The following is a 71711-nucleotide window of genomic DNA, read 5'->3' as shown; positions in this document are numbered from 1 at the left end:
CCCCATATTCCTGTTTGAAAAACAGTCACAGGGCTGGTAAATGACTTAAGCTTAAGAACAAAGACCTGAAGGCATCAGTTATTCATGTGGTCAGCTGAATGAGGACCTAATGCATTGGTCTAGGCATACCGGGCCCGTGCAAGTGGGCACGCCTGCACTTTGCAAAGCAGGATATGTCCTCTACAGAATAAGAGGAAGATGAGCCTCATGGCCCCAAGGGGTTTATGAGGGGTCATTAGTAGGACATGCATTGGCAAGGAGAACCAAAGTACAAACCTAGACTCGCCAGGGTGATGCAGACCAGCACATGGTCTGCAGAAGCACAAGGGTGATTCTCTAGAATGCTATGCACAGGTAGCTGGAGCCAAGCTTCCTCAATGCAAATGATTGTTCAATGCCAAAAGGTCAGAATAAAAGCTTAATCACCTACCAGCCATGGGACTTTTAAAATAATTTTTAAAGAAAACCTATATCCTGCCCCTACAACCCCTTCCTCACGTGACATAATCCTCAAGACCACAGTAAAAGCAGTGTGGTATCTTGAGGCAACGCTCTTGGTCCCTGAGACCTTGAGTTTCCCGTTCCCACTTTTCATTAGGAGGAATATCTCCGTGTCTGGTTTTACGGTAACTTTTACCTTAATTTTAGAGCACCCGTTCGGCAACCCTCACATTCTCAGCTGGTCTCAGCAAGAAGGAGAAAGTTTTATGACCTCTGCTCTAGAAACTCGAAACAAATCTCATGTAACTAAACACTGCTTCTCTTCCCACACACCACCCCTCACTGCCCGCTGCCCACTCGATCCTTCTGTGTTATTGACATGCACACAGAGGGGACCTCAAGGAAAACCTGAAGCACCAGGTGGATGAACTCCAGGAAGGACAGGACATCATTTGCAGAAGAAAACTGATGAACGGGCCATGGGACAGGATGGTCAAGAGACACAAAACGAGCAAACACTGAGTCATTCTGAAGAGCTGAAAGGGGCGACTGAGGGACAAAGAGAGGAGAGACTGAGAGATGCAGAGAGGAGGGTAGAGGACAGGAGAGGAAGGAGGAAGAGGGGAGGGGAGGGAGGGAGAAGGTGAAAGAGAAGTTAAAGGCCACTGCCCTGCAGAGATGAATACACATTTGAGGATATGAAAGCATGTTAAAGTCTCTTGCTGCAGTGTAATTCCAGTTTGCTCTTTTTAACAAATGTCAACTATTGACGTTGCAATGGTGTTTATTTTTTTAACAACTTCAGATTAGTATTTCTTTGAATGCAACCTGTGCTGAAGCCAGAACCAGAAAGTTCAGCTTCCTTCCAAGTATATGTTATGAAGATGTGTTCAGCTCTTTAGAACCTAAGGTGCAAGTTGCATCCACCTCTTGAATTAAGTAACTACCCCAGGACTCAGCCAGGCACCTTAGCCTGCCAGTAGCTGGGCTGCTAAACTTGCAGAGCAAAGAGTGGCACTCACTCTAAACACTGTTGAATCTACACCACTTGTGAATGGGCTTAGCAATCAGGTGGACAGATGTTGTAAAGGCTCCTCAGAATTCAGAAATCCTGTGTCCTCAGGGGATAGGCAGGCTTTGCATAGCTTCACATCCAAGGCAGCATGGGGAGTCTCCTTGTGGCTAAGGATTAAGGCGTCCTCACAGCGGCAGCCTGGGACACTGCTTTGGTTCTGATGGAGAGTTAATGTCTGGACAGGGAACTATGGCTGCAGCGAAAAAGAAAAAGAAAAAAGAAAAAAGAAAAAACAGAAAGAAAGGAAAAGGGAACACTGGTCCCAGTGTGAAGTGACATTTCTAAAGCAACAGCGCCTAAAAACTCCCTCGTGAAATTCGAGGCTAGGAAACTGCATCTGACCCAGTGTCCACAGATCTCCACAATCCCAAGGAAAGAATGTCCTCTGTTGAATGGAGGGAGGACCTGCCTAGAGAAATCCAAACGCTGCCCTCCTGCTGCCACTGAACCAGGCACTCTGGAGCCTCCGTGGCTGGTACAGGGCCCCCATGAACCAGTGGGATCCTGTGCCAGAGTCAAGGCAGGAGCCGGAGGCCTGGGTAGGTCAGCCCAAGGAATAGTGCAGTCCCAGGACCCTGGACTCAGGGTTGCGGTGTTCACATGGCTGGCGAGCAGCCATAGGTACCAATACCAAAGCAAAGGGAAAATGCGGAGGAGGGTTCCAGCCTCCTTTTGAACCCTCCAGTGAAGCCCTCAAATCCCCTGAACTTGGCACTCGGGCCTCAGCCCAGCCTGTTCTCCTCCCCTCGTCCCGCTGTCTGGTCTCCTCCTTCTAGGCACCTTCCATGTACTGAACTGGGGTCTCTGTCCTGCTGAGGGCCCAGAGCTCCAAATCCCATTTCCACATTCAGTTCACATCTCCACTTCGGAGTTTCCGTTGTGCTGCCCAGGAAACAAATGCGACTAGGAACCATGAGGTTGTGGGTTTGATCCCTGGCCTCGTTCAGTGGGTTAAGGTTTGGGTGTTGCTCTGGCTGTGGTGTAGGCAGGCCGCTGTAGCTCCAATTTGCCACCTAGCCTGAGATCCTCCATGTGACACGGGTGTGGACCTAAACAAACAAAACTCTCAAGAACAAATAAACAATAACTTTCTTGTGATGAAAAAAAAAAAAAAAAGATGCTATGTGAAAGACCCTGGAAATGTGCTTTGAGAGGGAAATCGATCCTCTAGCTGATGGACAATAGAAAGCCTTCAGTCCTGTTGATGCGTCTCCGTGACTGCATGTAAAACCTTGTTTGGAGATTCAAAACAACATTCTCATGTTTAAGACCTTTTTGAGTGTCAGGCAGAGGTTTCATGGCTCCACAGCTCCACCAGTAACAATCTCACCCTTGGGTGCATCTCACTCAGAAAAATCTCTCTCTCATTTTTTTTTTTTTTTTTGGTTGAGTTAAGGTTTACATATTTTCATCCTCTTGAAAATTATTACTATTGTTTCTTTACAATATTTGGTCAATTTCTACTGGATGGCAGAGGGACCCAGTTATACATATATATACATTCCTTCTCTCATGTTTTGCTCCATCGTGTCCCATCACAAGTGGTTAGATTTAGGTCCCTGTGCTATACCGCGGGATCTCTGCTCATCCACACCAAATGCAACAGCTTGCATCTACTATCCCCCCAAATCCCAGTCCCTCTCCATCTCTCCTCCTCCCAGAAATGGCTTCCTTGGTCTACCTTGAACTCTAGCAGAACCTCTGACCCTAGAGCTGCACAGAGTCACAGCTCTGCTCTCCGCTGAGGCTCAGCGGTCTGGACGCTGCAGCAAATACTCTTACCCCCCACGGCTCCCCTTTCCCAGGCCAGCATCTCCAGGACCTCACGTGACAACCTTTCTAGCTCCTTCCCTGTCTGACCTCGATCATTGCACCTGCTCACTCGGTAGGTTGATGAGACAGGGCCAGAGAACTAGTCCTAACCTGTGTCCAGGCAGAGCCTTTCCACCAACAGCCTCGGGGAGAACTGGCTCTGGGTTCCACCTCGTGCGTGGAGCTGCCTGCGGGGTGGTTTCACTTCTGGTTCTGATGTAGGAAAATGGAAAACTCCTGAGTCAGTGATGGTGAGGAAGGTATTGGGCGTTTATCTGCCGCCACCCCAGCCTCTCCGGTATTTCACCTCGGCACCTGGGCTTTAGCTGTTTACCTGAGAAGAAGCCATCCATGCCAATCTTCTTTCTCCAGTCGTGTTGGTGGTCGTTGATGGCCATGGTGATGATGCTAGTCCTGGGGAAGGGTCCCTGATGGCAGCAGCAACAAGGGAGGACCGACCCTCCTCTTCTTGGATACCTAAGCCCTGACTCTGCATCTTTCCAGGGCATAAAACTGCTCCCCTGGGCAGCAAGAACTGCCCAACAGTGACATCACCCGTTTGCCATCTTCCTCCTCACAGGCTCCTGCTCACGGGGCTGAAGACCCCCAAGCACAGACATGTCACTTCATCCTTCACCCCCATATCAGCCCACAGCACCATGATCTGAAAGCACAAAGGTGGACTTTGAATCCGGTACTAGGACCGTCCTACTCACAACTCCCCTGGGACACGGACGCCACCCACACAAACGCAAGGCTTCCCCGGATGCTCTCAGCACCGGAAGTCCAGGCCTGCTGGCCTCCACCCTGAGATCAGGGAGGGAACGACCACAAACATGCACTTGAGGAGTTCCCGTTGTGGGTCAGAGGCTTAAGAACTGGACCTTGTCTCTGTGAGGACACGGGGTCATCAATCGATCCCTGGCCTCGCTCATTGGCTTATGGATCCTGTGTGTCCATGGCTGTGGCCTAAGCCTCAGCTGCAGCTCCAAGTCCACCTCAAGCCCAGGAACTTCCATGTTTCACAGGTGCTCAACCCCCCACCCTACACCCCATCTCTGTTCTCTCTGCTCTAACTCTGCTCTGGCCTTGCCCTTGCCATCTGCTCTCTCTGGAAGCACGAACCCCAGCATACTCATAGCGCAGTCATCTCTTCATTCACGTCTTTGCCCACAAAGCCACTTTGGAAGAGCTTTTCAAAACATTTGTCTCTAACATACACCCAAGCATAACTATTATTTGTCTTACACGTGTGTGTGTGTGTGTGTGTGTGTGTGTGTGTGTGTGTGCAATCCCCTCCAGCATGTAGGCTCTCTAAGGACAAGGACCTTGGTCCCCATCATCATTCTTCTAACACCTAACCACCTGCCTGGCACCTGATACATAATTAGGAAACACTTGGGAATAAATTAATTTCTATGAGCCTGCTGAGTTGAATACATTCTTTCCACCTGTGGGAGCGCCAGTGGTTCAATCGGTTATGCATGGTACTTATACATTCTTTCCTTATTTTACAGATAAGGCAACTGAAGCTGAGAGAAGTTCATTCTTCTCGGGGAAATACAAGGTAGAAAGAGGCAGAAACCCGTTGGAAACCAATGACAAAAAAGAAGGATTGGATGTAAAAATCCAAAAGAACATATTTCAGACCCAAGTGAAGACAGTTTGGAGAAGGCTCATGCTGATGATTTACTAGGAATGAAAAGGACCCCTCAAAAGAGTTTGTTGTCCTTGGCAGAAGACTGGAGAGCAATACATGCAAACAAACAAAACAAACAAAGGAACAAAAGGAAGAATTGAGAGCTTGACCATGAAACATGTCCTTTATTGGAGAACTGAAAAAGAGACACACTGAAGCGCTCAGAGGCTGGAGGTCACAACCCAGATCACAGGCAGGCAGATGGCAGAGCCCCATCCGGCGATGACGCTGCTGCTCTTCCAACAACATCCTATGAGCCTGGGGAACCAAGCCTTTTCTCTGTCAGCTGTGAATCCAGGAGGGAGGTTGAGAAGGATGCAGTCTATCACCATGGCCAAAGGGAGGACGAGGGAGCCCTGGGACCAAGAGGAGCCTGGATCCCGTTGTTGCATGGTCCTGAGGAAGTCTGCTGATGTTAATGGCAATTGCGTGGAAAATTCGGCTGCCAGGATGGGCAGGGTGGGCAGGGTGGGCATGGTGGGCAGGGTGGGCAGGGTGGCCAGCCTGGGTACTGTGGGCAGGGTGGCCAGCATGGGTATGGTGGGCACACCACAGGTGGGCAAGGAGGTGGACATTGCCCTGGAGGTGGACATGGCTGAGGGCACACAGGAGGTGGCTGGCAGCGCTGCTTGCACTGATCCTGCTGGTGAGACATCTTTCCTGGGACTCACGGAACCTGAAGTACAGTGAGACAACATTGGTCACCACAAAGACAGTCCTGTCCATAGAGCAGTCAGCTCGACCATCAACACTTGGCTTTTTGGGTTTTTTTTTATGACTCAATGGATTCATTCATTTCTCGGTGTACAGTGATCACCACAATCTAATGGGCCACCAACACGTTGGTCTCCAAGGACTCTCTTGGATTCCTACTACAGCCTTTAGGATTTTGTGGCCCATCTTCACCTGTTCTTTTGAGCACCTCTCACCCTCAGGCCTCAGGCCTTTCTGCTTCATCTCACATTCGACCACTTTCTAAAGATAAAATCACCCTCAGGGGAGTTGTGTGAATACAAATATTATCTGGAGAGGAAAAACCCGCTTATTAAAAGGGTCACCAGTCTCAAAACACATCTCTGCTCAGAGGTCCCAGGAGGCCCTGCTTGCTGGGCTAACCGACCCGACTGTGGGGCTGAGCTTTTGAGGAGAAATGCAAAGGCCCAATCCCACCGCTCACTGGGATGGAGCCGTGAGAGGGAGGCTGTGGGAACGAATGGGGGAGGGGGTGCTCCAGCACAGCACCTCATCTCTGTTTCTCTCCTTCAGGGTAAGGTGGTGCCTTGGACTCCATCGCTCTCCTCCCATTCCACATCACCTCCCAAACACCATCAGTAACGTACCCCCCTCCCAACCTCATTGTCTTCCTTCCCCCAGAAAGAGTATTGAGGGGTGAAAATAAAGTCACTTCTACACTCAGGTGAAATCCCACCACCCAAGGACCAAGAAAGACCTCTAAGACCTGTACTCACCAGAGGCTCCAAAGAAGATCTAGGACTGGTGTCTGGAAGAGAGTGGGGCTGGGACGACGGTCACTCCTTTTATAAGGCCAGGCAGCCCTGCACGGCGCAGGGGGAGCTGGCTGGGCATGATGCTATCATTTCCAAAGAAAAACGCCCTCCACACACAATCTCATAAATGACTTGCCACACTCATGCCAGTATCACACTTCCTGGTCCATGATCTCCCTCACCCCTCCCCAGGAACTGCACAGTGTTTGACCCGAGACCGTGGCGCATGCTCCCCATGCCAGTGTCATGTGCCAGTTAGGAAAGAGGAGAAATTCCTTGACAGTGGGGATGCGCTCCCATGCTCAGAGATGGTGCCTCTCCTCCCGCCCAGCTTCCAGCTTTGTGTCTCTCAATAGCAGAGACCAGGTTTTGCTAACCCCCCATCTCTTAACGTTCACCCAGTTTTCCTTTACTGGTAGAACAGCAAGGAAGGAGGAGGCACAGGCTGGAGCAATGAGCTTGCAAGCAGTTTATTGACAAACTGAATGGTCAGGGGCTGTGAGCAAGCAAGACTCAGACTCACTCCCGCAGCCCCCACCCCCCACCCAGGGGAGTGCTTGGTTTTTCATACACAAGGGTTTTTTTGGTTGAGCCCTGTCGTCTGTGGCCTTGGAGCTCTTTGTCTTTGGGAACTCCTTCGTTGCATGCACCTGTTCGATTAGGACACTGCGAGTCTGGATTCAGCTGGGTTATGCTGAGTTTTTGTCCTTTTAGGCCTTGTTTCATTTTCCACCAAAGATTTAAAACTAACTTCCCCTTTGCCCAGGTCCTACAGGTCTCTAGGCATTTCTTGAGAATTCAATGACTCACACAGAGCCACAAAATCTTATCTTGCTTTCCTAGTTGCTGACAGTCCCCTGCTGGGTGGGTCCTCACATGGCTCCCTACATAGGTCGGCAAAGGACAGCACTATCCCTCTGTTTTCTGGGCCATAAGATCACAGGCTGGGGCAGCCCCACCCCCACCCCACAGCTTCACATTTGCAGATATGATAGACAAATATGCGAACCACACCGTATCATACATTTGCAGTATTCAGAGACTACTCCTCGTGTTACACATTCTGACCCTAAAAACTTTTGAAAGGAAAAGACATGTGAATGCTAAAGGGCACAAACCCTAAGGAGTTCCTGCTGTGGTGCAGTGGGTTAAGAATTCTACCGCAGGGCTACGGAGGTGCAGGTTCCACCCCCCAGGCCAGCACAGTTGGTTAAACCATCACGAGTTGCCACAGCCATGGCACAGGTCAAAGCCGTGGCCCACATCCAACCCCTGGCCCAGGAAGTTCCTTATGCCTCAGGTGCGGCCATTAAAAAATAACAACGAAGGAGAAAAACCAATAGGAAGGACAAATAACTCACTGTAATAACTCATCGATAATGTCACCGATGCCCAAAACTGTGATGAAGAGGACACTGTGTAGAGCAGGGCTCCCTAGCTAAGACCCTGGCCCTCTCCCCCTCTTTCTCCTGGCTGACATCACTGCTAATTCGAAGGAGTCAGTCTGAAAGCACCTTCAGGGTCCACACCTTCTTACTGGTGAGCAGGGCCCTCCCGCTGCCTGAGGGAAGAGTCCCCTCCTGATGCTCTTTCCTGGAGGAATGCTGGGCAGCCTCTGCAGTGGTTCTCTCTTGCCTGGGTTGCTGTGGCACAGAAAAGAACAATCAGTGGCCTCACCTCGGGGCTTGAAGAGGGAGGAATTTCTTTAGCTTGAGCCTGTTCCCCATCTCTTTCTCGGCCTCTCAGACGGCCAATCTGAGGCCAGCCATTCCGGCCCAGCACTCTGGGATGCAACAGAAATGACCCAGATCACCATTAGGAGAGTGTCATCCTTCAGGGATGCCAGAAGGCACAGCGATGCTCTTGGGATGACGGGTCAGGTGCTTTCCCGACCTCTTCTTTTCCTGTTAAAGCCCTGGGAGCTAAAGGTGGTGCCTGCCGGGGTGAGGGAGCCATCCAAGGGTCACGTGATTTGGATCAGTCCTACTGTCATAATGGTAGACTTGTTTTTCTTCGCCTCATGAATTACTAGAGAGCCCAAGTTATTTTTACCAAGAAATTATACGGGCCATGCCATAGATTTGATAAACTGAAGGAGGATCAGGCTTCAAGGGGAAAAAATGCTTCGTGAGGTTGCCTGCCAGCTTTAGAAAGAGGGACAAGTATTTCGTGATACACAAAGACAGTGACGAAAGCTCAGTGATCTTCACTTTGCCCAAAGAGTGGATCCTCGAAGCATTGGGAACAAAGCGAATCCGAAAACCATGTCACAACTACATGAAGGTTTGGTCGATCTTACTTGGAAACTAGCAGTACTGGTTATCTAAAAGAGAAGCTGAGTAGCTGGAGAATAAGAAGAGAGACCACCTAAGCCATGAGTCAAAGCAGAAAGCCTCATCAAGTCTGTACACTACAGGACGAGGGAGCAATGACTTCAGAAACTGAAGGCAAGGTATGTTTTGAACCTGCCTTGTGGCAGGCAGCTAAACGAGTCATCCAACGAGATCAACCAGTCTAATTGCCAGAAATACACAAATCTAGATTGAACTTTTCTGATTGATGTAGCTTCCTGAGGCTTTGCTCCAAAAAGATCAAAACGCCAAATGAGGATGATCTGAAATGCCAGCAACTGGGGACCTAAAGGAGAATCATTAGAGAATGAAAGCCCCAGGGTGACAACGATTTGGGAGACCAGATGCTATGGAAACCCTCGTTTGAAGGACTCCAGGCATGACGTTTCCCATTGGAAACTCTACCTAGAACAAGAGAGAAAGAGTGAGAGGCTGGTTAAAGACGGACAGCAGTCGGTCCTACAATCGTAAATAACTCCCAAGCAGCGCCTGGAGGGGACAAAACTATGTGTCTAGGCATAGCTCTTCACAGCATAACGCTACTGCACGACCACGTGACATTTGTTCAGGTATTTTTTTTATTTTCTGTAGCAACGCTACTGAGAGGCCAATTATCTCAGGTAGAAAAACAACAAAAAAAAAAAACAAGGAGTAGCAGCAACAATTCATCTCATGGGCTAGAAAGAGCACACCACTTGATGCGGTGTCAGCAGACGTTCATTTCACGAAAGAAGGAAGAGGAGAAGAAGAGGAAGAAAAGAAATGCGATGCCAAAACCAAAATGTAACACAAGACACAGGTTAAATGGGAAGCAAACGATGAGCCCTCCTCACCAATTCCTATTTGAAGATTTCCAGGACATCCACTGTTTCTACGACCCCTGCACTGGGCTGTTCTTCTCTCTGGCCTGAACCTCTTCTTGTACATAACAAATGGAGTTCTCTGGTCCCTAGCCCCAGGATCGCCCCACTTTATGCTTCTCCAGGCATAATCCCAATGACTCCCGTGGTTTCAGCAATCATAACACAGCTGTCAACTCACACAGCTCCATTTGCATCCCAGAACAAACCTTGGACTTAGCTATCCCTTTGCCTTCTGGACGTCTCTATTCCAATATCCTCCAAGTGTCCAAAACCTGATCACACTCCCACAAATCGTTCAAATCTCCAGGACTCTTTATCTTTCCATGTGAATAACCCAGTACCTTATGTTCTCTGGACTGTTTTCCCCTCTGCAACATGCAATTATCCAGCCAAACACCCACTCATGCCATCCTGAGGGCCTAATTGTTTCTGGAATCCATTTCAGCCTGTCCATGCAAACTACCGTGGCCCTAATTCAGGGCCTCCCCAACACTTGCTCAGTTATTACCACACCTTCCTAACTTCTCTCTCTCCCCAAGTCTTCTTTCTGTCAAATGCACCCTCCGCATTGCCGATCAGACCAACCCACTGAAAACTCATTCCCGACTATGTCACATGTGTACCTAAAACATTTTAACCTTCAAGGATCAATCCCCCATCGGAGACACTGCCCTTCCTTCCCCTCCAGCCTCATTCCTTATGACTCCATGCCTTGAACTAGGGACTGTTGCCATAGCTAAGGTCTCAGGATTTGTCTTCCACATCCCCCTTTCCTCTCCTCAGTGCATTTGGTCATCATTTGGACCTGGCTGATGTCTACATGACTCTCAACAAAGCCATCACTTCAGTGAAAAGCCCGGCCCCAGGGACAGGGGTGGCCCCTGGGACAGGGGTGGCCCCTGGGAGTCTCCAGAGACATTTGGAGCTTTGCTTTTCCCATCATCTGCAGCATGTGCCCTGTCCACTCATCTGCTTCACCCTCACGCCTGCAGGCTTGGAACAGGGGGCCTGCATCTCCCCTCTCCACCTTTGAGACACAGGGCCCAAGACCTGCAACACCTTAGGTGCTGAATGAATATTGGTGGAATAAAGAAATAATGTTAAGTTCCTAAATTGTCTAATCGTACATGAGCTTCACAGCCATCTTGTGAGTTCGGGAATGAAGAAACTTTTCTCACCTCTGCTCTAGGAACTCGGAACAAATCTCATGTAACTATGCACCGCCTTCTATGCCCTCCTCCTTCCCACACACAACCCCTCACTGCCCACTGCCCACTCGATCCTTCTGTGTTATTGAAGTGGATACAGAGGGGACCTAAAGGAAAGCCAGAAGCACCAGGTATCGCCCGACATGTTTCCACAATATTTTCTTAGCCTCTTTGCTTCTATTCTTTATGATGAACACTCCTTCTTGTCCTGCCTTACTTTACCCCATATTCCTGTTTGAAAAACAGTCACAGGGCTGGTAAATGACTTAAGCTTAAGAACAAAGACCTGAAGGCATCAGTTATTCATGTGGTCAGCTGAATGAGGACCTAATGCATTGGTCTAGGCATACCGGGCCCGTGCAAGTGGGCACGCCTGCACTTTGCAAAGCAGGATATGTCCTCTACAGAATAAGAGGAAGATGAGCCTCATGGCCCCAAGGGGTTTATGAGGGGTCATTAGTAGGACATGCATTGGCAAGGAGAACCAAAGTACAAACCTAGACTCGCCAGGGTGATGCAGACCAGCACATGGTCTGCAGAAGCACAAGGGTGATTCTCTAGAATGCTATGCACAGGTAGCTGGAGCCAAGCTTCCTCAATGCAAATGATTGTTCAATGCCAAAAGGTCAGAATAAAAGCTTAATCACCTACCAGCCATGGGACTTTTAAAATAATTTTTAAAGAAAACCTATATCCTGCCCCTACAACCCCTTCCTCACGTGACATAATCCTCAAGACCACAGTAAAAGCAGTGTGGTATCTTGAGGCAACGCTCTTGGTCCCTGAGACCTTGAGTTTCCCGGTTCCCACTTTTCATTAGGAGGAATATCTCCGTGTCTGGTTTTACGGTAACTTTTACCTTAATTTTAAGAGCACCCGTTCGGCAACCCTCACATTCTCAGCTGGTCTCAGCAAGAAGGAGAAAGTTTTATGACCTCTGCTCTAGAAACTCGAAACAAATCTCATGTAACTAAACACTGCTTTCTCTTCCCACACACCACCCCTCACTGCCCGCTGCCCACTCGATCCTTCTGTGTTATTGACATGCACACAGAGGGGACCTCAAGGAAAACCTGAAGCACCAGGTGGATGAACTCCAGGAAGGACAGGACATCATTTGCAGAAGAAAACTGATGAACGGGCCATGGGACAGGATGGTCAAGAGACACAAAACGAGCAAACACTGAGTCATTCTGAAGAGCTGAAAGGGGCGACTGAGGGACAAAGAGAGGAGAGACTGAGAGATGCAGAGAGGAGGGTAGAGGACAGGAGAGGAAGGAGGAAGAGGGGAGGGGAGGGAGGGAGAAGGTGAAAGAGAAGTTAAAGGCCACTGCCCTGCAGAGATGAATACACATTTGAGGATATGAAAGCATGTTAAAGTCTCTTGCTGCAGTGTAATTCCAGTTTGCTCTTTTTAACAAAATGTCAACTATTGACGTTGCAATGGTGTTTATTTTTTTAACAACTTCAGATTAGTATTTCTTTGAATGCAACCTGTGCTGAAGCCAGAACCAGAAAGTTCAGCTTCCTTCCAAGTATATGTTATGAAGATGTGTTCAGCTCTTTAGAACCTAAGGTGCAAGTTGCATCCACCTCTTGAATTAAGTAACTACCCCAGGACTCAGCCAGGCACCTTAGCCTGCCAGTAGCTGGGCTGCTAAACTTGCAGAGCAAAGAGTGGCACTCACTCTAAACACTGTTGAATCTACACCACTTGTGAATGGGCTTAGCAATCAGGTGGACAGATGTTGTAAAGGCTCCTCAGAATTCAGAAATCCTGTGTCCTCAGGGGATAGGCAGGCTTTGCATAGCTTCACATCCAAGGCAGCATGGGGAGTCTCCTTGTGGCTAAGGATTAAGGCGTCCTCACAGCGGCAGCCTGGGACACTGCTCTGGTTCTGATGGAGAGTTAATGTCTGGACAGGGAACTATGGCTGCAGCGAAAAAGAAAAAGAAAAAAGAAAAAAGAAAAAACAGAAAGAAAGGAAAAGGGAACACTGGTCCCAGTGTGAAGTGACATTTCTAAAGCAACAGCGCCTAAAAACTCCCTCGTGAAATTCGAGGCTAGGAAACTGCATCTGACCCAGTGTCCACAGATCTCCACAATCCCAAGGAAAGAATGTCCTCTGTTGAATGGAGGGAGGACCTGCCTAGAGAAATCCAAACGCTGCCCTCCTGCTGCCACTGAACCAGGCACTCTGGAGCCTCCGTGGCTGGTACAGGGCCCCCCATGAACCAGTGGGATCCTGTGCCAGAGTCAAGGCAGGAGCCGGAGGCCTGGGTAGGTCAGCCCAAGGAATAGTGCAGTCCCAGGACCCTGGACTCAGGGTTGCGGTGTTCACATGGCTGGCGAGTAGCCATAGGTACCAATACCAAAGCAAAGGGAAAATGCGGAGGAGGGTTCCAGCCTCCTTTTGAACCCTCCAGTGAAGCCCTCAAATCCCCTGAACTTGGCACTCGGGCCTCAGCCCAGCCTGTTCTCCTCCCCTGGTCCCGCTGTCTGGTCTCCTCCTTCTAGGCACCTTCCATGTACTGAACTGGGGTCTCTGTCCTGCTGAGGGCCCAGAGCTCCAAATCCCATTTCCACATTCAGTTCACATCTCCACTTCGGAGTTTCCGTTGTGCTGCCCAGGAAACAAATGCGACTAGGAACCATGAGGTTGTGGGTTTGATCCCTGGCCTCGTTCAGTGGGTTAAGGATCGGGTGTTGCCCTGAGCTGTGGTGTAGGTCACAGACATGGCTCGGACCTGGTGTTGCTCTGGCTGTGGTGTAGGCACGCCGCTGTAGCTCCAATTCGACCCCTAGCCTGGGAACCTCCTTGTGACGCGGGTGCGGACCTAAAACAAACAGACACACCATCCAACAATATCTTCCAACAACAACTAAACAATAAGTTCTTGTGATGAAAAAAAATAAAAGATGTTATGTGAGAGAGCCCCGGAAATGTGGTTTGAGAGAGAAATCGATCCTCTAGCTGATGGATAAAAATCGTTCAGTCTTATTGATGTGTCTTCGTGAATGCCTCAGCTGCAGCTCCAAGTCCACTTCGAGCCCAGTCACTTCTATAGCTCACAGGTGCTCAACCCCACACCCATCCCACACCCCATCTCTCTTCTCTCTGCTCTAACTTTGCCCTGGCCTTGCCCTTGCCATCTACTCTCCCTGGAAGCTCGAACACCAGGACACTCACAGCTCACTCGTCTGTTCATTCAACTCTGTGCCAACAAAGCCACAGGGAGGAGCATTTCAAAGCAATTGTCTCTAACATACACCCAAGCATAAATATTATTTGTCTTACACGTGTGTGTGTGTGTGTGTGTGTGTATGTGAGTGTGTTGTGTGTGTGTTTGTGTGTGTTTGTGCCATCCCCTCCAGCATGTAGGCTCTCTAAGGACAAGGACCTTGGTCCCCATCATCATTCTTCTAACACCTAATCACCTGCCGGCACCTGATACATAATTAGGAAACACTTGGGAATAAATTAATTTCTATGAGCCTACTGAGTTGAATACATTCTTTCCACCTGTGGGAGCGCCAGTGGTTCAATCGGTTATGCATGGTACTTATACATTCCTTCCTTATTTTATGGATAAGGAAACTGAAGCTGAGAGAAGTTCATTCTTCTCGGGGAAATACAACATAGAAAGAGGCAGAAACCCGTTGGAAACCAATGACAAAAAAGAAGGATTGGATGTAAAAAATCCAAAAGAACATATTTCAGACCCAACTGAAGACAGCTTGGAGAAGCCTCATGCTAATGATTTAGTAGGAATGAAAAGGACCCCTCAAAAGAGTTTGTTGTCCTTGGCAGAAGACTGGAGAGCAATACATGCAAACAAACAAAACAAACAAAGGAACAAAAGGAAGAATTGAGAGCTTGACCATGAAACATGTCCTTTATTGGAGAACTGAAAAAGAGACACACTGAAGCGCTCAGAGGCTGGAGGTCACAACCCAGATCACAGGCAGGCAGATGGCAGAGCCCCATCCGGCGATGACGCTGCTGCTCTTCCAACAACATCCTATGAGCCTGGGGAACCAAGCCTTTTCTCTGTCAGCTGTGAATCCAGGAGGGAGGTTGAGAAGGATGCAGTCTATCACCATGGCCAAAGGGAGGACGAGGGAGCCCTGGGACCAAGAGGAGCCTGGATCCCGTTGTTGCATGGTCCTGAGGAAGTCTGCTGCTCTTACAGGCACTTGGGTGGACACTTCTGCTGGCAGGGTGGGCACGGTGGGCAGGGTGGGCATTTCTGCTGGCATACTGGAATTGGGCACACCACAGGTGGGCAAGGAGGTGGACATGGCTCAGGGCACTTAGGGGGTGGACATGGCTCAGGGCACTTGGGTATGCACACAGGAGGTGGCTGGCAGGGCTGCTTGCACTGCTGCTGCTGGTAAGACATCGTTCCTGGGACTCACGGAACCTGAAGTACAGTGAGACAACATTGGTCACCACAAAGACAGTCCTGTCCATAGAGCAGTCAGCTCGACCATCATCACTTGTTTTTTTTTTTTATGACTCAATGGATTCATTCATTTCTCGGTGTACAGTGATCACCACAATCTAATGGGCCACCAACACTTTGGTCTCCAAGGACTCTCTTGGATTCCTACTACAGCCTTTAGGATTTTGTGGCCCATCTTCACCCGTTCTTTTGAGCACCTCTCACCCTCAGGCCTCAGGCCTTTCTGCTTCATCTCACATTCGAACACTTTCTAAAAATAAAATCACCCACAGGGGAGTTGTGTGAATACAAATTTTACCTGGAGAAAAAGAACCTGCTTATTAAAAGGGTCACCAATCTCAAAACTCATCACTGCCCAGAGCTCCCACGAGGCCCTGCTTGCTGGGCTAACCGACCCGACTGTGGGGCTGAGCTTTTGAGGAGAAATGCAAAGGCCCAATCCCACCGCTCACTGGGATGGAGCCGTGAGAGGGAGGCTGTGGGAACCAATGCGTTGGGGGGCGGTTGCTCCAGCACAGCGCCTCATCTCTGTTTCTCTCCTTCAGGGTAAGGTGGTGCCTTGGACTCCATCGCTCTCCTCCCATTCCACATCACCTCCCAAACACCAGCGAAACCGTACCCCCCTCCCAACCTCATTGTATTCTTTCCCCCAGAAAGAGTATTGAAGGGTAAAAATAAAGTCGCTTCTATACGCAGGTGAAATGCCACCACCCAAGGTCCAAGAAAGACCTCTGAGACCTGTACTCACCAGAGGCTCCAAAGAAGGTCTAGGACTGGTGTCTGGAAGAGAGTAGAGCTGGGAAGAAGGTCACTCCTTTTATAAGGCCAGGCAGCCCTGCATGGCGCAGGGGGAGCAGCCCAGGACGGGCACGATGACCTCATTTCCCAACCAAATCGCCATCCACACGCAATCTCATAAATGACTTGCCACACTCATGCCAGTATCACACTTCCTGGTCCATGATCTTCCTCACCCCTCCCCAGGAACAGCACAGTGCTTGACCCGAAACTGTGTCACATACTCCCCATGCCAGTGTCATGTGCCAGTTAGGAAAGAGGAGAAATTCCTTGACAGTGGGGATGTTTTCCCACTGGGTCAGAGATGGTGCCTCTCCTACTGCCCAGCTTCCCAGGCATCTGCTATGGAAACCTAACCACTCCATTCAGCTTCCCCATTTTACCGGATCTGTTTCAATCACGGGTTGTGATCTATGTTTGATCAACCGAAGGAGGATCAGCCTTTCTTGAGGAATAAGAAGGCTTAATGAGGTTGCCAACCTTAGAAAGAGGGACAATTATTTCTTGATACACAAAGAAAATGACTAAAGGACAGACAATCCTCCCTTTTCCCAAACAGTGGAACCTTGAAGCATTTGAAGCCAACCGAATCTCTGAAAACCATGTCACATCTACATGAAGGTTTGGGAGCTTTTCCTCAGAAACTGGTAGTACTGGTTATCTAGGAGACAGGTCGAGTATCTGGGGAATAAGAAGACAGACTAAATAAGCCATGAGTCAAAGAAGAAATCGTCATCGAGGCTGTCTGTATGCTACAGGACTGAGGAGCAGTGCCTTCAGAATCCCAAGGGAACATACGTGTTGAACCTCCACTGTGGCATGCAGCTAAACTACTCGTCAAATGTGAATAAAACCAACTAAGTGCCAGAAACAAACATCTACATTGATCTTTCCTGATGTAGCTTCTTGATGCTTTGCACCAAAAAGGTAAAAACCCCAGATGACAATGATCTGAAATGCAAACAACTATGGGCATAATGGAGAAAAATTATGGTGACAAATTGCCCACCAGCTCTGGGGGCAGGCCGGGGGCAGGGGGAGGGAACATGTGTCTCGGCATTGCTATTCCCAGCATGACAGCTACAGGCACTACACCCTTTGAAACTTAATCTCAGTTATTAACATTTTCTTTATCGTTTTCTCCAGTCCGGACAATCAACCAAGCAAATACATCAAGTCCTGCTTTGTAGCCTTTGCCGACAAGCTGCCTTTCAGGAGCTAGAAAGAGCACACTGCCTGATGTAGTGCCAGCAGGCATACCAATTTTCCCAAGGAAAGAGGAGGACCAGGAGGAGGTGGAGGAGGAAGGGGAGGGGGAGGAGGAGGAGGAGGGGGATGGGAGGAGGGGGAAGAGGAAACAACTTAAGCTCCCAAAACAGCCATGGAATACAGGAAAGATGTAGGTTAAATGCGAAGCAAACGATGAGAGCATGTCCACCTTAAGGCAAAAAGGACTGTTCCTTTAAGTGGCCCATGGGACCAAAGCATCCATCTCCTACTTTCCAAAAGTAAGGATGCTTTGGGAAGCTGCTTGGTGATGCCGTGAGCTGTGCACGGTCACATCTGGTCCTCACTGGGCTTTCTGTGAGCCAGACACAGGTCTAAACCCTTTACGTGCACTTATAAATGTAGAGCTCACAAGGGCACCTAAAGATAAGCACTATTACCACTCCCACCTTAAGGTGGGGACACTGAGACACAGAGAGCTGAAGTAAATTGCCCAAGGTCCTACAGTCATAAGCACCCGAACCATGGAGTGAACTCACGAAGGTGGGCTGAGGGGTCTGGATCTCAAAATCTCTCCTGTTGGCCTCAAGAGTGGAATGGCCCTTCCCTGGCATCCACATTGTTCCATCAACCTACGGACACATTATAGAAGATCTGACTACACATGGAGCTCGGAAGGTGCATAGTATTCATCTGGACGCTGTAAGAGTCAAGATACAGTGGCTGCACTTTGGGGGATGGTAAAGGCACTAACAGCCTCATCTCATGTAGACAGGAAATTGTCTAACTTTCTCAGAGCAAGAAATACACTCTCATATTTAAGTCGACAAGGATAAACGACATAAGAACTAAAACGGAAACGAGGAATATTTGGAGAAGGAGAGTGAAGCTGTGGTTAGGGAAACATATGCACCATTTTCACAGCAGTGAGAAAATAGACTTGGTGGACATTCCCTGAAATGAAAACAGTGCAAAGTACAAAGAGGACACAAAGCTAACCTCAACAAATTTAGGAGCATAGAAATTATCTCAGGTATTTCTCTGACCACACGCCATGAAATTAGAAATCAACCATGGGAAAAGTAATGAGAAAAAACCTACTACATGGAGGCTAAACTACATGCTACTAAAAAACCAATGGGTCAATGAGGAAATCAAGAAGGAAATTAAAAACTACCTTGAAACAAATGATAATGAAGACACAACCTCCCAAAATCTATGGGATGTTGCAAAAGCAGTGCTCAGAGGGAAATTTATAGTAATACAGGCCTTTGTCAAAAAAGAAGAAAGATTCCAAATTGACAACTTAACTCTCAGCCTAAATGAATTGGAAAAAGAAGAACAAAAAAATCCTAAAGTTGGCAGAAGGAAGGAAATTATAAAGATCAAAGAAGAAATCAATAAAATAGAGATTCAAAAAACAATAGAGAAAATTAATAAAACTAAGAGCTGGTTCTTTGAAAAGGTAAATAAAATTGACAAACCCCTGGCCAGACTCACTAAAAAGAGGAGAGAAAAAACTCAAATAAACAAAATTATAAATGAAAAAGGAGAGACCACAACAGATACTGCAGAAATACAAAAAAAAAAAAAAATAAGAGAATACTATGAACAACTATATTCCGACAAATTTGACAATCTGGAAGAAATGGACAATTTTCTAGAATCTTACAGCCTGCCAAAACTGAATCAAGCAGAAATAGACCAACTGAACAGACCAATCACTAGAAATGAAATTGAAGAGGTCATAAAAACACTCCCTAAAAATAAAAGTCCAGGACCAGATGGCTTCACAGGCAAATTCTACCAAATGTATAAAAGGGAAGTGGTGCCCATCCTCCTGAAACTCTTTCAAAAGGTTGAAGAAGATAGAACACTCCCAAAGACATTCTTTGATGCCACCATCAACCTCATTCTAAAACCAGGCAGAGATACCACCAAAAAAGAAAACTATCGCCCAATATCTTTGAGGAATATAGATGCAAAAATTCTCAACAATATCTTAGCCAACCGAATCCAACAACATACCAAAAAAAAATTATACACCATGACCAGGTTGGGTTCATCCCAGGTTCACAAGGATGGTTCAACATACGCAAATCAATCAACGTCATACACCACATTAACAAAAAAAAAGTAAAAATCATATGATCATCTCAATAGACACAGAAAAAGCATTTGACAATGTCCAACATCCATTCATGATCAAGACCCTTGCCAAAGTGGGTATAGAGGGAACATTCCTGAATATAATCAAAGCCATTTATGATAAACCCACAGCAAATATAATCCTCAATGGGGAAAAACTGAAAGCCTTCTCACTCAAATCTGGAACAAGACAGGGATGCCCACTTTCACCACTGCTCTTCAACATAGTTTTGGAAGTCCTAGCCACAGCAATTAGGCAAACAAAAGAAATAAAACGCATCCATATAGGAAGACAAGAGATAAAACTGTCAATGTATGCAGACAACATGATACTATACATAGAAAACCTGAAGGACTCAACCCAAAAACTACTTGAACTGATTAATAAATTCAGCAAAGTGGCAGGCTATAAGATTAACATTCAGAAGTCAGTCGCACTTCTGTATACCAGCAATGGAATATTAGAAAAGGAATACAAAAATACGATACCTTTTAAAATTGCACCTCACAAAGTCAAATACCTCGGAATACACCTGACCAAGGAGGTAAAGGACCTATATGCCGAGAACTATAAAACCTTAATCAAAAAAGATGTAAAGAAATGGAAAGATATTCCACGTTCCTGGATTGGGAAAATCAATATTGTAAAAATGGCCATACTACCCAAGGCAATCTACAGATTCAATGCAATCCCTATCAAATTACCCATGACATTTTTCACAGAACTAGAACAAACAATCCAAACATTTATATGGAACCACAAAAGACCCAGAATCGCCAAAGCAATCCTGAGAAACAAAATCCAAGCAGGAGGCTTAACTCTGCCAGACTTCAAGAAATACTACAAAGCCACAGTCATCAAAACAGCATGGTACTGGTACCAAAACAGACAGACAGACCAATGGAACAGAATAGAGAATCCGGATATAAACCCTGACACCTATGGTCAATTAATCTTTGACAAGGGAGGCAAGAACATAAAATGGGAAAAAGAAAGTCTATTCAGCAAGCATTGCTGGGAAACCTGGACAGCTGCATGCAAAGCAATGAAACTAGAACACACCCTCACACCATGCACAAAAATAAACTCCAAATGGCTGAAAGACTTAAATATACGACAGGACACCATCAAACATAGGCAAAACACTCTCTGACACCAACATCATGAATATTTTCTCAGGTCAGTCTCCCAAAGCAATCGAAATAAGAGCAAAATTAAACCCATGGGACCTCATCAAACTGACAAGCTTTTGCACAGCAAAGGAAACCCAAAAGAAAACAAAAAGACAACTTACAGAATGGGAGAAAATAGTTTCAAATGATGCAACGGACAAGGGCTTAATCTCTAGAATATATAAGCAACTTATACAACTCAACAGCAAAAAAAGCCAATCAACCAATGGAAAAATGGGCAAAAGACCTGAATAGACTGTTCTCCAAGGAAGATATGCAGATGGCCAGCAAGCACATGAAAAAATGCTCAACATCGCTGATCATAAGAGAAATGCAAATCAAAACAACCAGGAGATACCACTTCACACCAGTCAGAATGGCCATCATTAATAAGTCCACAAATAACAAGTGCTGGAGGAGGTGTGGAGAAAAGGGAACCCTCCTGCACTGTTGGTGGGAATGTACACTGGTACAGCCACTATGGAGAACAGTTTGGAGATACCTTAGAAGTCTATACATAGAACTTCCGTATGACCCCGCAATCCCACTCTTGGGCATCTATCCGGACAAAACTCTACTTAAAAGAGACACGTGCACCCGCATGTTCATTGCAACACTATTCACAATAGCCAGGACATGGAAACAACCCAAATGTCCATCAACAGATGATTGGATTCGGAAGAGGTGGTATATATACACAATGGAATACTACTCAGCCATAAAAAAGAATGACATAATGCCATTTGCAGCAACATGGATGGAACTAGAGACTCTCATACTGAGTAAAATGAGCCAGAAAGACCAAGACAAATACCATATGGTATCACTAATAACTGGAATCTAATATCCAGCACAAATGAACTTCTCCACAGAAAAGAAAATCATGGACTTGGAAAATAGACTTGTGGCTGCCTGATGGGAGACGAGGGAGGTTGGGCTTATCAGACACAACTTGGAATAGAGTTACAAGGAGATCCTGCTGAATAGCATTGAGAACTATGTCCAGATACTCATGTTGCAACAGAAAAAAAGGGTGGGGGAAAAATGTACACATGTAAGGATAACTTGATCCCCTTGTGTACAGTGGGGAAAAAAATAAATTATAAAAAAATCATACTATCCTCTAAATAAAAAAAAAGATTCCTCAAGGGTTTCTATAGTAAAATAAAAAATATCAGGTACATCCAGTACATTTTCTTATTCTCAGGGAAGCCAGTGGACACTTCCTAGACATTAGAACAGTTTGGTTTCAGGTCTAGAAAGGCCTGGGTGAGGTAAAGTGTGTTGGATGAGTTCAGGAAACGGGTCATCCCTAGCTGACTGTTTGCTATGTACCGAGTCATTTCAGTTTTTGAGGACTTAGTTTTCCCACCTGTGAACAAAAGCCTCAAGATCTTCCCTTCCCCACCTCCCCATTCTACTGGGTATGTGTTTAGGAACCCTAAGAAGTTACTTTGGTGGATTAGACCCATGTATTTTGTTCCTCCTCCTACATTAGTGGCAGGCACAGTCAAGGAATCTCTTGTGAAGAGGGAAGCACTTTCCCATGTTTTTCTGTTTTCATTTCAACTTGAAGCCCAGATAAATATTGACTTATCTTTAATCTTCATTGGCTTTCAAAAAATTGTAAAAGTGAGACAGACAGTACTTTATTAAATTCTAGTAATACGCAATGTATGCAACAAAATGAAAAAAGCCCTGTTGGCTCCATTGCTATTTCCTAGAGTTGCATTGTCAACCAAGTATGGCGAGTCCTTTCAGATCGTTTTTCATACAAATATTTATATACATAGCCTCAATTTTTTTTAAGACTAAAGTGTGTAAGAGTTAATACATTACTCTTTTTACTTAGCATTGTATCATGGCCATCTTTCCATGTGAAGTAAATTTTGTCATAGGAAAATTTGGACTTCTCCTGAAACATAGAAAATCCTTTATTATAAATGAAAACACTTTAAAAACCACATTGGATTCAAACCTACAGAGTTAAAGTGTCACCATTAGGCCATTCTTCTACTTTTCTCTACTCTTTGGCTTCCTTCTCTGGAAAATACTTCCACACATGTTTAAGGAAAATTATGGACTCTTTTAAACGTCATATAGAACAGGGTTAAACACTGTGTTTAAACCAACTAGTGGAGATGTAAATAGGGCCAAGGAGCTGCCTCAAGCCTTAGCCCAAAGTCAATGCTGTACCTGCCATCTGCCCACTCAGGCAAGACTTTGCCTAATGCGTCTTAACCACAAGAAGGGAATTTGATTTTGATTTATATGTGTTAAATCTATTCTTAGCTTGCAAGAAAACCTCCTGATGTCAGAAACACAGAATGGCTTTGGTATTTATGCTGTGCCAGTAAGTAGGAAGTTCTAGGGTATTTCTAATGTATTCTTTTGACATGAAATACAGAATTAACTGCCAGAGTGAAACCAAGACTCCCAGACTGACTCTTCTCCTTCTGTCCCTGGTGATGGATGCTGCTCCACTGTCACTTGTCTTTTTATTTGTCAAACGTCAAGAGCAAGCCAAGGGAGCCTGATGAGACGTGTGTCTGAGAAGAAAATGTGTGGAAATTAACAGTGCCACTTCTAAGTCCTTGTTGAAAGGAGCTGAACTAAAATATCTCTAAACGTGTACACGTCATTATCAAATATGAGTCCTTGTTTTGAAAAGAATAGGACCTGGATTATGAACATTTTTTTGAATGTAATTAAACAGGATGGATTAAAGTGTATTAAAAAATCAATGCCAAAGAACTGTCTTTGTCAGCTTCCTTGTATTGTCTTAATACTGGAGGTGAATACATGAATCAACGTGGTGAATCCTAAAGAAATGAAAGCTTTTTTTCATTGGGATGGAGAATGATTTCTTGTCTCTAATCCACCAATAACAATGATATTCTAAAAAAAAAAGTACAAAGAAAACACTTCAGCTGCTTCAGTTTCCCCTGAGGACTGGAGCTAGAACTGAGAGATGTAGAAGGGGAAACTGCCACTTTTCGTTCCAACACCTTTGTACTGTTTGATTTGATTTTAGCCAGGAGATGTTTTGTTTCCATTGTTGGAAGTTTGATTGAAGCATAGTTGATTTACAATGTAGTGATCACTTCTGCTGTACAGTAAGGTGATTCAGTTGTACATGCGCACACATCCCTTCTCCTTGAGGTTCCTTTCCCACATCGATTGTCACAGCATATGGGAACGATGTTAGCAGGTCCCTGTTGGCCAATCATTCCCTATACCTCAGTGAGCATATGCCCATCCCAAACCCCCAGGCCATCCCTCCGCCCTCCCCTGTGCCCCTGGGTAACAATAAGTTTGCCCTCAAAGTCTGTGAGTCGGTTTCTCTTCGGCAGCTGAGCTCCCTTGTGTCCTTTCTTAAGATCCACATATAAGTGATGCCATATGACGGTTGTCGTTCCCTGTCTGACTAACCATGGATCTTGGGAAGCACAAATACACACAAGCATCTTTGCACGGAGCTAACCCATCCACCCATACCAGTGGCCTCCTCTCCCCTCTCACCTACCCTAGAGCTTTGCTCTCTTGTTGGCCACCGACGTTTTCTGGTTACTCCTCTCCCTCCTGCTCTAAGAGGTAGCTCTTGGGTCTGAGATCCTATGTGGTTTCAGTCCAGTATCTCTCATCCCTCCATCCCATACGTGTCGAGGACTTATCCACACTTGCCACTCCTCCTCGGTGCCACATCTCTTTTATGCTTCATCCCGCGGCAAGCCGGCTTCAGACCCACCATTCCACCAAAGGCTCTCCTGCTAAAGTGTATCACAGCTTTCTGTCAGATCAATCGGGTCCTCTGTTTTCATCTTTTGAGACGTCTTCCCTGTACGTTGACACATTAATCATCCCATCTTCCTTTAAACTTTCTACTTGGAGGTTCCCATGGCAGCCATTGGTTCCACCACCCCTGCACCAGGTCTGTCTTCTTTTTGGTCTGAACTTCTATACACCAGGTGGGGCTCCCTGGGCACTGGGCACTGGACATTCCCCTATCTGTCCGTCATAATCCAATGACTCCTGAGGTTTCAGCCATCACAAATCAAAGGATGACTCACAGTCTGCATTTGCCTCCCAGAACTCACTTTGGACTTAAATATCCCCTTGCCACGGGACGTCTCTATTCAAATATCCTCCAAGGGTCCAAAAACTGATCATCGTCCTACACATTATTCGAACCTCCAGTATTATCTATCTTGACATTAGAATAACACAGGAACTGAAGTTCTCCTGATGTTTTGGTCCCTCCACTACATGCTACTTACCCAAGCAAACACCCACTCATGCCAGCTAGAGGGCCTAAATGTTTCTGGAATCCATTTCAGCCCATCCACGCAAACTACCATGGCCCTAATTCAGGGCCTCCCCAACACTTGCTCAGTTATTACCACACCTTCCTAACTTCTCTCTCTCCCCAAGTCTTCTTTCTGTCAAATGCACCTTCTGCATTGCCGGTCAGACAAACCCACTGAAAACTAAATCACGACTATGTCACATGCGTACTTAAAATATTTTAACCTTCAAGGATCAATCCCACGTCCAAGACACTGCCCTTCCTTCCCCTCCTGCCTCATTCCTTATGACTCCGTGCCTTGAACTAGGGGCTCTTGCCATAGCTAAGGTCTCAGGATTTGTCTTACACATCGCCCTTACCTCTCCTCAGTGCATTTGGTCATTAATTGGGCCTGGCTTATGTCTACACGACTCTCAACAAAGCCATCACTTCAGTGAAAAGCCCGGCCCCAGGGACAGGGGTGGCCCCTGGGAGTCTCCAGAGACATTCGGAGCTTTGCTTCTCATATCATCCGCAGCGCCTGCCCTGTCCACTCACCTGCTTCGCCCTAAGGCCTGCAGGCTTGGAACAGGGGGCCTGCATCTCCCCTCTCCACCTTTGGGACACAGGCCCAAGACATGCACCACCTTAGGTGCTGAATGAATATTGGTGGAATAAAGAAATAATGTTAAGTTCCTAAATTGTCTAATCGTACATGAGCTTCACAGCCATCTTGTGAGTTCGGGGAAGAAGAAACTTTTCTGACCTCGGCCCTAGGAACTGGAAAAAACTCACATGTAATAAGCACTGCTGTCTCTGTCCTCCTCCTTCCCACACACCACCCCTCACTGCCCACTGCTCCCTCGATCCTTCTGTGTTATTGAAGTGGATACAGAGGGGACCTAAAGGAAAGCCAGAAGCACCAGGTATCGCCCGACATGTTTCCACAATATTTTCTTAGCCTCTTTGCTTCTATTCTTTATGATGAACACTCCTTCTTGTCCTGCCTTACTTTACCCCATATTCCTGTTTGAAAAACAGTCACAGGGCTGGTAAATGACTTAAGCTTAAGAACAAAGACCTGAAGGCATCAGTTATTCATGTGGTCAGCTGAATGAGGACCTAATGCATTGGTCTAGGCATGCCGGACCCGTGCAAGTAGGCATGCCCACTCTTTGCACAGCAGGATATGTCCTCTACAGAATAAGAGGAAGATGAGCCTCATGGCCCCAAAGGGTTTATGAGGGGTCATTAGAAGGATATGCATTGGCAAGAAGAACCGAAGTACAAAACTAGACACGCCAGGGTGATGCAGACCAGCACATGGTCTGCAGAAGATCAACGGTGATTCTCTAGAATGCTATGCACAGGTAGCTGGAGCCAAGCTTCCTCAATGCAAATGATTGTTCAATGCCAAAAGGTCAGAATAAAAGCTTAATCACCTACCAGCCATGGGACTTTTAAAATAATTTTTAAAGAAAACCTATATCCTGCCCCTACAACCCCTTCCTCACGTGACATAATCCTCAAGACCACAGTAAAAGCAGTGTGGTATCTTGAGGCAACGCTCTTGGTCCCTGAGACCTTGAGTTTCCCGGTTCCCACTTTTCATTAGGAGGAATATCTCTGTGTCTTGTTTTACGGTAACTTTTACCTTAATTTTAAGAGCACCCGTTCGGCAACCCTCACATTCTCAGCTGGTCTCAGCAAGAAGGAGAAAGTTTTATGACCTCTGCTCTAGAAACTCGAAACAAATCTCATGTAACTAAACACTGCTTTCTCTTCCCACACACCACCCCTCACTGCCCGCTGCCCACTCGATCCTTCTGTGTTATTGACATGCATACAGAGGGGACCTCAAGGAAAACCCGAAGCACCAGGTGGATGAACTCCAGGAAGGACAGGACATCATTTGCAGAAGAAAACTGGTGAACGGGCCATGGGACAGGATGGTCAAGAGACACAAAACGAGCAAACACTGAGTCATTCTGAAGAGCTGAAAGGGGCGACTGAGGGACAAAGAGAGGAGAGACTGAGAGATGCAGAGAGGAGGGTAGAGGACAGGAGAGGAAGGAGGAAGAGGGGAGGGGAGGGAGGGAGAAGGTGAAAGAGAAGTTAAAGGCCACTGCCCTGCAGAGATGAATACACATTTGAGGATATGAAAGCATGTTAAAGTCTCTTGCTGCAGTGTAATTCCAGTTTGCTCTTTTTAACGAAGTGTCAACTATTGAAGTTGCAATGGTGTTTATTTTTTTAACAACTTCAGATTAGTATTTCTTTGAATGCAACCTGTGCTGAAGCCAGAACCAGAAAGTTCAGCTTCCTTCCAAGTATATGTTATGAAGATGTGTTCAGCTCTTTAGAACCTAAGGTGCAAGTTTCTTCCACCTCTTGAATTAGGTAACTACCCCAGGACTCAGCCAGGCACCTGAGCCTGCCAGTAGCTAGGCTGCTAGACTTGCAGAGCAAAGAGTGGGACTCACTCTAAACACTGTTGAATCTACACCACTTGTGAATGGGTTTAGCAATCAGGTGGACAGATGTTGTAAAGGCTCCTCAGAATTCAGAAATCCTGTATCCTCAGGGAAAAGGCAGGCTTTGCATAGCTTCACATCCAAGGCAGCATGGGGAGTCTCCTTGTGGCTAAGGATTAAGGCGTCCTCACAGCGGCAGCCTGGGACACTGCTCTGGTTCTGATGGAGAGTTAATGTCTGGACAGGGAACTTCTATATGCCTTGGGTGCAGCCAAAACGAAAAAAGAAAAAGAAAAACCAGAAAGAAAGGAAAAGGGAGCATTGGTCCCAGTGTGAAGTGACATTTCTAAAGCAACAGCGTCTAAAAACTCCCTCGTGAAATTCGAGGCTAGGAAACTGCATCTGACCCAGTGTCCACAGATCTCCACAATCCCAAGGAAAGAATGTCCTCTGTTGAATGGAGGGAGGACCTGCCTAGAGAAATCCAAACGCTGCCCTCCTGCTGCCGCTGAACCAGGCACTCTGGAGCCTCCGTGGCTGGTACAGGGCCCCCCATGAACCAGTGGGATCCTGTGCCAGAGTCAAGGCAGGAGCCGGAGGCCTGGGTAGGTCAGCCCAAGGAATAGTGCAGTCCCAGGACCCTGGACTCAGGGTTGCGGTGTTCACATGGCTGGCGAGCAGCCGTAGGTACCAATACCAAAGCAAAGGGAAAATGCGGAGGAGGGTTCCAGCCTCCTTTTGAACCCTCCAGTGAAGCCCTCAAATCCCCTGAACTTGGCACTCGGGCCTCAGCCCAGCCTGTTCTCCTCCCCTGGTCCCGCTGTCTGGTCTCCTCCTTCTAGGCACCTTCCATGTACTGAACTGGGGTCTCTGTCCTGCTGAGGGCCCAGAGCTCCAAATCCCATTTCCACATTCAGTTCACATCTCCACTTCGGAGTTTCCGTTGTGCTGCCCAGGAAACAAATGCGACTAGGAACCATGAGGTTGTGGGTTTGATCCCTGGCCTCGTTCAGTGGGTTAAGGATCGGGTGTAGGCACGCCGCTGTAGCTCCAATTCGACCCCTAGCCTGGGAACCTCCTTGTGACGCGGGTGCGGACCTAAAACAAACAGACAAACCATCCAACAATATCCTTCAACAACAACTAAACAATAAGTTCTTGTGATGAAAAAAAATAAAAGATGTTGTGTGAGAGTGCCTGGGAAATGTGCTTTGAGAGGGAAATCGATCCTCTAGCTGATGGATAAAAATCGTTCAGTCCTGTTGATGTGTCTTCGTGAATGCATGGAAAACCTTGTTTGGAGATTGGAAACAACATTCTCATTTTAAAGACGTTTCTTCAGCTTCAGGCGGAGGTTTCATGGCCCCACAGTTCCACCAGTAACAATCTCACCCTGGGGTGCATCTCACTCAGAAAAATCTCTCTCTCTCTCTCTCTCTCTCTTTTTTAAACTGAGTTTAGGTTGACATATACTCATCCTTTTGAAAATTATTACTATCATTTATTTACAATATTCGGTCAATTTCTACTGGATGGCAGAGGGACCCAGTTATACAAATATACATAGATATACATTCTTTTTCTCATGTTTGGTTCCATCATGTCCCATCACAAGTGGTTAGATTTAGGACGCTGCGCTGTACCGCGGGATCTCTGCTCATCCACACCAAATAAAAGAGTTTGCATCTACTAACCCCCCAAATCCCAGTCCCTCTCCATCTCTCCCCCTCCCAGAAATGGCTTCCTTGGTCTACCTTGAAGTCTAGCAGAACCTCTGTCCCTAGAGCTGCACAGAGTCACAGCTCTGCTCTCCCGCTGAGGCTCAGTGGTCTGGACGCTGCAGCAAATACTCTTACCCCCCACGGCTCCCCTTTCCCAGGCCAGCATCTCCAGGACCTCACGTGACAACCTTAATAGCTCCTTCCCTGTCTGACCTCCCTCGTTCCGCCTGCTCACTCGGTAGGTTGATGAGACAGGGCCAGAGAACCAGTCCTAACCTGTGTCCAGACAGAGCCTTTCCACCGACAGCCTCGGGGAGAACTGGCTTTGTGTTCCACCTCATGCATGGAGCTGCCTGCGGGGTTGTTTCACTTCTGGTTCTGATGTAGGAAAATGGAAAACTCCGAGTCAGTGATGGTGAGGAAGGTATTGGGCGTTTATCTGCCACCACCCCAGCCTCTCCGGGTATTTCACCTCGGCACCTGGGCTTTAGCTGTTTACCTGAGAAGAAGCCGTCCATGCCAATCTTCTTTCTCCAGTCGTGTTGGTGGTCGTTGATGGCCATGGTGATGATGCTAGTCCTGGGGAAGGGTCCCTGATGGCAGCAGCAACAAGGGAGGACCGACCCTCCTCTTCTTGGATACCTAAGCCCTGACTCGGCGTCTTTCCAGGGCACAAAACGGCTCCCCTGAGGAGCAAGAACTGCCCAACAGTGACATCACCCGTTTGCCATCTTCCTCCTCACAGGCTCCTGCTCACGGGGCTGAAGACCCCCAAGCACAGACATGTCACTTCATCCTTCACCCCCATATCAGCCCACAGCACCATGATCTGAAAGCACAAAGGTGGACTTTGAAGCCGATACAAGGACCGTCCTACTCACAACTCCCCTGGGACACGGACGCCACCCACACAAACACAAGGCCTCCCTGGATGCTCTCAGCACCGGAAGTCCAGGCCTGCTGGCCTCCACCCTGAGAGCAGGGAGGGAACGAAAACAAAACATCCACTTGAGGAGTTCCCGTTGTGGGTCAGAGGCTTAAGAACTGGACCTTGTCTCTGTGAGGACATGGGGTCATCAATCGATCCCTGGCCTCACTCAGTGGCTTAAGGATCCTGTGTGGCCGTGGCTGTGGCCTAAGCCTCAGCTGCAGCTCCAAGTCCACCTTGAGCCCAAGAACTTCCATGTTTCACAGCTGCTCAACCCCACCCACAGCCCACACCCCATCTCTCTTCTCTCTGCTCTAACTTTGCTCTGGCCTTGCCCTTGCCATCTCCTCTCCCTGGAAGCATGAACCCCAGGACACACACGGCTCAGTCTTCTGTTCATTCAACTGGGTGCCCACAACGCCTCGTTGGAAGATCTTTTCAAAACAATGGTCTCTAACATACACCCAAGCATAACTCTTATTTGTCTTACACGTGTCTGTGTGTGGGTCTGTGTGTGTGTATGCGTGTGTAATCCCCTCAAGAATGTAGGCTCCCTGAGGACAAGGACCTTGGCCCCATCATCATTCTTCGAACACCTAACCACTTGCCTGGCACCTGATACATAATTAGGAAACTCTTGGGAATACATTAATTTCTATGAGCCTGCTGAGTTGAATACATTCTTTCCACCTGTGGGAGCGCCAGTGGTTCAATCGGTTACGCACGGCAATCATACATTCTTTCCAGACTTTACAGATAAGGAAACTGAGGCTGAGAGAAGTTCCTTCTTCTCAGGGGCCTACAAGGTAGAAAGAGGCAGAAACCCGTTGGAAACCAATGACAAAAAAGAAGGATTGGATGTAAAAAATCCAAAAGAACATATTTCAGACCCAACTGAAGACAGCTTGGAGAAGCCTCATGCTAATGATTTAGTAGGAAGGAAAAGGACCCCTCAAAAGAGTTTGTTGTCCTTGGCAGAAGAGTGGAGAGCAATACATGCAAACAAACAAAACAAACAAAAAAGAACAAAAGGAAGAATTGAGAGCTTGACCATGAAACATGTCCTTTATTGGAGAACTGAAAAAGAGACACACTGAAGCGCTCAGAGGCTGGAGGTCACAACCCAGATCACAGGCAGGCAGATGGCAGAGCTCCATCCGGCGATGACGCTGCTGCTCTTCCAACAACATCCTATGAGCCTGGGGAACCAAGCCTTTTCTCCGTCAGCTGTGAATCCAGGAGGGAGGTTGAGAAGGATGCAGTCTATCACCATGGCCAAAGGGAGGACGAGGGAGCCCTGGGACCAAGAGGAGCCTGGATCCCGTTGTTGCATGGTCCTGAGGAAGTCTGCTGCTCTTACAGGCACTTGGGTGGACACTTCTGCTGGCAGGGTGGGCACGGTGGGCACGGTGGGCAGGGTGGGCACGGTGGGCAGGGTGGGCATTTCTGCTGGCATACTGGAATTGGGCACACCACAGGTGGGCAAGGAGGTGGACATGGCTCAGGGCACTTAGGGGGTGGACATGGCTCAGGGCACTTGGGTATGCACACAGGAGGTGGCTGGCAGGGCTGCTTGCACTGCTGCTGCTGGTAAGACATCGTTCCTGGGACTCACGGAACCTGAAGTACAGTGAGACAACATTGGTCACCACAAAGACAGTCCTGTCCATAGAGCAGTCAGCTCGACCATCAACACTTGGTTTTTCTTTTTTTAGGACTCAATGGATTCATTCATTTCTCGGTGTACAGTGATCACCACAATCCAATGGGCCACCAACACTTTGGTCTCCAAGGACTCTCTTGGATTCCTACTACAGCCTTTAGGATTTTGTGTGGAGTTCCCGTCGTGGCGCAGTGGTTAACGAATCCGACTAGGAACCATGAGGTTGCGGGTTCGGTCCCTGCCTTGCTCAGTGGGTTAACGATCCGGCATTGCCATGAGCTGTGGTGTAGGTTGCAGACGCGGCTCGGATCCCACATTGCTGTGGCTCTGGCGTAGGCCGGTGGCTACAGCTCCGATTCAACCCCTAGCCTGGAACCTCCATATGCCGCGGAGCAGCCCAAGAAATAGCAACAATAACAACAACAACAACAACAAAAAAGACAAAAGGATTTTGTGGCCCATCTTCACCCTTTCTTTTGAGCACCTCTCACCCTCAGGCCTCAGGCCTTTCTGCTTCATCTCACATTCAACCACTTCCTAAGGCTAAAATCACCCACAGGGGGGTAGTGTGAATACAGATTTTACCTGGAGAGGAAGAACTCGCTTATTGAAAGGGTCACCAGTCTCAAAACACATCTCTGCCCAGAGCTCCCATGAGGCCCTGCTTGCTGGGCTAACCGACCCGACTGTGGGGCTGAGCTTTTGAGGAGAAATGCAAAGGCCCAATCCCACCGCTCACTGGGATGGAGCCGTGAGAGGGAGGCTGTGGGAACGAATGGGGGAGGGGGTGCTCCAGCACAGCACCTCATCTCTGTTTCTCTCCTTCAGGGTAAGGTGGTGCCTTGGACTCCATCGCTCTCCTCCCATTCCACATCACCTCCCAAACACCAGCGAAACCGTACCCCCCTCCCAACCTCATTGTATTCTTTCCCCCAGAAAGAGTATTGAGGGGTGAAAATAAAGTCCCTTCTACTCTCAGGTGAAATCCCACCACCCAAGGACCAAGAAAGACCTCTAAGACCTGTACTCACCAGAGGCTCCAAAGAAGGTCTAGGACTGGTGTCTGGAAGAGAGTAGGGCTGGGACGACGGTCACTCCTTTTATAAGGCCAGGCAGCCCTGCACGGCGCAGGGGGAGCAGCCCAGGACGGGCACGATGACCTCATTTCCCAACCAAAACGCCATCCACACGCAATCTCATAAATGACTTGCCACACTCATGCCGGTATCACAACACTTCCTGGTCCACGATCTTCCTCACCCCTCCCCAGGAACTGCAGAGTGTTTGACCCGAGACCGTGTCGCATATTCCCCATGCCAGTGTCATGTGCCAGTTAGGAAAGAGGAGAAATTCCTTGACAGTGGGGCTGTTCTCCCACTGGGTCAGAGATGGTGCCTCTCCCACTGCCCAGCTTCCCAAGCCTCTAGTACGTAAACCTCACTACTCCATTCAGCTTCACCTGCCCAGCTTCCAGCTTTGTGTCTCTCAATAGCAGAGACCAGGTTTTGCTAACCCCCCATCTCTTAATGTTCACCCAGTTTTCCTTCACTGGTAGAACAGCGAGGAAGGAGGAGGCACAGGCTGGAGCAATGAGCTTACAGGCAGTTTATTGACAAACTGAATGGTCAGGGACTCTGAGCAAGCAAGACGCAGACTCACTCCCTCCGCGCCCCCCCCCACCCCCCCGGCCAAGTGAGTGCTTGGTTTTTCATACACAAGGGTTTTTTTGGTTGAGCCCTTTTTGGTTGAGCCCTGTCGTCTGTGGCCTTGGGGATCTTTGTCTTCGGGAACTCCTTCGTTGCATGCGCCTGTTCATTTAGAAGGCGACTGCGAGTCTGGATTCAGCTGGGTTATGCTGAGTTTTTGTCCGTTTAGGCCTTGTTTCATTTTCCACCAAAGATTTAAAACTAACTTCCCCTTTGCCCAGGTCCTACAGGTCTCCAGGCATTTCTTGACAATTCAATGACTCACAAAGAGCCACAACAACTTACCTAGATTTCCCAGTTTCTGACAGTCCCCTGTTGGGTGGGTCCCCACATGGCTCCCTACATGGGACGGCAAAGGACAGCACCATCCCTCTGTTTTCTGGGCCATAAGATCACAGGCTGGGGCAGCCCCACCCCCACCCCACAGCTTCACATTTGCAGATATGATAGATAAACATGCGAACAACACCGTATCCTACATTTACAGGATTCAGAGACTACTCCTCGTGTTACACATTCTGACCCTAAAAACTTTTGAAAGGAAAAGACATGTGAATGCTAAAGGGCACAAACCCTAAGGAGTTCCTGCTGTGGTGCAGTGGGTTAAGCATTCTACTGCAGGGGCTACGGAGGTGCAGGTTCCACCCCCCAGGCCAGCACAGTTGGTTAAAGCATCGGGAGTTGCCACAGCCATGGCACAGGTCAAAGCCGTGGCCCACATCCAACCCCTGGCCCAGGAAGTTCCTTATGCCCTCAGGTGCGGCCATTAAAAAATAACAACGAAGGAGAAAAACCAATAGGAAGGACAAATAACTCACTGTAATAACTCATCGATAATGTCACCGATGCCCAAAACTGTGATAAAGAGGACACTGTGTAGAGAAGGGCTCCCTAGCTAAGACCCTGGCCCTCTCCCCCTCTTTCTCCTGGCTGACATCACTGCTAATTCGAAGGAGTCAGTCTGAAAGCACCTTCAGGGTCCACACCTTCTTACTGGTGAGCAGGGCCCTCCCGCTGCCTGAGGGAAGAGTCCCCTCCTGATGCTCTTTCCTGGAGGAATGCTGGGCAGCCTCTGCAGTGGTTCTCTCTTGCCTGGGTTGCTGTGGCACAGAAAAGAACAATCAGTGGCCTCACCTCGGGGCTTGAAGAGGGAGGAATTTCTTTAGCTTGAGCCTGTTCCCCATCTCTTTCTCGGCCTCTCAGACGGCCAATCTGAGGCCAGCCATTCCGGCCCAGCACTCTGGGATGCAACAGAAATGACCCAGATCACCATTAGGAGAGTGTCATCCTTCAGGGATGCCAGAAGGCACAGCGATGCTCTTGGGATGACGGGTCAGGTGCTTTCCCGACCTCTTCTTTTCCTGTTAAAGCCCTGGGAGCTAAAGGTGGTGCCTGCCGGGGTGAGGGAGCCATCCAAGGGTCACGTGATTTGGATCAGTCCTACTGTCATAATGGTAGACTTGTTTTTCTTCGCCTCATGAATTACTAAGAGAGCCCAAGTTATTTTTACCAAGAAATTATACGGGCCATGCCATAGATTTGATAAACTGAAGGAGGATCAGGCTTCAAGGGGAAAAAATGCTTCGTGAGGTTGCCTGCCAGCTTTAGAAAGAGGGACAAGTATTTCGTGATACACAAAGACAGTGACGAAAGCTCAGTGATCTTCACTTTGCCCAAAGAGTGGATCCTCGAAGCATTGGGAACAAAGCGAATCCGAAAACCATGTCACAACTACATGAAGGTTTGGTCGATCTTACTTGGAAACTAGCAGTACTGGTTATCTAAAGGAGAAGCTGAGTAGCTGGAGATTAAGAAGAGAGACCACCTAAGCCATGAGTCAAAGCAGAAAGCCTCATCAAGTCTGTACACTACGGACGAGGGAGCAATGACTTCAGAAACTGAAGGCAAGGTATGTTTTGAACCTGCCTTGTGGCAGGCAGCTAAACGAGTCATCCAACGAGATCAACCAGTCTAATTGCCAGAAATACACAAATCTAGATTGAACTTTTCTGATTGATGTAGCTTCCTGAGGCTTTGCTCCAAAAAGATCAAAACGCCAAATGAGGATGATCTGAAATGCCAGCAACTGGGGACCTAAAGGAGAATCATTAAGAGAATGAAAGCCCCAGGGTGACAACGATTTGGGAGACCAGATGCTATGGAAACCCTCGTTTGAAGGACTCCAGGAATGACATTTCCCACTGGAAACTCTACCTAGAACAAGAGAGAAAGAGTGAGAGGCTGGTTAAAGACGGACAGCAGTCGGTCCTACAATCGTAAATAACTCCCAAGCAGCGCCCTGGAGGGGGACAAAACTATGTGTCTAGGCATAGCTCTTCACAGCATAACGGCTACTGACACGACCCACGTGGACATTTAGTCTCAGGTATTAACATTTTCTTTATCGTTTTCTCAAGTCCAGACAATCAACCAAGCAATACATCAAGTCTGGATTTGTAGCATTTGCCAACAATTCATCTCATGAGCTAGAAAGAGCACACCACCTGATGCGGTGTCAGCAGACGTTCATTTCACGAAAGAAGGAAGAGGAGAAGAAGAGGAAGAAAAAGAAATGCGATGCCAAAACCAAAATGTAACACAAGACACAGGTTAAATGGGAAGCAAACGATGAGCCCTCCTCACCAATTCCTATTTGAAGATTTCCAGGACATCCACTGTTTCTACGACCCCTGCACTGGGCTGTTCTTCTCTCTGGCCTGAACCTCTTCTTCTAAATAACAAATGGCGTTCTCTGGTCCCTAGCCCCAGGATCGCCCCACTTTATGCTTCTCCAGGCATAATCCCAATGACTCCCGTGGTTTCGGCAATCATAACACAGCTGTCAACTCACACAGCTCCATTTGCATCCCAGAACTCACTTTGGACTTAGCTATCCCTTTGCCTTCTGGACGTCTCTATTCCACTATCCTCCAAGTGTCCAAAACCTGATCATACTCCCACAAACCGTTCAAATCTTCAGGACTCTTTATCTTTCCATGTGAATAACCCAGTACCTTATGTTCTCTGGACTGTTTTCCCCTCTGCAACATGCAATTATCCAGCCAAACACCCACTCATGCCATCCTGAGGGCCTAATTGTTTCTGGAATCAATTTCAGCCTGTCCATGCAAACTACCGTGGCCCTAATTCAGGGCCTCCCCAACACTTGCTCAGTTATTACCACACCTTCCTAACTTCTCTCTCTCCCCAAGTCTTCTTTCTGTCAAATGCACCTTCCGCATTGCCGGTCAGAACGATCCACTGAAAACTCAATCCTGACTATGTCACATGCGTACTTAAAATATTTTAACCTTCAAGGATCAATCCCCCATCCAAGACACTGCCCTTCCTTCCCCTCCTGCCTCATTGCTTATGACTCCGTGCCTTGAACTAGGGGCTGTTGCCATAGCTAAGGTCTCAGGATTTGTCTTCCACATCACTCATTCCTCTCCTCAGTGCATTTGGTCATCATTTCAACAAGGCTGATGTCTACACGACTCTCAACAAAGCCATCACTTCAGTGAAAAGCCCTGCCCCCGGGACATTCGGAGCTTTGCTTCTCCCATCATCCACAGCATGTGCCCTGTCCACTCATCTGCTTCACCCTCACGCCTGCAGGATTGGAACAGGGGGCCTGCATCTCCCCTCTCCGCCTTTGGGACACAGGGCCCAAGACTTGTGCAATCTTAGGTGCTGAATGAATATTGGTGGAATAAAGAAATAATGTTAAGTTCCTAAATTGTCTAATGGTACATGAGCTTCACAGCCATCTTGTGAGTTCAGGAACGAAGAAACTTTTCTCACCTCTGCTCTAGGCACTCCAAACAAATCTCATGTAACTATGCACCGTCTTCTATGCCCTCCTCCTTCCCACACACCACCCCTCACTGCCCTCTGTTGAATGGAGGGAGGACCTGCCTAGAGAAATCCAAACGCTGCCCTCCTGCTGCCGCTGAACCAGGCACTCTGGAGCCTCCGTGGCTGGTACAGGGCCCCCCATGAACCAGTGGGATCCTGTGCCAGAGTCAAGGCAGGAGCCGGAGGCCTGGGTAGGTCAGCCCAAGGAATAGTGCAGTCCCAGGACCCTGGACTCAGGGTTGCGGTGTTCACATGGCTGGCGAGCAGCCATAGGTACCAATACCAAAGCAAAGGGAAAATGCGGAGGAGGGTTCCAGCCTCCTTTTGAACCCTCCAGTGAAGCCCTCAAATCCCCTGAACTTGGCACTCGGGCCTCAGCCCAGCCTGTTCTCCTCCCCTGGTCCCGCTGTCTGGTCTCCTCCCTCTAGGCACCTTCCATGTACTGAACTGGGGTCTCTGTCCTGCTGAGGGCCCAGAGCTCCAAATCCCATTTCCACATTCAGTTCACATCTCCACTTCGGAGTTTCCGTTGTGCTGCCCAGGAAACAAATGCGACTAGGAACCATGAGGTTGTGGGTTTGATCCCTGGCCTCGTTCAGTGGGTTAAGGATCGGGTGTAGGCACGCCGCTGTAGCTCCAATTCGACCCCTAGCCTGGGAACCTCCTTGTGACGCGGGTGCGGACCTAAAACAAACAGACAAACCATCCAACAATATCCTTCAACAACAACTAAACAATAAGTTCTTGTGATGAAAAAAAATAAAAGATGTTGTGTGAGAGTGCCTGGGAAATGTGCTTTGAGAGGGAAATCGATCCTCTAGCTGATGGATAAAAATCGTTCAGTCCTGTTGATGTGTCTTCGTGAATGCATGGAAAACCTTGTTTGGAGATTGGAAACAGCATTCTCATTTTAAAGACGTTTCTTCAGCTTCAGGCGGAGGTTTCATGGCCCCACAGTTCCACCAGTAACAATCTCACCCTGGGGTGCATCTCACTCAGAAAAATCTCTCTCTCTCTCTCTCTCTCTCTCTTTTTTAAACTGAGTTTAGGTTGACATATACTCATCCTTTTGAAAATTATTACTATCATTTATTTACAATATTCGGTCAGTTTCTACTGGATGGCAGAGGGACCCAGTTATACAAATATACATAGATATACATTCTTTTTCTCATGTTTGGTTCCATCATGTCCCATCACAAGTCGTTAGATTTAGGACGCTGCGCTGTACCGCGGGATCTCTGCTCATCCACACCAAATAAAAGAGTTTGCATCTACTAACCCCCCAAATCCCAGTCCCTCTCCATCTCTCCCCCTCCCAGAAATGGCTTCCTTGGTCTACCTTGAAGTCTAGCAGAACCTCTGTCCCTAGAGCTGCACAGAGTCACAGCTCTGCTCTCCCGCTGAGGCTCAGTGGTCTGGACGCTGCAGCAAATACTCTTACCCCCCACGGCTCCCCTTTCCCAGGCCAGCATCTCCAGGACCTCACGTGACAACCTTAATAGCTCCTTCCCTGTCTGACCTCCCTCGTTCCGCCTGCTCACTCGGTAGGTTGATGAGACAGGGCCAGAGAACCAGTCCTAACCTGTGTCCAGACAGAGCCTTTCCACCGACAGCCTCGGGGAGAACTGGCTTTGTGTTCCACCTCATGCATGGAGCTGCCTGCGGGGTTGTTTCACTTCTGGTTCTGATGTAGGAAAATGGAAAACTCCGAGTCAGTGATGGTGAGGAAGGTATTGGGCGTTTATCTGCCACCACCCCAGCCTCTCCGGGTATTTCACCTCGGCACCTGGGCTTTAGCTGTTTACCTGAGAAGAAGCCGTCCATGCCAATCTTCTTTCTCCAGTCGTGTTGGTGGTCATTGATGGCCATGGTGATGATGCTAGTCCTGGGGAAGGGTCCCTGATGGCAGCAGCAACAAGGGAGGACCGACCCTCCTCTTCTTGGATACCTAAGCCCTGACTCGGCGTCTTTCCAGGGCACAAAACGGCTCCCCTGAGGAGCAAGAACTGCCCAACAGTGACATCACCCGTTTGCCATCTTCCTCCTCACAGGCTCCTGCTCACGGGGCTGAAGACCCCCAAGCACAGACATGTCACTTCATCCTTCACCCCCATATCAGCCCACAGCACCATGATCTGAAAGCACAAAGGTGGACTTTGAAGCCGATACAAGGACCGTCCTACTCACAACTCCCCTGGGACACGGACGCCACCCACACAAACACAAGGCCTCCCTGGATGCTCTCAGCACCGGAAGTCCAGGCCTGCTGGCCTCCACCCTGAGAGCAGGGAGGGAACGAAAACAAAACATCCACTTGAGGAGTTCCCGTTGTGGGTCAGAGGCTTAAGAACTGGACCTTGTCTCTGTGAGGACATGGGGTCATCAATCGATCCCTGGCCTCACTCAGTGGCTTAAGGATCCTGTGTGGCCGTGGCTGTGGCCTAAGCCTCAGCTGCAGCTCCAAGTCCACCTTGAGCCCAAGAACTTCCATGTTTCACAGCTGCTCAACCCCACCCACAGCCCACACCCCATCTCTCTTCTCTCTGCTCTAACTTTGCTCTGGCCTTGCCCTTGCCATCTCCTCTCCCTGGAAGCACGAACCCCAGGACACACACGGCTCAGTCTTCTGTTCATTCAACTGGGTGCCCACAACGCCTCGTTGGAAGATCTTTTCAAAACAATGGTCTCTAACATACACCCAAGCATAACTCTTATTTGTCTTACACGTGTCTGTGTGTGGGTCTGTGTGTGTGTATGCGTGTGTAATCCCCTCAAGCATGTAGGCTCCCTGAGGACAAGGACCTTGGCCCCATCATCATTCTTCGAACACCTAACCACTTGCCTGGCACCTGATACATAATTAGGAAACTCTTGGGAATACATTAATTTCTATGAGCCTGCTGAGTTGAATACATTCTTTCCACCTGTGGGAGCGCCAGTGGTTCAATCGGTTACGCACGGCAATCATACATTCTTTCCAGACTTTACAGATAAGGAAACTGAGGCTGAGAGAAGTTCCTTCTTCTCAGGGGCCTACAAGGTAGAAAGAGGCAGAAACCCGTTGGAAACCAATGACAAAAAAGAAGGATTGGATGTAAAAAATCCAAAAGAACATATTTCAGACCCAACTGAAGACAGCTTGGAGAAGCCTCATGCTAATGATTTAGTAGGAAGGAAAAGGACCCCTCAAAAGAGTTTGTTGTCCTTGGCAGAAGAGTGGAGAGCAATACATGCAAACAAACAAAACAAACAAAAAAGAACAAAAGGAAGAATTGAGAGCTTGACCATGAAACATGTCCTTTATTGGAGAACTGAAAAAGAGACACACTGAAGCGCTCAGAGGCTGGAGGTCACAACCCAGATCACAGGCAGGCAGATGGCAGAGCCCCATCCGGCGATGACGCTGCTGCTCTTCCAACAACATCCTATGAGCCTGGGGAACCAAGCCTTTTCTCTGTCAGCTGTGAATCCAGGAGGGAGGTTGAGAAGGATGCAGTCTATCACCATGGCCAAAGGGAGGACGAGGGAGCCCTGGGACCAAGAGGAGCCTGGATCCCGTTGTTGCATGGTCCTGAGGAAGTCTGCTGCTCTTACAGGCACTTGGGTGGACACTTCTGCTGGCAGGGTGGGCACGGTGGGCAGGGTGGGCACGGTGGGCAGGGTGGGCATTTCTGCTGGCATACTGGAATTGGGCACACCACAGGTGGGCAAGGAGGTGGACATGGCTCAGGGCACTTAGGGGGTGGACATGGCTCAGGGCACTTGGGTATGCACACAGGAGGTGGCTGGCAGGGCTGCTTGCACTGCTGCTGCTGGTAAGACATCGTTCCTGGGACTCACGGAACCTGAAGTACGGTGAGACAACATTGGTCACCACAAAGACAGTCCTGTCCATAGAGCAGTCAGCTCGACCATCAACACTTGGTTTTTCTTTTTTTAGGACTCAATGGATTCATTCATTTCTCGGTGTACAGTGATCACCACAATCCAATGGGCCACCAACACTTTGGTCTCCAAGGACTCTCTTGGATTCCTACTACAGCCTTTAGGATTTTGTGTGGAGTTCCCGTCGTGGCGCAGTGGTTAACGAATCCGACTAGGAACCATGAGGTTGCGGGTTCGGTCCCTGCCCTTGCTCAGTGGGTTAACGATCCGGCATTGCCATGAGCTATGGTGTAGGTTGCAGACGCGGCTCGGATCCCACATTGCTGTGGCTCTGGCGTAGGCCGGTGGCTACAGCTCCGATTCAACCCCTAGCCTGGGAACCTCCATATGCCGCGGGAGCAGCCCAAGAAATAGCAACAATAACAACAACAACAACAACAAAAAAGACAAAAAGGATTTTGTGGCCCATCTTCACCCTTTCTTTTGAGCACCTCTCACCCTCAGGCCTCAGGCCTTTCTGCTTCATCTCACATTCAACCACTTCCTAAGGCTAAAATCACCCACAGGGGGGGTAGTGTGAATACAGATTTTACCTGGAGAGGAAGAACTCGCTTATTGAAAGGGTCACCAGTCTCAAAACACATCTCTGCCCAGAGGTCCCAGGAGGCCCTGCTTGCTGGGCTAACCGACCCGACTGTGGGGCTGAGCTTTTGAGGAGAAATGCAAAGGCCCAATCCCACCGCTCACTGGGATGGAGCCGTGAGAGGGAGGCTGTGGGAACGAATGGGGGAGGGGGTGCTCCAGCACAGCACCTCATCTCTGTTTCTCTCCTTCAGGGTAAGGTGGTGCCTTGGACTCCATCGCTCTCCTCCCATTCCACATCACCTCCCAAACACCAGCGAAACCGTACCCCCCTCCCAACCTCATTGTATTCTTTCCCCCAGAAAGAGTATTGAGGGGTGAAAATAAAGTCCCTTCTACTCTCAGGTGAAATCCCACCACCCAAGGACCAAGAAAGACCTCTAAGACCTGTACTCACCAGAGGCTCCAAAGAAGGTCTAGGACTGGTGTCTGGAAGAGAGTAGGGCTGGGACGACGGTCACTCCTTTTATAAGGCCAGGCAGCCCTGCACGGCGCAGGGGGAGCAGCCCAGGACGGGCACGATGACCTCATTTCCCAACCAAAACGCCATCCACACGCAATCTCATAAATGACTTGCCACACTCATGCCGGTATCACAACACTTCCTGGTCCACGATCTTCCTCACCCCTCCCCAGGAACTGCAGAGTGTTTGACCCGAGACCGTGTCGCATATTCCCCATGCCAGTGTCATGTGCCAGTTAGGAAAGAGGAGAAATTCCTTGACAGTGGGGCTGTTCTCCCACTGGGTCAGAGATGGTGCCTCTCCCACTGCCCAGCTTCCCAAGCCTCTAGTACGTAAACCTCACTACTCCATTCAGCTTCACCTGCCCAGCTTCCAGCTTTGTGTCTCTCAATAGCAGAGACCAGGTTTTGCTAACCCCCCATCTCTTAACGTTCACCCAGTTTTCCTTCACTGGTAGAACAGCGAGGAAGGAGGAGGCACAGGCTGGAGCAATGAGCTTACAGGCAGTTTATTGACAAACTGAATGGTCAGGGACTCTGAGCAAGCAAGACGCAGACTCACTCCCTCCGCGCCCCCCCCCACCCCCCCGGCCAAGTGAGTGCTTGGTTTTTCATACACAAGGGTTTTTTTGGTTGAGCCCTTTTTGGTTGAGCCCTGTCGTCTGTGGCCTTGGGGATCTTTGTCTTCAGGAACTCCTTCGTTGCATGCGCCTGTTCATTTAGAAGGCGACTGCGAGTCTGGATTCAGCTGGGTTATGCTGAGTTTTTGTCCGTTTAGGCCTTGTTTCATTTTCCACCAAAGATTTAAAACTAACTTCCCCTTTGCCCAGGTCCTACAGGTCTCCAGGCATTTCTTGACAATTCAATGACTCACAAAGAGCCACAACAACTTACCTAGATTTCCCAGTTTCTGACAGTCCCCTGTTGGGTGGGTCCCCACATGGCTCCCTACATGGGACGGCAAAGGACAGCACCATCCCTCTGTTTTCTGGGCCATAAGATCACAGGCTGGGGCAGCCCCACCCCCACCCCACAGCTTCACATTTGCAGATATGATAGATAAACATGCGAACAACACCGTATCCTACATTTACAGGATTCAGAGACTACTCCTCGTGTTACACATTCTGACCCTAAAAACTTTTGAAAGGAAAAGACATGTGAATGCTAAAGGGCACAAACCCTAAGGAGTTCCTGCTGTGGTGCAGTGGGTTAAGCATTCTACTGCAGGGGCTACGGAGGTGCAGGTTCCACCCCCCAGGCCAGCACAGTTGGTTAAAGCATCGGGAGTTGCCACAGCCATGGCACAGGTCAAAGCCGTGGCCCACATCCAACCCCTGGCCCAGGAAGTTCCTTATGCCCTCAGGTGCGGCCATTAAAAAATAACGACGAAGGAGAAAAACCAATAGGAAGGACAAATAACTCACTGTAATAACTCATCGATAATGTCACCGATGCCCAAAACTGTGATAAAGAGGACACTGTGTAGAGCAGGGCTCCCTAGCTAAGACCCTGGCCCTCTCCCCCTCTTTCTCCTGGCTGACATCACTGCTAATTCGAAGGAGTCAGTCTGAAAGCACCTTCAGGGTCCACACCTTCTTACTGGTGAGCAGGGCCCTCCCGCTGCCTGAGGGAAGAGTCCCCTCCTGATGCTCTTTCCTGGAGGAATGCTGGGCAGCCTCTGCAGTGGTTCTCTCTTGCCTGGGTTGCTGTGGCACAGAAAAGAACAATCAGTGGCCTCACCTCGGGGCTTGAAGAGGGAGGAATTTCTTTAGCTTGAGCCTGTTCCCCATCTCTTTCTCGGCCTCTCAGACGGCCAATCTGAGGCCAGCCATTCCGGCCCAGCACTCTGGGATGCAACAGAAATGACCCAGATCACCATTAGGAGAGTGTCATCCTTCAGGGATGCCAGAAGGCACAGCGATGCTCTTGGGATGACGGGTCAGGTGCTTTCCCGACCTCTTCTTTTCCTGTTAAAGCCCTGGGAGCTAAAGGTGGTGCCTGCCGGGGTGAGGGAGCCATCCAAGGGTCACGTGATTTGGATCAGTCCTACTGTCATAATGGTAGACTTGTTTTTCTTCGCCTCATGAATTACTAAGAGAGCCCAAGTTATTTTTACCAAGAAATTATACGGGCCATGCCATAGATTTGATAAACTGAAGGAGGATCAGGCTTCAAGGGGAAAAAATGCTTCGTGAGGTTGCCTGCCAGCTTTAGAAAGAGGGACAAGTATTTCGTGATACACAAAGACAGTGACGAAAGCTCAGTGATCTTCACTTTGCCCAAAGAGTGGATCCTCGAAGCATTGGGAACAAAGCGAATCCGAAAACCATGTCACAACTACATGAAGGTTTGGTCGATCTTACTTGGAAACTAGCAGTACTGGTTATCTAAAGGAGAAGCTGAGTAGCTGGAGATTAAGAAGAGAGACCACCTAAGCCATGAGTCAAAGCAGAAAGCCTCATCAAGTCTGTACACTACAGGACGAGGGAGCAATGACTTCAGAAACTGAAGGCAAGGTATGTTTTGAACCTGCCTTGTGGCAGGCAGCTAAACGAGTCATCCAACGAGATCAACCAGTCTAATTGCCAGAAATACACAAATCTAGATTGAACTTTTCTGATTGATGTAGCTTCCTGAGGCTTTGCTCCAAAAAGATCAAAACGCCAAATGAGGATGATCTGAAATGCCAGCAACTGGGGACCTAAAGGAGAATCATTAAGAGAATGAAAGCCCCAGGGTGACAACGATTTGGGAGACCAGATGCTATGGAAACCCTCGTTTGAAGGACTCCAGGAATGACATTTCCCACTGGAAACTCTACCTAGAACAAGAGAGAAAGAGTGAGAGGCTGGTTAAAGACGGACAGCAGTCGGTCCTACAATCGTAAATAACTCCCAAGCAGCGCCCTGGAGGGGGACAAAACTATGTGTCTAGGCATAGCTCTTCACAGCATAACGGCTACTGACACGACCCACGTGGACATTTAGTCTCAGGTATTAACATTTTCTTTATCGTTTTCTCAAGTCCAGACAATCAACCAAGCAATACATCAAGTCTGGATTTGTAGCATTTGCCAACAATTCATCTCATGAGCTAGAAAGAGCACACCACCTGATGCGGTGTCAGCAGACGTTCATTTCACGAAAGAAGGAAGAGGAGAAGAAGAGGAAGAAAAAGAAATGCGATGCCAAAACCAAAATGTAACACAAGACACAGGTTAAATGGGAAGCAAACGATGAGCCCTCCTCACCTTTTCCTATTTGAAGATTTCCAGGACATCCACTGCTTCTATAACCCCTGCACGGGGCCGTTCTTCTCTCTGGCCTGAACCTCTTCTTCTAAATAACAAATGGCGTTCTCTGGTCCCTAGCCCCAGGATCGCCCCACTTTATGCTTCTCCAGGCATAATCCCAATGACTCCCGTGGTTTCGGCAATCATAACACAGCTGTCAACTCACACAGCTCCATTTGCATCCCAGAACTCACTTTGGACTTAGCTATCCCTTTGCCTTCTGGACGTCTCTATTCCACTATCCTCCAAGTGTCCAAAACCTGATCATACTCCCACAAACCCTTCAAATCTCCAGGACTCTTTATCTTTCCATGTGAATAACCCAGTACCTTAAGTTCTCTGGACTGTTTTCCCCTCTGCAACATGGTGCTTATCCAGCCAAACACCGGCTCATGCCATCCCGAGGGCCTAAATGTTTCTGGAATCAATTTCAGCCTGTCCATGCAAACTCCCGTGGCCCTAATTCAGGGCCTCCCCAACACTTGCACAGTTATTACCACACCTTCCTAACTTCTCTCTCTCCCCAAGTCTTCTTTCTGTCAAATGCACCTTCCGCATTGCTGGCCAGAACGATCCACTGAAAACTCAATCCCGACTATGTCACATGCGTACTTAAAATATTTTAACCTTCAAGGATCAATCCCACGTCCAAGACACTGCCCCTCCTTCCCCTCCTGCCTCATTCCTTATGACTCCGAGCCTTGAACTAGGGGCTGTTGCCATAGCTAAGGTCTCAGGATTTGTCTTACACATCGCCCTTACCTCTCCTCAGTGCATTTAGTCATTAATTGGGCCTGGCTTATGCCTACACGACTCTCAACAAAGCCATCACTTCAGTGAAAAGCCCGGCCCCCGGGACAGGGGTGGCCCCTGGGAGTCTCCAGAGACATTCGGAGCTTTGCTTCTCACATCATCTTCACCGTGTGCCCTGTCCAATTATCTCTTCGCCCTAAGGCCTGCAGGCTTGGAACAGGGGGCCTGCATCTCCCCTCTCCACCTTTGGGACACAGGGCCCAAGACCTGCACCACCTTAGGTGCTGAATGAATATTGGTGGAATGAAGAAATAATGTTAAGTTCCTAAATTGTCTTATCTTACATGAGCTTCACAGCCATCTTGTGAGTTCAGGGAAGAAGAAACTTTTCTGACCTCGGCCCTAGGAACTGGAAAAAACTCACATGTAATAAGCACTGCTGTCTCTGTCCTCCTCCTTCCCACACACCACCCCTCACTGCCCACTGCTCCCTCGATCCTTCTGTGTTATTGAAGTGGATACAGAGGGGACCTAAAGGAAAGCCAGAAGCACCAGGTATCGCCCGACATGTTTCCACAATATTTTCTTAGCCTCTTTGCTTCTATTCTTTATGATGAACACTCCTTCTTGTCCTGCCTTACTTTACCCCATATTCCTGTTTGAAAAACAGTCACAGGGCTGGTAAATGACTTAAGCTTAAGAACAAAGACCTGAAGGCATCAGTTATTCATGCGGTCAGCTGAATGAGGACCTAATGCATTGGTCTAGGCATGCCGGACCCATGCAAGTAGGCATGCCCACTCTTTGCACAGCAGGATATGTCCTCTACAGAATAAGAGGAAGATGAGCCTCATGGCCCCAAAGGGTTTATGAGGGGTCATTAGAAGGATATGCATTGGCAAGAAGAACCGAAGTACAAAACTAGACACGCCAGGGTGATGCAGACCAGCACATGGTCTGCAGAAGATCAACGGTGATTCTCTAGAATGCTATGCACAGGTAGCTGGAGCCAAGCTTCCTCAATGCAAATGATTGTTCAATGCCAAAAGGTCAGAATAAAAGCTTAATCACCTACCAGCCATGGGACTTTTAAAATAATTTTTAAAGAAAACCTATATCCTGCCCCTACAACCCCTTCCTCACGTGACATAATCCTCAAGACCACAGTAAAAGCAGTGTGGTATCTTGAGGCAACGCTCTTGGTCCCTGAGACCTTGAGTTTCCCGGTTCCCACTTTTCATTAGGAGGAATATCTCTGTGTCTTGTTTTACGGTAACTTTTACCTTAATTTTAAGAGCACCCGTTCGGCAACCCTCACATTCTCAGCTGGTCTCAGCAAGAAGGAGAAAGTTTTATGACCTCTGCTCTAGAAACTCGAAACAAATCTCATGTAACTAAACACTGCTTTCTCTTCCCACACACCACCCCTCACTGCCCGCTGCCCACTCGATCCTTCTGTGTTATTGACATGCACACAGAGGGGACCTCAAGGAAAACCCGAAGCACCAGGTGGATGAACTCCAGGAAGGACAGGACATCATTTGCAGAAGAAAACTGGTGAACGGGCCATGGGACAGGATGGTCAAGAGACACAAAACGAGCAAACACTGAGTCATTCTGAAGAGCTGAAAGGGGCGACTGAGGGACAAAGAGAGGAGAGACTGAGAGATGCAGAGAGGAGGGTAGAGGACAGGAGAGGAAGGAGGAAGAGGGGAGGGGAGGGAGGGAGAAGGTGAAAGAGAAGTTAAAGGCCACTGCCCTGCAGAGATGAATACACATTTGAGGATATGAAAGCATGTTAAAGTCTCTTGCTGCAGTGTAATTCCAGTTTGCTCTTTTTAACAAAATGTCAACTATTGACGTTGCAATGGTGTTTGTGTTTTTAACAACTTCAGATTAGTATTTCTTTGAATGCAACCTGTGCTGAAGCCAGAACCAGAAAGTTCAGCTTCCTTCCAAGTATAGGTTATGAAGATGTGTTCAGCTCTTTAGAACCTAAGGTGCAAGTTTCTTCCACCTCTTGAATTAGGTAACTACCCCAGGACTCAGCCAGGCACCTGAGCCTGCCAGTAGCTGGGCTGCTAGACTTGCAGAGCAAAGAGTGGGACTCACTCTAAACACTGTTGAATCTACACCACTTGTGAATGGGTTTAGCAATCAGGTGGACAGATGTTGTAAAGGCTACTCAGAATTCAGAAATCCTGTATCCTCAGGGAAAAGGCAGGCTTTGCATAGCCTCACATCCAAGGCAGCATGGGGAGTCTCCTTGTGGCTAAGGATTAAGGTGTCCTCACAGCGGCAGCCTGGGACACTGCTCTGGTTCTGATGGAGAGTTAATGTCTGGACAGGGAACTTCTATATGCCTTGGGTGCAGCCAAAACGAAAAAAAAAAAAGAAAAACCAGAAAGAAAGGAAAAGGGAGCATTGGTCCCAGTGTGAAGTGACATTTCTAAAGCAACAGCGTCTAAAAACTCCCTCGTGAAATTCGAGGCTAAGAAACTGCATCTGACCCAGTGTCCACAGATCTCCACAATCCCAAGGAAAGAATGTCCTCTGTTGAATGGAGGGAGGACCTGCCTAGAGAAATCCAAACGCTGCCCTCCTGCTGCCGCTGAACCAGGCACTCTGGAGCCTCCGTGGCTGGTACAGGGCCCCCCATGAACCAGTGGGATCCTGTGCCAGAGTCAAGGCAGGAGCCGGAGGCCTGGGTAGGTCAGCCCAAGGAATAGTGCAGTCCCAGGACCCTGGACTCAGGGTTGCAGTGTTCACATGGCTGGCGAGTAGCCGTAGGTACCAATACCAAAGCAAAGGGAAAATGCGGAGGAGGGTTCCAGCCTCCTTTTGAACCCTCCAGTGAAGCCCTCAAATCCCCTGAACTTGGCACTCGGGCCTCAGCCCAGCCTGTTCTCCTCCCCTGGTCCCGCTGTCTGGTCTCCTCCTTCTAGGCACCTTCCATGTACTGAACTGGGGTCTCTGTCCTGCTGAGGGCCCAGAGCTCCAAATCCCATTTCCACATTCAGTTCACATCTCCACTTCGGAGTTTCCGTTGTGCTGCCCAGGAAACAAATGCGACTAGGAACCATGAGGTTGTGGGTTTGATCCCTGGCCTCGTTCAGTGGGTTAAGGATCGGGTGTTGCCCTGAGCTGTGGTGTAGGTCACAGACATGGCTCGGACCTGGTGTTGCTCTGGCTGTGGTGTAGGCACGCCGCTGTAGCTCCAATTCGACCCCTAGCCTGGGAACCTCCTTGTGACGCGGGTGCGGACCTAAAACAAACAGACAAACCATCCAACAATATCCTTCAACAACAACTAAACAATAAGTTCTTGTGATGAAAAAAAATAAAAGATGTTGTGTGAGAGTGCCTGGGAAATGTGCTTTGAGAGGGAAATCGATCCTCTAGCTGATGGATAAAAATCGTTCAGTCCTGTTGATGTGTCTTCGTGAATGCATGGAAAACCTTGTTTGGAGATTGGAAACAACATTCTCATTTTAAAGACGTTTCTTGAGCTTCAGGCGGAGGTTTCATGGCCCCAGTGTTCCACCAGTAACAATCTCACCCTGGGGTGCATCTCAATCAGAAAAATCTCTCTCTCTTTCTCTCTCTCTTTTTTAAACTGAGTTGAGGTTTACATATACTCATCCTTTTGAAAATTATTACTATCATTTATTTACAATATTCGGTCAATTTCTACTGGATGGCAGAGGGACCCAGTTTTATATATATATATATATATATATATATATACATATATATATGTATATACATATATATATATACATTCTTTTTCTCATGTTTGGTTCCATCATGTCCCATCACAAGTGGTTAGATTTAGGACGCTGCGCTGTACCGCAGGATCTCTGCTCATCCACACCAAATAAAAGAGTTTGCATCTACTATCCCCCCAAATCCCAGTCCCTCTCCATCTCTCCCCCTCCCAGAAATGGCTTCCTTGGTCTACCTTGAAGTCTAGCAGAACCTCTGACCCTAGAGCTGCACAGAGTCACAGCTCTGCTCTCCCGCTGAGGCTCAGTGGTCTGGACGCTGCAGCAAATACTCTTACCCCCCACGGCTCCCCTTTCCCAGGCCAGCATCTCCAGGACCTCACGTGACAACCTTAATAGCTCCTTCCCTGTCTGACCTCCCTCGTTGCACCTGCTCGCTGGGTAGGTTGTTGAGACAGGGCCAGAGAACCAGTCCTAACCTGTGTCCAGACAGAGCCTTTCCACCGACAGCCTCGGAGAGAACTGGCTCTGGGTTCCACCTCGTGCGTAGAGCTGCCTGCGGGGTGGTTTCATTTCTGGTTCTGACATAGGAAAACGGAAAACTCCGAGTCAGTGATGGTGAGGAAGGTATTGGGCGTTTATCTGCCGCCACCCCAGCCTCTCCGGGTATTTCACCTCGGCACCTGGGCTTTAGCTGTTTACCTGAGAAGAAGCCGTCCATGCCAATCTTCTTTCTCCAGTCGTGTTGGTGGTCGTTGATGGCCATGGTGATGATGCTAGTCCTGGGGAAGGGTCCCTGATGGCAGCAGCAACAAGGGAGGACCGACCCTCCTCTTCTTGGATACCTAAGCCCTGACTCGGCGTCTTTCCAGGGCACAAAACGGCTCCCCTGAGGAGCAAGAACTGCCCAACAGTGACATCACCCGTTTGCCATCTTCCTCCTCACAGGCTCCTGCTCACGGGGCTGAAGACCCCCAAGCACAGACATGTCACTTCATCCTTCACCCCCATATCAGCCCACAGCACCATGATCTGAAAGCACAAAGGTGGACTTTGAAGCCGATACAAGGACCGTCCTACTCACAACTCCCCTGGGACACGGACGCCACCCACACAAACACAAGGCTTCCCTGGATGCTCTCAGCACCGGAAGTCCAGGCCTGCTGGCCTCCACCCTGAGAGCAGGAAGGGAACGAAAACAAAACATCCACTTGAGGAGTTCCCGTTGTGGGTCAGAGGCTTAAGAACTGGACCTTGTCTCTGTGAGGACACGGGGTCATCAATCGATCCCTGGCCTCACTCAGTGGCTTAAGGATCCTGTGTGGCCGTGGCTGTGGCCTAAGCCTCAGCTGCAGCTCCAAGTCCACCTTGAGCCCAAGAACTTCCATGTTTCACAGCTGCTCAACCCCACCCACAGCCCACACCCCATCTCTCTTCTCTCTGCTCTAACTTTGCTCTGGCCTTGCCCTTGCCATCTCCTCTCCCTGGAAGCACGAACCCCAGGACACACACGGCTCAGTCTTCTGTTCATTCAACTGGGTGCCCACAACGCCTCGTTGGAAGATCTTTTCAAAACAATGGTCTCTAACATACACCCAAGCATAACTCTTATTTGTCTTACACGTGTCTGTGTGTGGGTCTGTGTGTGTGTGTGTTTGTAATCCCCTCAAGCATGTAGGCTCCCTGAGGACAAGGACCTTGGCCCCATCATCATTCTTCGAACACCTAACCACCTGCCTGGCACCTGATACATAATTAGGAAACTCTTGGGAATACATTAATTTCTATGAGCCTGCTGAGTTGAATATATTCTTTCCACCTGTGGGAGCGCCAGTGGTTCAATCAGTTACGCACGGCAATCATACATTGTTTCCAGACCTTACAGGTAAGGAAACTGAGGCTGAGAGAAGTTCCTTCTTTTCAGGGGCCTACAAGGTAGAAAGAGGCAGAAACCCGTTGGAAACCAATGACAAAAAAGAAGGATTGGATGTAAAAAATCCAAAAGAACATATTTCAGACCCAACTGAAGACAGCTTGGAGAAGCCTCATGCTAATGATTTAGTAGGAAGGAAAAGGACCCCTCAAAAGAGTTTGTTGTCCTTGGCAGAAGAGTGGAGAGCAATACATGCAAACAAACAAAACAAACAAAAAAGAACAAAAGCAAGAATTGAGAGCTTGACCATGAAACATGTCCTTTATTGGAGAACTGAAAAAGAGACACACTGAAGCGCTCAGAGGCTGGAGATCACAACCCAGATCACAGGCAGGCAGATGGCGGAGCCCCATCCGGCGATGACGCTGCTGCTCTTCCAACAACATCCTATGAGCCTGGGGAACCAAGCCTTTTCTCCGTCAGCTGTGAATCCAGGAGGGAGGTTGAGAAGGATGCAGTCTATCACCATGGCCAAAGGGAGGACGAGGGAGCCCTGGGACCAAGAGGAGCCTGGATCCCGTTGTTGCATGGTCCTGAGGAAGTCTGCTGCTCTTACAGGCACTTGGGTGGACACTTCTGCTGGCAGGGTGGGCACGGTGGGCACGGTGGGCAGGGTGGGCACGGTGGGCAGGGTGGGCATTTCTGCTGGCATACTGGAATTGGGCACACCACAGGTGGGCAAGGAGGTGGACATGGCTCAGGGCACTTAGGGGGTGGACATGGCTCAGGGCACTTGGGTATGCACACAGGAGGTGGCTGGCAGGGCTGCTTGCACTGCTGCTGCTGGTAAGACATCGTTCCTGGGACTCACGGAACCTGAAGTACAGTGAGACAACATTGGTCACCACAAAGACAGTCCTGTCCATAGAGCAGTCAGCTCGACCATCAACACTTGGTTCTTCTTTTTTTATGACTCAATGGATTCATTCACTTCTCGGTGTACAGTGATCACCACAATCCAATGGGCCACCAACATGTTGGTCTCCAAGGACTCTCTTGGATTCCTACTACAGCCTTTAGGATTTTGTGGCCCATCTTCACCCGTTCTTTTGAGCACCTCTCACCCTCGGGCCTCAGGCCTTTCTGCTTCATCTCACATTCAACCACTTCCTAAGGCTAAAATCACCCACAGGTGGGTAGTGTGAATACAAATTTTACCTGGAGAGGAAGAACTCTCTTATTGAAAGGGTCACCAGTCTCAAAACACATCTCTGCCCAGAGCTCCCACGAGGCCCTGCTTGCTGGGCTAACCGACCCGACTGTGGGGCTGAGCTTTTGAGGAGAAATGCAAAGGCCCAATCCCACCGTTCACTGGGATGGAGCCGTGAGAGGGAGGCTGTGGGAACGAATGGGGGAGGGGGTGCTCCAGCACAGCGCCTCATCTCTGTTTCTCTCCTTCAGGGTAAGGTGGTGCCTTGGACTCCATCGCTCTCCTCCCATTCCACATCACCTCCCAAACACCAGCGAAACCGTACCCCCCTCCCAACCTCATTGTATTCTTTCCCCCAGAAAGAGTATTGAGGGGTGAAAATAAAGTCCCTTCTACTCTCAGGTGAAATCCCACCACCCAAGGACCAAGAAAGACCTCTAAGACCTGTACTCACCAGAGGCTCCAAAGAAGGTCTAGGACTGGTGTCTGGAAGAGAGTGGGGCTGGGACGACGGTCACTCCTTTTATAAGGCCAGGCAGCCCTGCACAGCGCAGGGGGAGCAGCCCAGGACGGGCACGATGACCTCATTTCCCAACCAAAACGCCATCCACACGCAATCTCATAAATGACTTGCCACACTCATGCTGGTATCACACTTCCTGGTCCATGATCTTCCTCACCCCTCCCCAGGAACAGCACAGTGCTTGACCCGAGACTGTGTCACATACTCCCCATGCCAGTGTCATGTGCCAGTTAGGAAAGAGGAGAAATTCCTTGACAGTGGGGATGTTCTCCCACTGGGTCAGCGATGGTGCCTCTCCCACTGCCCAGCTTCCCAAGCCTCTAGTACGTAAACCTCACTACTCCATTCAGCTTCACCTGCCCAGCTTCCAGCTTTGTGTCTCTCAATAGCAGAGACCAGGTTTTGCTAACCCCCCATCTCTTAACGTTCACCCAATTTTCCTTTACTAGTAGAACAGCGAGGATGGAGGAGGCACAGGCTGGAGCAATGAGCTTGCAAGCAGTTTATTGACAAACTGAATGGTCAGGGCCTCTGAGCAAGCAAGACGCAGACTCACCTCTCAGCCCCCACCCCCCACCCAGGTGAGTGCTTGGTTTTTCATACACAAGGGGTTTTTTTGGTTGAGCCCTGTCGTCTGTGGCCTTGGGGATCTTTGTCTTTGGGAACTCCTTCCTTGCATGCACCTGTTCGATTAGAAGGCGACTGCGAGTCTGGATTCAGCTGGGTTATGTTGAGTTTTTTGTCCTTTTAGGCCTTGTTTCATTTTCCACCAAAGATTTAAAACTAACTTCCCCTTTGCCCAGGACCTGCAGGTCTCTAGGCATTTCTTTTTTTTATTTTCCCACTGTACCACAAGGGGGTCAGGTTATCCTTACATGTACACATTACAATTACATTATTCCCCCACCCTTTCTTCTGTTGCAACATGAGTATCTGGACATAGTTCTCAATGCTATTCAGCAGGATCTCCTTGTAACTCTATTCCAAGTTGTGTCTGATAAGCCCAACCTCCCGATCCCTCCCACTCCCTCCGTCTCCCATCAGGCAGCCACAAGTCTCTTCTCCAAGTCCATGATTTTCTTTTCTGTGGAGATGTTCATTTGTGCTAGATATTAGATTCCAGTTATTAGTGATACCATATGGTATTTGTCTTGGTCTTTCTGGCTCATTTCACTCAGTATGAGAGTCTCTAGTTCCATCCATGTTGCTGCAAATGGCATTATGTCATTCTTTTTTATGGCTGAGTAGTATTCCATTGTGTATATATACCACCTCTTCCGAATCCAATCATCTGTTGATGGACATTTGGGTTGTTTCCATGTCCTGGCTATTGTGAATAGTGCTGCAATGAACATGCGGGTGCACGTGTCTCTTTTAAGTAGAGTTTTGTCCGGATAGATGCCCAAGAGTGGGATTGCGGGGTCATACGGAAGTTCTATGTATAGACTTCTAAGGTATCTCCAAATTGTTCTCCATAGTGGCTGTACCAGTTTACATTCCCACCAACAGTGCAGGAGGGTTCCCTTTTCTCCACACCTCCTCCAGCACTTGTTATTTGTGGACTTATTAATGATGGCCATTCTGACTGGTGTGAAGTGGTATCTCCTGGTTGTTTTGATTTGCATTTCTCTTATGATCAGCGATGTTGAGCATTTTTTCATGTGTTTGCTGGCCATCTGCATATCTTCCTTGGAGTACAGTCTATTCAGGTCTTTTGCCCATTTTTCCATTGGTTGATTGGCTTTTTTTGCTGTTGAGTTGTATAAGTTGCTTATATATTCTAGAGATTAAGCCCTTGTCCGTTGCATCATTTGAAACTATTTTCTCCCATTCTGTAAGTTGTCTTTTTGTTTTCTTTTGGGTTTCCTTTGCTGTGCAAAAGCTTGTCAGTTTGATGAGGTCCCATGGGTTTATTTTTGCTCTTATTTCGATTGCTTTGGGAGATTGACCTGAGAAAATATTCATGATGTTGGTGTCAGAGAGTGTTTTGCCTATGTTTTCTTCTAGGAGTTTGATGGTGTCCTGTCGTATATTTAAGTCTTTCAGCCATTTGGAGTTTATTTTTGTGCATGGTGTGAGGGTGTGTTCTAGTTTCATTGCTTTGCATGCAGCTGTCCAGGTTTCCCAGCAATGCTTGCTGAATAGACTTTCTTTTTCCCATTTTATGTTCTTGCCTCCCTTGTCAAAGATTAATTGACCATAGGTGTCAGGGTTTATTTCCGGATTCTCTATTCTGTTCCATTGGTCTGTCTGTCTGTTTTGGTACCAGTACCACGCTGTTTTGATGACTGTGGCTTTGTAGTATTTCTTGAAGTCTGGGAGAGTTAAGCCTCCTGCTTGGTTTTTGTTTCTCAGGATTGCTTTGGCGATTCTGGGTCTTTTGTGGTTCCATATAAATGTTTGGATGGTTTGTTCTAGTTCTGTGAAAAATGTCATGGGTAATTTGATAGGGATTGCACTGAATCTGTAGATTGCCTTGGGTAGTATGGCCATTTTTACAATATTGATTTTTCCAATCCAGGAACGTGGAATATCTTTCCATTTCTTTACATCTTCTTTGATTTCTTTGATTAAGGTTTTATAGTTCTCGGCATATAGGTCCTTTACCTCCTTGGTCAGGTGTATTCCGAGGTATTTGATTTTGTGAGGTGCAATTTTAAAAGGTATCGTATTTTTGTATTCCTTTTCTAATATTCCATTGCTGGTATACAGAAGTGCGACTGACTTCTGAATGTTAATCTTATAGCCTGCCACTTTGCTGAATTTATTAATCAGTTCAAGTAGTTTTTGGGTTGAGTCCTTCAGGTTTTCTATGTATAGTATCAGGTTGTCTGCATACATTGACAGTTTTATCTCTTGTCTTCCTATATGGATGCGTTTTATTTCTTTTGTTTGCCTAATTGCTGTGGCTAGGACTTCCAAAACTATGTTGAAGAGCAGTGGTGAAAGTGGGCATCCCTGTCTTGTTCCAGATTTGAGTGAGAAGGCTTTCAGTTTTTCCCCATTGAGGATTATATTTGCTGTGGGTTTATCATAAATGGCTTTGATTATATTCAGGAATGTTCCCTCTATACCCACTTTGGCAAGGGTCTTGATCATGAATGGATGTTGGACTTTGTCAGATGCTTTTTCTGCGTCTACTGAGATGATCATATGATTTTTGACTTTTTTTTTGTTAATGTGGTGTATGATGCTGATTGATTTGCATATGTTGAACCATCCTTGTGAACCTGGGATGAACCCAACCTGGTCATGGTGTATAATTTTTTTTGGTATGTTGTTGCATTTGGTTGGCTAAGATATTGTTGAGAATTTTTGCATCTATATTCATCAAAGATATTGGGCGATAGTTTTCTTTTTTGGTGGTATCTCTGCCTGGTTTTGGAATGAGGGTGATGGTGGCATCATAGAATGTCTTTGGGAATATTCCTTCTTCTTCAACCTTTTGAAAGAGTTTCAGGAGGATGGGCACCAATTCCTCTTTATATGTTTGATAGAATTCACCTGGGAAGCCATCTGGTCCTGGACTTTTATTTGTAGGGAGTGATTTTATGACCTCTTCAATTTCATTTCTAGTGATTGGTCTGTTCAGTTGGTCTGTTTCTGCTTGATTCAGTTTTGGCAGGCTGTAAGATTCTAGAAAATTGTCCATTTCTTCCAGATTGTCAAACTTGTTGCCGTATAGTTGTTCATAGTATTCTCTTATGGTTTTTTGTATTTCTGCTGTATCCGTTGTGATTTCTCCTTTTTCATTAATAATTTTGGTTATTGGGGTTCTTTCTCTCCTCTTTTTAGTGAGTCTGGCCAGGGGTTTGTCAATTTTGTTCACCTTTTCAAAGAACCAGCTCTTGGTTTTATTAATTTTCTCTATTGTTTTTTGAGTCTCTATTTTATTGATTTCTTCTTTGATCTTTATAATTTCCTTCCTTCTGCTGACTTTAGGACTTTTTGTTCTTCTTTTTCTAATTCATTTAGGTGGAGGGTTAAGTTGTCAATTTGGGATCTTTCTTCTTTTTTGAGAAAGGCCCGTATTGCTATAAATTTCCCTCTGAGCACTGCTTTCGCAGCATCCCATAGATTTTGAGAGGTTGTGTCTTCATTATCATTTGTTTCAAGGTAGTTTTTAATTTCCTTCTTGATTTCCTCATTGACCCATTGGTTTTTTAGTAGCATGTAGTTTAGTTTCCATGTAGTAGGTTTTTTCTCATTACTTTTCCCATGGTTGATTTCTAATTTCATGGCATTGTGGTCAGAGAAGATACTTGAGATAATTTCTATGCTCCTAAATTTATTGAGGTTAGCTTTGTGTCCCAATATGTGGTCGATTCTTGAGAATGTTCCATGAGCATTTGAGAAGAATGTGTATTCTGCTTTTTTTGGATGTAGTGTCCTGAAGATATCAATGAAGTCTAACTTTTCTCTTGTTTCCTTTAGGATCTCTGTTGCTTTATTGGTTTTCTGTCTAGAGGATCTGTCCATTGATGTGAGGGGGGTATTAAGCTCTCCTACTGTGATTGTATTCTCATCAATATCTCCCTTTATGTCTGTTAATATTTGTTGTATGTATCTGGGTGCTCCTATATTTGGGGCCTATATGTTGATGATAGTAACATCCTCTCCTTGGATGGATCCCTTAATCATTAAATAGTGTCCTTCTTTGTCTTTCTTTATGTCTTTTGTTTTAAAGTCTATTTTGTCTGATATGAGCGTTGCGACTCCTGCTTTTCTGTCATGTCTATTGGCGTGAAATATTTTTCCCCACCCTTTCACTTTCAATCTATATGTATCTTTTGTCCTAAGGTGAGTTTCTTGTAGGCAGCAGATTGAAGGTTTTGCCTTTTTATCCACTCAGCCACTCTGTGTCTTTTGATTGGGGCATTCAGTCCATTGACATTTAAGGTGATAATTGATAGATGATTATTTATTGCCATTTGAACCTCACATTCCAGTTGATTCTATGGTTCTCCATTCTTCCTTTTTTTTTTTGGTTGGATGGTCTCCTGTTATTATCTGCTTGAGTGTATTTTTTTTTTTTTTTGCAAATGCAATATTTGCTTTTGGCTTGTGGTTGCCCTGTTTTTTAAGTATGCTAACCCCTTCCCATAATTGTGTGTTTTAGCCTGATGGTCCTGTAAGTTCAAACACTTCATTACTATATTAAAATTAAGAAGAGAAACATACAAACAAACAAAAAGGGTTATTTACTTCCTAACATCCCTTGCCCACATTTTATGGTTTTGATGACTCTTTTTTCTTTTTTTCTTTTTAATTTTATTTTGTTTGAAGCATGTTCATGATTAAATCTGTATGCTGGCTTATTTGAGTGACTGCTCTCTGATTGCAGTTTCCTCAGTCCTAGTTGTTCCTCTTCTTCTTCTTTTTTTTTTTTTCTTTTCTTTTTTCTTCCCTTTCCTTCCTTTCTTTTTGGTTTAGAGAAGCCCTTTCAATATTTCCTTTAACCTGGGTTTTGTGATGCTGTATTCTTTAAGTTTTTGTTTGTTGGGAAAAATTTTTATTTCCCCTTCTATTTTAAATGATATTCTTGCTGGATAGAGTATTCTAGGTTGCATATTTTTTCCTTTTAGCACTTTAAATATCTCTTGCCATTCCCTCCTGGCCTGTAGTGTTTCTGTAGAGAAATCAGCTGATATTCTTAAGGGGGTTCCCTTGTAGGTAACATTCTGTTTTTCTCTTGCTGCCTTTAGGATCCTCTCTTTATCACTAACTTTTGCCATTTTTATTATGATGTGTCTTGGTGTGGGTCTGTTTGGGTTCAGTTTGTTTGGGGCCCTCTGTGCTTCTTGTATCTTGAACCCAGTATCCTTTAGATTTGGGAAGTTTCCAGCGATAATTCCTTCAAATATATTTTCCATCCCCTTATCTTTTTCTACTCCTTCTGGAATTCCTATTATGCGTAGATTGGCCCGCTTTATATTATCCCATAGGTCTCTTATATTGCTTTCCAGTTTTTTGATTCGGTTTTCTGTCTGTTGACCGGATGGAGTGATTTCCATTATTCTACCTTCCATATCACTGATTCGTTCTTCTGCATTATTCATTCTGGTTTTTACTGCCCCTAGTTCAGTTTGCATCTCTGCAAATGAATGTTCTAGTTTTTCTTGGCTCCTCCTTATATTTTCTAGTTCCTTTCTGAGGGTATCTGCATTACTGTTCATATCTTCTCTTAATTCCCTCAGTATTTTCACTATTTCTCTTTTGAACTCCAGGTCTGTCTGACTGCAGAGATCTGTTTCATTGTTGACTGTTTTAGGTGAGTTCTCCTGTTGGTTTGACTGGGGGTGGTTTCTCAGCTTCTTCATCTTGCTTGTTGTTTTCTTTCTCCTGAGGGAGTGGTACTCTCCATTATCGGTCAGTGTTTGCCTTGTCACTGCCGTGGAATATTTCCTGAGGGCTGGCGTTGTTGGTCAATCTTTTTTGAGGCAGTGTGGCTTTTCTGGAGTGTTGATGGGGCTAACAGGGTTTCTTTGAAGCAAAGGAGGGCTTCCTGAGGGCAGACAGGACTGGGAGGTCCACACCACGATGGTAGCAGATTTCGCTTGGTCATGCAGAGCTTGCTCTGGTGTTTTTAGGCTGTGGGGTTCTTGCAGGGGGTTGACGGTGTTGGACAGCTGTTCCTCAGAAGTGCAGCACGCCCTGGGTGCTGGAGCAGCTATCTGGGTCGCTGAGAACCTAAGAGGCTCTTCCCTAGGGCAGCCCAACTCAGAAGGACAGCCTGAGAATGTAGGCGGATCTTTTCACAGTCTGGCCGAGCTTGTCGCAGCTTTTCTGGGCTGCAGGGGCTCTTCCAGGGGGCTGGTGGTGCTGAGCAGCTATTCCGTGGGAGTGGGGCACCCCCTGGGGGCTTGGGCGGGTAGCAGGGCCACTGGAAACCCAAGAGGCTCCTCCCCAGGCACCGTCTGAGACCTTTTCCCGACTCGGCCAGGCTTGTTGCAGCTTTTCTGGGCTGCAGGGGGTCCTGCCTGGAGCTGGCAGTCCTATGCAGCTGGTCCACTAGGTCTCAGCACCCCCTGGGGGCTTGGGCGGGTAGTAGGGCCGTTGGAAACCCAAGAGGCTCCTCCCCGGGGCAGTTTGACTCAGAAAAACCGTCGGAGGATTAGGCCGATCTATTCACGGCCTGGCTAGGCTTGTTCTAGCTTTTCTGGGCTGCAGGCCTTTTCTCGGGGGCCGGTGGTGTTTGGTGCTGCTCTGCGGAAGTGTAGCCCCTCCAAAGGACAAGCAGGCCTGTGCAGGGACAGCCCCTGTGGTGGTAGGCTTCAGGCAATTGTTGAGGTCAGCCCTCCTGGATGGCAGGCAGGTCCAGGTCCGGTGAGAGCGTAGGGTGTGGCGGGGGTGTGGGGAGGGGATGCACTGGGAAGCACAGCTTTCTGCTAGCTAGCGGGCCTGTAAGCTTGCTGTGGCATGGCGGGTATTCTATGGGGACCCACCCCTTCTTCTCTCCCCTCCCCAGCACAGGCGCAGACCAGGCTCTTCTCCCAGGTTCCCTCTGATGCGGCTTTCCACTTCCCCGCCCCTAGAGTATTGTTCCCTTCCTCTGCGACAGCTTTGTTTTCTAATCTCCCAGGCAGTCACTGCCCCGTCAAATGGTTTCTAGACCTCCCAAGCAGTTTCCCCTCCACCCCGCCCCCCAGCCCGTTCTCAGGGTCTAACCTCTGGAGCTGAGGTCTCAGTGCCCAGCCCCCACCCAGGCGTCCCCAGGCCCTTTCTCAGGGACTAACCTCTGGAGCGGAGGATTCGGTGCCCAGCCCCCACCCAGGCGTCTCAATTTTTGATGACTGTGCCCACAGTTCAGATGGTCCGTTGGGTTCTTGATCGGCTTTTCCGTACTCCAACTTACTGCTACACTCTTCTCTGCATCTGGAGATTCCTCCGGTTCGTTTGATCTTTCCCCTGGTAGGTGACTTTCCAGGGTGCGGGATCCCTTTCTCCTCCGCAGTTCCCTTTCGGGAGCGCCCGTCCCGCTCAGATTCACCTTCTCTCACTCTCCTCCTTTCTCCCCTTCTGCCCAGTAATGTCACGAACTTCTTGCTGTTATTGCAGTTTAGCTTCCTCTGCCAGCGACTGGTTGCTGTTCTGTGCGAGTCATTTATTCTGTAGATGTGCTATTTTTGTTGTGTTCGTGGGAGAGGGCAAGCGTGTCCCCTACTCCTCCGCCATCGTGTCCTCTCACTCTAGGCATTTCATGACAATTCAATAACGTACACAGAGCCACAACATCGTACCTTGATTTCCCAGTTGCTGACAGTCCCCTGTTGGGTGTGTCCTCACATGGCTCCCTACATGGGACAGCAAAGGACAGCACCATCCCTCTGTTTTCTGGGCCATAAGATCACAGGCTGGGGCAGCCCCACCCCCACCCCACAGCTTCACATTTGCAGATATGATAGATAAACATGCGAACAACACCGTATCCTACATTTACAGGATTCAGAGACTACTCCTCGTGTTACACATTCTGACCCTAAAAACTTTTGAAAGGAAAAGACATGTGAATGCTAAAGGGCACAAACCCTAAGGAGTTCCTGCTGTGGTGCAGTGGGTTAAGCATTCTACTGCAGGGGCTACGGAGGTGCAGGTTCCACCCCCCAGGCCAGCACAGTTGGTTAAAGCATCGGGAGTTGCCACAGCCATGGCACAGGTCAAAGCCGTGGCCCACATCCAACCCCTGGCCCAGGAAGTTCCTTATGCCCTCAGGTGCGGCCATTAAAAAATAACAACGAAGGAGAAAAACCAATAGGAAGGACAAATAACTCACTGTAATAACTCATCGATAATGTCACCGATGCCCAAAACTGTGATAAAGAGGACACTGTGTAGAGCAGGGCTCCCTAGCTAAGACCCTGGCCCTCTCCCCCTCTTTCTCCTGGCTGACATCACTGCTAATTCGAAGGAGTCAGTCTGAAAGCACCTTCAGGGTCCACACCTTCTTACTGGTGAGCAGGGCCCTCCCGCTGCCTGAGGGAAGAGTCCCCTCCTGATGCTCTTTCCTGGAGGAATGCTGGGCAGCCTCTGCAGTGGTTCTCTCTTGCCTGGGTTGCTGTGGCACAGAAAAGAACAATCAGTGGCCTCACCTCGGGGCTTGAAGAGGGAGGAATTTCTTTAGCTTGAGCCTGTTCCCCATCTCTTTCTCGGCCTCTCAGACGGCCAATCTGAGGCCAGCCATTCCGGCCCAGCACTCTGGGATGCAACAGAAATGACCCAGATCACCATTAGGAGAGTGTCATCCTTCAGGGATGCCAGAAGGCACAGCGATGCTCTTGGGATGACGGGTCAGGTGCTTTCCCGACCTCTTCTTTTCCTGTTAAAGCCCTGGGAGCTAAAGGTGGTGCCTGCCGGGGTGAGGGAGCCATCCAAGGGTCACGTGATTTGGATCAGTCCTACTGACATAATGGTAGACTTGTTTTTCTTCGCCTCATGAATTACTAAGAGAGTCCAAAGTTATTTTTACCAAGAAATTATACGGGCCATGCCATAGATTTGATAAACTGAAGGAGGATCAGGCTGCAAGGGGAAAAAAATGCTTCGTGAGGTTGCCTGCCAGCTTTAGAAAGAGGGACAAGTATTTCATGATACACAAAGACAGTGACGAAAGCTCAGTGATCTTCACTTTGCCCAAAGAGTGGATCCTCGAAGCATTGGGAACAAAGCGAATCCGAAAACCATGTCACAACTACATGAAGGTTTGGTCGATCTTACTTGGAAACTAGCAGTACTGGTTATCTAAAGGAGAAGCTGAGTAGCTGGAGATTAAGAAGAGAGACCACGTAAGCCATGAGTCAAAGCAGAAAGCCTCATCAAGTCTGTACACTACGGGACGAGGGAGCAATGACTTCAGAAACTGAAGGCAAGGTATGTTTTGAACCTGCCTTGTGGCAGGCAGCTAAACGAGTCATCCAACGAGATCAACCAGTCTAATTGCCAGAAATACACAAATCTAGATTGAACTTTTCTGATTGATGTAGCTTCCTGAGGCTTTGCTCCAAAAAGATCAAAACCCCAAATGAGGATGATCTGAAATGCCAGCAACTGGGGACCTAAAGGAGAATCATTAAGAGAATGAAAGCCCCAGGGTGACAACGATTTGGGAGACCAGATGCTATGGAAACCCTCGTTTGAAGGACTCCAGGAATGACATTTCCCATTGGAAACTCTACCTAGAACAAGAGAGAAAGAGTGAGAGGCTGGTTAAAGATGGACAGCAGTCGGTCCTACAATCGTAAATAACTCCCAAGCAGCGCCCTGGAGGGGGACAAAACTATGTGTCTAGGCATAGCTCTTCACAGCATAACGGCTACTGACACGACCCACGTGGACATTTAGTCTCAGGTATTAACATTTTCTTTATCGTTTTCTCAAGTCCAGACAATCAACCAAGCAATACATCAAGTCTGGATTTGTAGCATTTGCCAACAATTCATCTCATGAGCTAGAAAGATGCGGTGTCAGCAGACATTCATTTCACGAAAGAAGGAAGAGGAGAAGAAGAGGAAGAAAAAGAAATGCGATGCCAAAACCAAAATGTAACACAAGACACAGGTTAAATGGGAAGCAAACGATGAGCCCTCCTCACCTTTTCCTATTTGAAGATTTCCAGGACATCCACTGTTTCTACGACCCCTGCACTGGGCCGTTCTTCTCTCTGGCCTGAACCTCTTCTTCCAAATAACAAATGGCGTTCTCTGGTCCCTAGCCCCAGGATCGCCCCACTTTATGCTTCTCCAGGCATAATCCCAATGACTCCCGTGGTTTCGGCAATCATAACACAGCTGTCAACTCACACAGCTCCATTTGCATCCCAGAACTCACTTTGGACTTAGCTATCCCTTTGCCTTCTGGACGTCTCTATTCCACTATCCTCCAAGTGTCCAAAACCTGATCATACTCCCACAAACCCTTCAAATCTCCAGGACTCTTTATCTTTCCATGTGAATAACCCAGTACCTTAAGTTCTCTGGACTGTTTTCCCCTCTGCAACATGCTGCTTATCCAACCAAACACCGGCTCATGCCATCCCGAGCGCCTAAATGTTTCTGGAATCAATTTCAGCCTGTCCATGCAAACTCCCGTGGCCCTAATTCAGGGCCTCCCCAACACTTGCACAGTTATTACCACACCTTCCTAACTTCTCTCTCTCCCCAAGTCTTCTTTCTGTCAAATGCACCTTCCGCATTGCTGGCCAGAACGATCCACTGAAAACTCAATCCTGACTATGTCACATGCGTACTTAAAATATTTTAACCTTCAAGGATCAATCCCCCATCCAAGACACTGCCCTTCCTTCCCCTCCTGCCTCATTGCTTATGACTCCGTGCCTTGAACTAGGGGCTGTTGCCATAGCTAAGGTCTCAGGATTTGTCTTCCACATCACTCATTCCTCTCCTCAGTGCATTTGGTCATCATTTCAACAAGGCTGATGTCTACACGACTCTCAACAAAGCCATCACTTCAGTGAAAAGCCCTGCCCCCGGGACATTCGGAGCTTTGCTTCTCCCATCATCCACAGCATGTGCCCTGTCCACTCATCTGCTTCACCCTCACGCCTGCAGGATTGGAACAGGGGGCCTGCATCTCCCCTCTCCACCTTTGGGACACAGGGCCCAAGACTTGTGCAATCTTAGGTGCTGAATGAATATTGGTGGAATAAAGAAATAATGTTAAGTTCCTAAATTGTCTAATCGTACATGAGCTTCACAGCCATCTTGTGAGTTCAGGAACGAAGAAACTTTTCTCACCTCTGCTCTAGGCACTCCAAACAAATCTCATGTAACTATGCACCGTCTTCTATGCCTTCCTCCTTCCCACACACCACCCCTCACTGCCCTCTGTTGAATGGAGGGAGGACCTGCCTAGAGAAATCCAAACGCTGCCCTCCTGCTGCCGCTGAACCAGGCACTCTGGAGCCTCTGTGGCTGGTACAGGGCCCCCCATGAACCAGTGGGATCCCGTGCCAGAGTCAAGGCAGGAGCCGGAGGCCTGGGTAGGTCAGCCCAAGGAATAGTGCAGTCCCAGGACCCTGGACTCAGGGTTGCGGTGTTCACATGGCTGGCGAGCAGCCATAGGTACCAATACCAAAGCAAAGGGAAAATGCGGAGGAGGGTTCCAGCCTCCTTTTGAACCCTCCAGTGAAGCCCTCAAATCCCCTGAACTTGACACTCGGGCCTCAGCCCAGCCTGTTCTCCTCCCCTGGTCCCGCTGTCTGGTCTCCTCCTTCTAGGCACCTTCCATGTACTGAACTGGGGTCTCTGTCCTGCTGAGGGCCCAGAGCTCCAAATCCCATTTCCACATTCAGTTCACATCTCCACTTCGGAGTTTCCGTTGTGCTGCCCAGGAAACAAATGCGACTAGGAACCATGAGGTTGTGGGTTTGATCCCTGGCCTCGTTCAGTGGGTTAAGGATCGGGTGTTGCCCTGAGCTGTGGTGTAGGTCACAGACATGGCTCGGACCTGGTGTTGCTCTGGCTGTGGTGTAGGCACGCCGCTGTAGCTCCAATTCGACCCCTAGCCTGGGAACCTCCTTGTGACGCGGGTGCGGACCTAAAGCAAACAGACACACCATCCAACAATATCCTTCAACAACAACTAAACAATAAGTTCTTGTGATGAAAAAAAATAAAAGATGTTGTGTGAGAGTGCCTGGGAAATGTGCTTTGAGAGGGAAATCGATCCTCTAGCTGATGGATAAAAATCGTTCAGTCCTGTTGATGTGTCTTCGTGAATGCATGGAAAACCTTGTTTGGAGATTGGAAACAACATTCTCATTTTAAAGACGTTTCTTGAGCTTCAGGCGGAGGTTTCATGGCCCCACAGTTCCACCAGTAACAATCTCACCCTGGGGTGCATCTCAATCAGAAAAATCTCATTCTCTCTCTCTCTCTCTCTCTCTCTCTCTCTCTGTTTTTTTTAACTGAGTTAAGGTTTGCATATACTCATCCTTTTGAAAATTATTACTATCATTTATTTGCAATATTCGGTCAATTTCTACTGGATGGCAGAGGGAAGCAGTTATATATATATACCCAGAAAAATATAAATATATATATATATATATATGTGTGTATATATATATATATATATACACACATTCGTTTATGTGGATGGCAGAGGGAACCAGTTATATATATATACCCGGAGAAATATATATATATATACGTGTGTATATATATATATATATATATATATATATATGTGTGTATATATATATATATATATATATATATATACACACACATTCGTTTTCTCATGTTTGGTTCCATCATGTCCCATCACAAGTCGTTAGATTTAGGACGCTGCGCTGTACCGCGGGATCTCTGCTCATCCACACCAAATAAAAGAGTTTGCATCTACTATCCCCCCAAATCCCAGTCCCTCTCCATCTCTCCCCCTCCCAGAAATGGCTTCCTTGGTCTACCTTGAAGTCTAGCAGAACCTCTGTCCCTAGAGCTTCACAGAGTCACAGCTCTGCTCTCCCGCTGAGGCTCAGCGGTCTGGACGCTGCAGCAAATACTCTTACCCGCCACGGCTCCCCTTTCCCAGACCAGCATCTCCAGGACCTCACATGACAACCTTAATAGCTCCTTCCCTGTCTGACCTCCCTCGTTGCACCTGCTCGCTGGGTAGGTTGTTGAGACAGGGCCAGAGAACCAGTCCTAACCTGTGTCCAGACAGAGCCTTTCCACCGACAGCCTCGGAGAGAACTGGCTCTGGGTTCCACCTCGTGTGTGGAGCTGCCTGCGGGGTGGTTTCATTTCTGGTTCTGACATAGGAAAACGGAAAACTCCGAGTCAGTGATGGTGAGGAAGGTATTGGGCGTTTATCTGCCGCCACCCCAGCCTCTCCAGGTATTTCACCTCGGCACTTGGGCTTTAGCTGTTTACCTGAGAAGAAGCCGTCCATGCCAATCTTCTTTCTCCAGTCGTGTTGGTGGTCGTTGATGGCCATGGTGATGATGCTAGTCTTGGGGAAGGGTCCCTGATGGCAGCAGCAACAAGGGAGGACCGACCCTCCTCTTCTTGGATACCTAAGCCCTGACTCTGCATCTTTCCAGGGCACAAAACGGCTCCCCTGGGCAGCAAGAACTGCCCAACAGTGACATCACCCGTTTGCCATCTTCCTCCTCACAGGCTCCTGCTCACGGGGCTGAAGACCCCCAAGCACAGACATGTCACTTCATCCTTCACCCCCATATCAGCCCACAGCACCATGATCTGAAAGCACAAAGGTGGACTTTGAAGCCGATACAAGGACCGTCCTACTCACAACTCCCCTGGGACACGGACGCCACCCACACAAACACAAGGCCTCCCTGGATGCTCTCAGCACCGGAAGTCCAGGCCTGCTGGCCTCCACCCTGAGAGCAGGGAGGGAACGAAAACAAAACATCCACTTGAGGAGTTCCCGTTGTGGGTCAGAGGCTTAAGAACTGGACCTTGTCTCTGTGAGGACACGGGGTCATCAATCGATCCCTGGCCTCACTCAGTGGCTTAAGGATCCTGTGTGGCCGTGGCTGTGGCCTAAGCCTCAGCTGCAGCTCCAAGTCCACCTTGAGCCCAAGAACTTCCATGTTTCACAGCTGCTCAACCCCACCCACAGCCCACACCCCATCTCTCTTCTCTCTGCTCTAACTTTGCTCTGGCCTTGCCCTTGCCATCTCCTCTCCCTGGAAGCACGAACCCCAGGACACACACGGCTCAGTCTTCTGTTCATTCAACTGGGTGCCCACAACGCCTCGTTGGAAGATCTTTTCAAAACAATGGTCTCTAACATACACCCAAGCATAACTCTTATTTGTCTTACACGTGTCTGTGTGTGGGTCTGTGTGTGTGTGTGTTTGTAATCCCCTCAAGCATGTAGGCTCCCTGAGGACAAGGACCTTGGCCCCATCATCATTCTTCGAACACCTAACCACCTGCCTGGCACCTGATACATAATTAGGAAACTCTTGGGAATACATTAATTTCTATGAGCCTGCTGAGTTGAATATATTCTTTCCACCTGTGGGAGCGCCAGTGGTTCAATCAGTTACGCACGGCAATCATACATTGTTTCCAGACCTTACAGGTAAGGAAACTGAGGCTGAGAGAAGTTCCTTCTTTTCAGGGGCCTACAAGGTAGAAAGAGGCAGAAACCCGTTGGAAACCAATGACAAAAAAGAAGGATTGGATGTAAAAAATCCAAAAGAACATATTTCAGACCCAACTGAAGACAGCTTGGAGAAGCCTCATGCTAATGATTTAGTAGGAAGGAAAAGGACCCCTCAAAAGAGTTTGTTGTCCTTGGCAGAAGAGTGGAGAGCAATACATGCAAACAAACAAAACAAACAAAAAAGAACAAAAGCAAGAATTGAGAGCTTGACCATGAAACATGTCCTTTATTGGAGAACTGAAAAAGAGACACACTGAAGCGCTCAGAGGCTGGAGATCACAACCCAGATCACAGGCAGGCAGATGGCGGAGCCCCATCCGGCGATGACGCTGCTGCTCTTCCAACAACATCCTATGAGCCTGGGGAACCAAGCCTTTTCTCCGTCAGCTGTGAATCCAGGAGGGAGGTTGAGAAGGATGCAGTCTATCACCATGGCCAAAGGGAGGACGAGGGAGCCCTGGGACCAAGAGGAGCCTGGATCCCGTTGTTGCATGGTCCTGAGGAAGTCTGCTGCTCTTACAGGCACTTGGGTGGACACTTCTGCTGGCAGGGTGGGCACGGTGGGCAGGGTGGGCACGGTGGGCAGGGTGGGCATTTCTGCTGGCATACTGGAATTGGGCACACCACAGGTGGGCAAGGAGGTGGACATGGCTCAGGGCACTTAGGGGGTGGACATGGCTCAGGGCACTTGGGTATGCACACAGGAGGTGGCTGGCAGGGCTGCTTGCACTGCTGCTGCTGGTAAGACATCGTTCCTGGGACTCACGGAACCTGAAGTACAGTGAGACAACATTGGTCACCACAAAGACAGTCCTGTCCATAGAGCAGTCAGCTCGACCATCAACACTTGGTTTTTCTTTTTTTAGGACTCAATGGATTCATTCATTTCTCGGTGTACAGTGATCACCACAATCCAATGGGCCACCAACACGTTGGTCTCCAAGGACTCTCTTGGATTCCTACTACAGCCTTTAGGAATTTGTGGCCCATCTTCACCCTTTCTTTTGAGCACCTCTCACCCTCGGGCCTCAGGCCTTTCTGCTTCATCTCACATTCAACCACTTCCTAAGGCTAAAATCACCCACAGGGGGGTAGTGTGAATACAAATTTTACCTGGAGAGGAAGAACTCACTTATTGAAAGGGTCACCAGTCTCAAAACACATCTCTGCCCAGAGGTCCCACGAGGCCCTGCTTGCTGGGCTAACCGACCCGACTGTGGGGCTGAGCTTTTGAGGAGAAATGCAAAGGCCCAATCCCACCGTTCACTGGGATGGAGCCGTGAGAGGGAGGCTGTGGGAACGAATGGGGGAGGGGGTGCTCCAGCACAGCGCCTCATCTCTGTTTCTCTCCTTCAGGGTAAGGTGGTGCCTTGGACTCCATCGCTCTCCTCCCATTCCACATCACCTCCCAAACACCAGCGAAACCGTACCCCCCTCCCAACCTCATTGTATTCTTTCCCCCAGAAAGAGTATTGAGGGGTGAAAATAAAGTCCCTTCTACTCTCAGGTGAAATCCCACCACCCAAGGACCAAGAAAGACCTCTAAGACCTGTACTCACCAGAGGCTCCAAAGAAGGTCTAGGACTGGTGTCTGGAAGAGAGTGGGGCTGGGACGACGGTCACTCCTTTTATAAGGCCAGGCAGCCCTGCACGGCACAGGGGGAGCAGCCCAGGACGGGCACGATGACCTCATTTCCCAACCAAAACGCCATCCACACGCAATCTCATAAATGACTTGCCACACTCATGCCAGTATCACACTTCCTGGTCCATGATCTTCCTCACCCCTCCCCAGGAACAGCACAGTGCTTGACCCGAGACTGTGTCACATACTCCCCATGCCAGTGTCATGTGCCAGTTAGGAAAGAGGAGAAATTCCTTGACAGTGGGGATGTTCTCCCACTGGGTCAGAGATGGTGCCTCTCCTCCTGCCCAGCTTCCCAGGCATCTGCTATGGAAACCTCACCACTCCATTCAGCTTCCCCATTTTACCGGATCTGTTTCAATCACGGGTTGTGATCTATGTTTGATCAACCGAAGGAGGATCAGCCTTTCTTGAGGAATAAGAAGGCTTAATGAGGTTGCCAACCTTAGTAAGAGGGACAATTATTTCTCGATACACAAAGAAAATGACTAAAGGTCAGATGATCCCCCTTTTCCCAAACAGTGGAACCTTGAAGCATTTGAAGCCAACCGAATCTCTGAAAACCATGTCACATCTACATGAAGTTTTGGGAGCTTTTCCTCAGAAACTGGTAGTACTGGTTATCTAGGAGACAGGTCGAGTATCTGGGGAATAAGAAGACAGACTAAATAAGCCATGAGTCAAAGAAGAAATCGTCATCGAGGCTGTCTGTATGCTACAGGACTGAGGAGCAGTGCCTTCAGAATCCCAAGGGAACATACGTGTTGAACCTCCACTGTGGCATGCAGCTAAACTACTCGTCAAATGTGAATAAAACCAACTAAGTGCCAGAAACAAACATCTACATTGATCTTTCCTGATGTAGCTTCTTGATGCTTTGCACCAAAAAGGTAAAAACCCCAGATGACAATGATCTGAAATGCAAACAACTATGGGCATAATGGAGAAAAATTATGGTGACAAATTGCCCACCAGCTCTGGGGGCAGGCCGGCGGCAGGGGGAGGGAACGTGTGTCTCGGCATTGCTATTCCCTACATGACAGCTAGAGGCACTACACCCTTTGAAACTTAATCTCAGTTATTAACATTTTCTTTATCGTTTTCTCCAGTCCGGACAATCAACCAAGCAA

At 48.1% G+C, this 71711-nt stretch overlaps 2 protein-coding genes and 1 long non-coding RNA gene across 3 annotated transcripts; all 3 read right to left on the bottom strand.

The window, feature by feature from the left end:
* Nucleotides 14836-16373, bottom strand: LOC102164580 (small proline-rich protein 2E). The gene is made up of 2 exons (XM_005663425.3): nucleotides 16173-16373; nucleotides 14836-15382 (listed from the first exon to the last, which is right to left on the bottom strand). The coding sequence occupies exon 2, from the start codon at nucleotides 15359-15361 to the stop codon at nucleotides 15146-15148; it is 216 nt and encodes a 71-aa protein (XP_005663482.1). The 5' UTR covers nucleotides 15362-15382; nucleotides 16173-16373; the 3' UTR covers nucleotides 14836-15145.
* On the bottom strand, nucleotides 31229-33102 carry LOC110260467. The gene is made up of 2 exons (XM_021090795.1): nucleotides 32873-33102; nucleotides 31229-31798 (listed from the first exon to the last, which is right to left on the bottom strand). Exons 1-2 carry the CDS (start codon nucleotides 33004-33006, stop codon nucleotides 31402-31404), a joined length of 531 nt encoding a protein of 176 aa, XP_020946454.1. The 5' UTR covers nucleotides 33007-33102; the 3' UTR covers nucleotides 31229-31401.
* LOC106510151 lies at nucleotides 40689-42562 on the bottom strand. Its single transcript, XR_001308371.2, has 2 exons — nucleotides 42333-42562; nucleotides 40689-41253 (listed from the first exon to the last, which is right to left on the bottom strand). It is a non-coding gene; the product is annotated as an uncharacterized LOC106510151 (long non-coding RNA).

This window comes from Sus scrofa, chromosome 4, assembly GCF_000003025.6.
Source record: "Sus scrofa isolate TJ Tabasco breed Duroc chromosome 4, Sscrofa11.1, whole genome shotgun sequence".
Taxonomy (NCBI): Eukaryota; Metazoa; Chordata; class Mammalia; order Artiodactyla; family Suidae; genus Sus; species Sus scrofa.
The sequence above is the reverse complement of the archived record's forward strand: the minus strand, read 5'-3'. Positions and strand labels throughout refer to the sequence as shown.

Bases quoted from the DNA above. Each gene is read 5' to 3' on its own strand.
- LOC102164580 (XM_005663425.3), bottom strand. From the start codon at position 15,361: ATGTCTTACCAGCAGCAGCAGTGCAAGCAGCCCTGCCAGCCACCTCCT.
- LOC110260467 (XM_021090795.1), bottom strand. From the start codon at position 33,006: ATGAGGTCATCGTGCCCGTCCTGGGCTGCTCCCCCTGCGCCGTGCAGG. The intron at 31,799-32,872 runs GTGAGTACAGGT...ACTGTACTTCAG, and splicing joins GACCTTCTTTGGAGCCTCTG to GTTCCGTGAGTCCCAGGAAC.